Source organism: Rhinopithecus roxellana, chromosome 16, assembly GCF_007565055.1.
Source record: "Rhinopithecus roxellana isolate Shanxi Qingling chromosome 16, ASM756505v1, whole genome shotgun sequence".
NCBI lineage: Eukaryota > Metazoa > Chordata > Mammalia > Primates > Cercopithecidae > Rhinopithecus > Rhinopithecus roxellana.
This window is the reverse complement of record NC_044564.1, coordinates 110401258-110473346: the sequence shown is the minus strand read 5'-3', so window position 1 is coordinate 110473346 and position 72089 is coordinate 110401258. Positions and strand designations below refer to the sequence as shown.

The window sequence follows — 72089 nt, the reverse complement described above, 5'->3', positions numbered from 1 at the left end:
GCCAGGCTGGTCCTTGAACTCCTGACTTAAGTGATACACCCACCTCGGCCTCCCAAAATGCTGAGATTACAGGTGTGAGCCACCGCACCTAGCCTATTTTTTATTTGTATAAATGTATGGGGCACAAGTGTAAGTTGGATCTGTGCATAGATTGCACAGTAGTGAAGTCTGAGCTTTTAGAATATCCTCACTCAAATAAAAATACATTGTACCCATTAAGTAATTTCTCATCATCCACCCTCCTCCCATCCCCTACACTTGTTCTTTAAAGCTTCCAGGCCACCACCACCCCAAACCCAGAGGAAACCCTTCCTCCCCTGATCTCACAGAGAACAGGAACTCTTTCCTTTTGGCATGGTGGCAGTGGCCTCACTGCCACCCAGTGGTTTACTAACACCAGCAGGGTCTCCTTAGGGTAGTTTCCCCAAAATGGGTCCAAGGACCACTGCATCAGAGTCTCTTCTTAAAACACAGACTCCTGGGTCCTACTCCAGACCTTTTGGATCCTTCGTGTGAATGTGTGTGGTGGGGGTTTGGTGGGTGCCAGTAGAGACAAGAATCATCATGTTAACAGGCACCTAGGTGATCTAGAACTACTGCTCTGGGGATTATTATACTTGATGCCAAAAATAAAAGCTAACATTTCTCTATATCACCTTATGATTCCCAATCTGTGTTCTTGGCATAAATTTGTCTTACTCCTGAGATACATACCCAGCTGCCTCCAGAGCTTTCAAAAACTTAATTCATCTCTTCCTACTCCACCCTACTAACCTTGACCTGGTTTCCATTGTTAGTCAATGGTATTATTACCTACCCCTCACCCAGGCCTGCAAACTGGGAGTCCTTGCTTTTCTTCTACCTTATTCCCTCATCTAATTGGTCACCAAGTCCTGGCAATTTGACTTTCATTTTACCTTCCACATCCATCCTCTACTCCTCTTGACTATACCTTGAGCCCTCATTGTCTTCCGGCTTACTGCTGCCAACGATCCTCTAAGATGCTTCTATCCTCCCTTTCACCAGGGTCCTCTTCATTGTTCTAAGGACCTTTCTAAAATGCAAATCTGACTATGCCACTCCTTTGCTTAACACCTTTAGAGAGTTGAGGTCCATTGCCTTCAGTGTAGACTCCTCAGCCTGAGGCCCCGTATGAACTGGCCTCAACTTTCCCTCCAGTCAAAACCCTCTGCTCTTCCACTGAGACCTCACCAGACAGTAGTTCTAGTGCCCTGCGTTCAGCCCGGTCTCCACTCTGCCTCTCATCTTTGTGGCCTTCGCTCCATCTGGAAAGAGGAAATTCCTCTGCATAGCTTTCCCTGATGCTGACTGTTCCACCCAAGCAAATTCATGTGTTCCCCCAGTAGACTACATTCTTCCAGGGACCATGTTCCCTTTACTCTGGAGGCGCAGCTTGAGGAAACCATGAGTGTAGGATGAGTTGACTCAAATCCTCTATTTTCTCATTCATGTGTTTATTCAACATACTTTTTTTTTTTTTTTTTTTGAGACAGGGTCTCACTCTGTCACCCAGGCTGCAGTGGGTAGCATAATCATGGCTCATTGCAGCCTCAACCTCCTGGGCTCGGGTGATCCTCCCACCTCAGCCTCCTGAGTAGCTGGGACTACAGGCACGCTCTACCATACCTGGCTAATTTTGTACTTTTTGTAGAAATGGGTATTATGATGTTGCCCAGGCTGGTCTCAAACTCCTGACCACAAGTGATCCACCTGCCTCAGCCTCCTAAAGTGCTGGGATTACAGGTGTGAGCCACTGCGCCTGGCCTCAACATGCATTTATTAGGCCCTGGCCACGTACTTATCACCATACTGAGCACTGACCCAGAAGTGTCAGTTGACTTGCCAGGGGCCCCTTTCAAGGACCTCAACTTGTTTTAATGCCTTGTTGGTCCTAGGAGGTAATGAACTGATTTTTAAAAAATGAAATTAGTCATGACCACTACAAAAATGCATTAAACATTTTCCTTAAATTACTATTTTGAGTAGGGTCCATTTGTTACCGGAAATAAATTCTTGAATAAAGATAAAAATGAAACTTAATTTTTAGCATTTTCACAAAACACGGAATTAAAATGTGTTACAGCAAGTCCTAAAGGTCTTCTGATTATGCATTTTTCACATAAAGTATAGTATGGTTCTTTATCTTTTTTTTTTTAAAAAAAAGCAAATAGTCTGTGCTATGTTTAAAATAGAATAGCTACCAGATTACTTGGAATTAAAAACAGGTTATCCATAGTTTTCTCTTCATTTTACTGGCAAAACCTGGTTATGAGCCAAACCCTCAATCTGGTTCACCCCTCATATTGGGGGGCAGGGGTGACTATTTTGGGGCAGAGAAATTTTATTTGGTACCTCAATTATGTTTAGTTCCCCCACTTGCTATATTTTCCCTATAGTTTTTTTCTTACTGTTTGGATTTTCTATGGTTTTAAAAAATAATTATAATTATTAACTAAGTAGAGTAGAATTCAAGAAGGCAAAGAAATGGATTTCTTGACTATCAATGTTATTAAGGTGTACATTAACTGAGAAAGCAGTCCCTATAGCTAAAACAAGACCATAAACCTTTTTTGATGGTATTGTTCTGTTTTTTTCGGTGTGTCTCTAGAAGTCCTATTCCTATTCGTGTGGAAACTGCCCAGCCAGCTGCGGAAAAGCCGGAAATCAAGCCTCCCCGAGTGAGGAAGTTAACAAGACAGTATAGTTTGTGAGTTCTGTACTGCAACTTTTTCAATTAAAACAACTACGATGACTAAATGTTTAGGTACAAATGCTTCTTAGCCCCTCTGACTAGTCCCAGGGAGCAGCCCCCAAATTCCATTTATTTCCAATTTAGGTAACAATGAGACTAGCCCTTTCTCCCTGAAAACCTTCCATAGTTGGCATAGGGATTCATTGTTGACTACTGTGTAATAAATTACTCCCAAACTTAGTGTCTTAAAACAATCCACCTTTATCATCTCACAGTTCCTGTGGAGTGGGGTTTGGGGCATGGCTTAGCTGGGTCTTCTGTATCAGGGGCTCTTACAAGGCTGCATTCAAGGTGTCAGGGCTGCAGTCTCATCTGCAGGCCCATTCTTACGGTTGCTGACAGGGATCAGGTCCTCAAGGACTGTTGGACAGAGGTTGCCCTCAGCCTGTATTCACTGAGAAAGCACTCTCCAGCTTTCTCCCTTAGAGAAAGCACACAAGAAGAGCCAGAGAGAGTGCCAGCAAGGCAAAGGCACAGTCTTTTGTAACCTATGCACAGAACTGACATCCCATCACTTTTTTCTTTTTTTTTGAGACAAAGTCTTGCTCTGTCACCCAGGCTGGAGTGCGGTGGTGTGATGCTGGCTCACTGCAATCCACCTCCCAGGTTCAAGCAATTCTCCTGCCTCTGCCTCCCAAGTAGTTGGGATTACAGGTGTGAGCCACCACACCTGGCTGATTTTTGTATTTTTAGTAGAGACGGGGTTTCACAATGTTGGCCAGGCTGGTCTAGAACTCCTGACTTCAAGTAATCCGCCTGCCTCAACCTCCCGAAGTGCAGGTGTGAGCCACTGTGCTCAGCCCCCATCACTTTTGCCATATTCTGTTCATTAGAAGCAAATCCCTGTGTCCAGCCCACACTCAAGGGGAGGGATTACACAGGGGCGTGAATAGTAGGTTGGGGATCATTGCAAGCCACATCAGAAGCTGCTTTCCACGGCATATCCATGAAAAGGCAGCCCTGTCTGTCAACAGAGCCAAAGCTGATCACTGAGCTTTGACACCTGTAGGAGGCGCCATTTCCCAAAGTGTCCCAGAATCACCAGAGTCCATGTGCACCTGACTGTTCTAGGCATCGTTGGGGAATAGTAAAGTGACTTTGACAATTCCCATCCAAAGAGTCACAGTTTACTGGAGGGAAAGACAAGAGTCACAAATAATTATAATCCAAAGCAGAAAGATAACTTCCGTAGTCAGGGTGGTGAGTACTAGTAATAATTGTAGTAATTATCACAATGGTAGTTCACATTTCTTTTTCCTTTTTTCTTTTCTTTCTTTTTTCTTTTTTATTTTTTGAGACAGAGTCTTGCTCTGTCACTCTGTCACCCAGGCTGGAGTGCAGTGGCACAATCTTGGCTCACTGCAACCTTCACCTCCAGAGCTCAAGCAATTCTCCTGCCTCAGCCTCCCAAGTATCTGGGATTACAGGCACCTGCCACCACGCCCAGCTAATTTTTTTGTATTTTTAGTAGAGACGAGGTTTCACCATGTTGGCCACGCTGGTTTTGAACTCCTGACCTCAAGTGATCCACCCGCCTCGGCCTCCCAAAGTGCTAGGATTACAGGCGTGAGCCACCGCGCCCAGCTTGTAGTTCCCATTTCTTGACCTTAGCTATGGCGTGGGTACCGTGCCTAGATGTGTCATTGGTCAGAGAGTAACTGCAGGGGGATCTCTGGACAAATGGAAAACATGGGGACTTTGGGGTTGGAAAGGCTTCTGTCAGGCCCCTGGCTAGTTTACAGCTGTAAGCTCTTGGAAAAATGACTCTGTGATCCTCTTTTCCTTCCTCTGTAAAATGGTTGAGATAATACCTGCCTCTGAGGAGTTTTGTGGGGCTTAACATGAGAGAATGTGGGTAAAGCCCCAATGCCCTGGCCATAGGATGAGGTGCCCTTTCTTTCTTCTCTAGGACCTGGAAGCTTCTGAGGAAAGTTGGAGTTTAGGGAGTACCCAGAGTGCAAAATGTAGGACAGAAAACGGGATTCTGGATGCAATTCTCTAACAGCTGTCTCAGGTCTGCCATTTGTAGCTGTGAAAAGGAAAAGATACATGTATGGGAGATATTAAGGGAGACATTTCCCACCTCATTATCCTTCATAGAAACTTCTGGTCAGCTGCATTTCCCAGGAAAGCCAAAACAAGTAAAGTTCAAATAATTAACAGTCCTAATGATCCCTGGCGGACAATTAAGCCATAACAGTTTGCTTCCCTCGAGGATAAAGCTGGCAGAACTTGCCACTCCTTTTACATTTTGAAACTCAAAATGTTATTATCACTCATTTGAGAGATATAATCACATTTGAAACAATGACTGTCTGATATATAACCTAGAAGGAAAGAAAATTTCACTAACTCACCAAAGTCACTCTTTTTTTTTTTTTTTTTGATACAGAGTCTCACTCTGTTGCCCAGGCTGGAGTGCAGTGGCACAATCTCAGCTCACTGCAACCTCCGCCTCCTGGGTTCAAGAGATTCTCCAGCCTCAGCCTCCCAAGTAGCCCAAGTAGCTACAAGTGCATGCCACCGTGCCCAGCTAATCAAACTGCCTCTTTTAAGGACACTCTTTTTCAAACCTTGAACTTTACATGTGTATTTCTTAAGCTGTCCCAAAGTATTCTGCTTTGAAAATCAAAGAATGGCGGCATTTTCCCCATTGGTAGAAAATAGCAACATTCATGGATGAAATTTTCCCCATGTTATTGTCCCATAAAGAGTTATCGAATCCTTGACACTGATTACCACTCATTTACCCATCTTTTTTTTAATATATTTTTTAAATTTTTTTGAGGTGGAGTCTCACTCTGTCACCCAGGCTGGAGTGCAATGGCGCAGTCTCAACTCACTGCAACCTCCGCCCCCTAGGTTCACGTGATTCTCCTGCCTCAGCCTCCTGAGTAGCTGGGATTATAGGTGTGCACCACCGTGCCCAGCTAATTTTTGTATTTTCAGTAGAGATGGGGTTTCACCATGTTGGCCAGGTTGGTCTCGAACTCCTGACCTCAGGTGATCCGCCCGCTTCAGCCTCCCAAAGTGCTGGGATTACAGGCATGAGCCACCATGTCCAACCTTTGCCCATCTCTTTAACTCTTTGATATTGATAAAGTTGGCACGTGATCAAGGAATATAAATGGGAAAACTCAGATTTCTGATTTTCTGGAAAATATTTTTTGCATCATCATTTTTGAGATACAGATTAGTGTGCGCACATCACCCTTTTGGCTGTTGTAATATTTCCAGTTCCTAGGCTGGAATAAGGTGTAGTCGGATTTTAGGTGGCTCCATCAAAAGCATTGTAACATTCAGGTGCTGTGAACAAGTCTTCGAACCACTGCTTTTAAAGGTACAAACAAAAATCTCAGCCACATTATTTCCTGGAAATATGACAAGGAGGGAAACTGTGGCCGGTGCATGCAGTGAGAAGGGAGAAGTAGAGGGGCTCTGCAGCAGTCTGAGGCAGGCGAAAAGATCTTTTTTTTTTTTTTTTTTTTGGGAGACAAGGCCTCCAGCTGTTGCCCAAGCTGGAGTGCAGTGGTTGATCACAGCCTACTGCAGCCTCAGGTGATTCAGCTCAGGTGATCCTCCCACCTCAGCCTTTTGAGAAGCTGAGACTACCGGTGCGTGCCACCGCGTCTGGCTAATTTTTGTATTTTTTTGTAGAGACAAGACCAGACCATGTTTCCCAGGCTGGTCTCAGACTCCTGTGCTCAAGCAATTGGCCGCCTTGACCCCCCAGAGTGCTGGGATTACAGGCACGAGCCACTGTGCCCAGCCAAAAGTGTCATTTTTTATGCATACCAGCTAGGATGTTTACAAAATGATGAGCTATTTTATTTTTTTCCAGAAATATAACTTCACTGTTTATTTAAACATAGCGTAAAAGTCTAAAAAAAATTCAATAGCGCTCACTTTGGCAGCACATATACTAAAATTGGACCCATACGGAGATTAATATAGCCCCGCTGCGCAAGGTGGACATGCAAATTTGTGAAGCATTTCGTATTTTAAATTTTTTAATTAAATAATAAAGTATAAGTTAATTTAAAAAAAAGAAAGAAAGGGAAAAAAAGTAAATAGGCAAGATAGAAAAGTAGCCAATTTCCCAGAATCAAAAATAACCAGGGTTCATAGTTGATGACTGTTACATTAGACGAGTTTCTATGCTTATATATTGTTAAATTAGAAAGAAACAACTTCAAAAAATCATTCTGTATGTAAAATTGTACTTATTAAAGTGTTGTTCTGTGACTTTATCATGAGTTTACCTTAGAAACAGGTAAAACTGGAAGACTTGCTGAATTTTAGGTATGCTTCTTGGCCATAAGATCTAAACTAAGACAAAAGATAAAAACCATTATGAATTTGGAGTCTTTTTTGATTTTAGACAGCATCAGTTGACTCTCTTCTGTGAAAAATGAGCTGTTGTTTTTATTTTAAATGACTTTTTTTTTTTTTTTTTTTGAGACAGAGTCTCACTCTGCCGCCCAGGCTGGAGTGCAGTGGCACGATCTCAGCTCCCTGCAAGCTCCGCCTCCTGGGTTCACACCATTCTCCTGCCTCAGCCTCTCCAGTAGCTGGGACTACAGGCACCCACCACCACACCTGGCTAATTTTTTGTATTTTTAGTGGAGACGGGGTTTTATCATGTTAGCCAGGATGGTCTCGATCTCCTGACCTCATGATCCACCCACCTGGGCCTCCCAAAGTGCTGGGATTACAGGCGTGAGTCACCACGCCTGGCCTTAAATGACCTTTTATATAAAACTAAATACTAATAACTATGCTCTTGAGGTGATAATTTTTTAAATGAGGTAAAAAGAAATTTTAACCCCGCTCCTCCACTTAACCAGCTATGCAACCTTGAACAAATAATTTCACAATCAGCTGCTAAATATCATCTGATTCTCTGAAAAATGGAGATAGTAATAGACAGGGTCGGCGTGAAAATTAAGTGGGTGAATGAACGCATAACCCTTCTGACCTATGTCATCTATGTGGATCCAAATACTTGGTGTATTATTAATTTTTCCACATACTTACTCAATTCTCACCTTTTCCCCTTTTTAGTAATGAATCCTAAGTCCTTCCCTTGAGGCTTCTCCATACGCAGAATAATCTAAAACCTCTCAGGAACCCCTCAGTCAACCCCATCTGCACTGCAGCTGTGTCCCCTGGCCTCGTGTTTCCACATGCCTCCGTGCTGGGCTGAGGCCTTACCAGTGACTCTGCACAGCCTGCATTGGTGCCTGTCTGTCATGGGTCTCGTATCTACATTCTTGAGCTCAGCCATCATTCTAAATTACAACCCCTATGCAAGGGTGGCTCCAGAAGCTGTACACAGCAGATCCTTAGGGACAGTGGCCTGGAGTCCCCTTCACCACCCTTAAAGCAGAGAGTGAAACAGATGTTTGTACACCCGTGTTCATGGCAGCATTATTTAGAATAGCCAAAAGAGTGGAAACAAGCCAAGTGTCCATCAACAGATGAATGGATAAACAGAATGTGGTATATCCGTATAATGGAATTTTTGTATCATAAAAAGAAACGAAATTTTGATATATGCTACAATGTGGATGAACCTTAAAAATATTATGGTGACTGAAATCAGCCAGACACAGAGGAACACAGAGTGTGTGATTCCACTTACGTGAGGTTCCTAGAACAGGCAAATTCATTGGGACAGAAAGTGGCATTGATGTTACCAGAGGCTGCAGGGAGGGGCTTGGGGAGTTATTGTTCAATATCAATACAGAGTTTCTGTTGTCACTGATGAAAAAGTTTTGGGGACGGATAGTGGCGATGGTTGCACAATATTTTGAATGCATTTAATGCCACTGAATTTTATATTTATAAGCAGTTAAAATGATAAATATCATATTGTGTATATTTTACCACCAAAACAAAACAAAACAATACCCTGGCAAATGACAGAAAATTCAGCCCAAATTTGTTTTGGCAAAAAAGAGTATTGGATCCTGCAAGCTGGACATCTGGTGGACATCTGTTTGGGAACCCCCGGTCCCCATCCCTGGTCTTCCCACCCCTGCCCATCCTCTGTCCACTCCTCACAGCCTGTTTATTATTGTAATGAGCAGAGCTTCATGTGCTTTTAGTAACCGCAGTGATGAAGACGACCTCCCTCCAGACCTGGCCGAGGCAGTGGGAGTGACCACAGCTACAACCACAAACACCACAACTGCCGCCACACAAGTCTCCGTGCCACTGCCGTCTCCCAAGGTCCAGAATGTCAGCTCGCCTCACAAGTCAGAAGGCAAAGGCCAGCTGTCCCCCGGGGCCAAGGTAGTGTGGGGTGGAAAGCCCTGGCAAGCAGCCACACTTGCTGGGAGTTCAGTATCAATTTACTGAGTAGCATCTGGTGCATGTATTTCATTTTTGCATAATCAAATTTAAATTTTGCATAATCAGTTGTGTGTACTCATAAAACAACAGCAACAACCAGAACATGTTTTTATATAACTTGACCCCAAAATACAAACCAACTGTTTGCGAGAGAATAAGTGAAATATAAAATCAGGTTCATTGTACTTTAATTGCAATGTAAGAGATTTTTGAGGGCAATTTTCATTTAGAATCTCATCTCTATAATAAGCGATTAGTCCACTGTGAAGATAGAGAGAAATGATTCCCCCCAACCATAGTGAACAGTTTGGAGGAGCAAAAACAGAAGTATCCCCATCCCTTTCCTTATGTCATATAGCTGGTATTCGTAGTTTGAAAATAGAAAATAGTATTCCATTTGCTGGTTTGAAATTTCAGGAAATTGCCTGAGATGTGAACGGGCTATGACAAAGGCTTTACACAAGATATTTTTCCTGGTTTTCTTTGAGAGACCTCTAGCTACAATCACTCTGTGGCAACTGGTCCAAATACAGTTGAACCTATTGCTATCCAAGTGGATACAAGTCAGAGGTTGCAGTGGTCTGTGCAACTACCTGGAGAAAAGGTGTGTGCATGAGGCAGGTGCCCTGAAGGCAAGACCGGAGCTTCAGACGCTGTTCTCAGCTCTTCCATTCATAAGCCACAGCACTCACTTCCAAAACTTTTATTTCTTCAGGCCTCAGTTTCTTCCTCTTAAAAACGGGAATAAGATCTGCTCTCTTGCCCTCGCTGGCGTCAGGTCCGGTGGAGGTTAAAGTGCTCATGCAAACTGGATGCCTGAGGCTTTTGCAGGTTCAGGGATCACAATTCCTGGTGACAGCTAAAGAATAATGGTCCAGGGCCACCTCCTGCATTACCAAGGCCAGTCTTTCACCTGGTCCCTTCCCTAGGTGTCTCTGGAAATATCTCTGCTTAGGTGTTCTGCACAGAAACCTGGCTGGAGCACTCAGCAAGCGACTGGCCAAGCCCGAGGTTCTCTGCTTCTCTATAGATCACCTCTTGGCATCTCAGCCTGGATTATCCTCCACTGTGTGGAGCCCCCTGTACAACTTTGTCTCAGGTGTGGACACAGGCTCCTATCACATATCCCACACTGTGGTTAAAACCAGGCTGAAAGAAACATTTACAAAACAGAAGGGAGTTGGGGTGGTGTGGAGGGGATGCAAGTGGCATCCTACCAAAGGCCACAGGGCTCCCTCTCCTGGCCATCTCTCTCTTCGGGGCCTTGCTTGCACCACGTTGATGGGACTTATTTTTTCTACCTTAAAAGACCTCGAGGCCATCCATGCAGCTAAGACCCCAGAGCAGGAGAACAAAATGTTTTCCAAAAACAAGCAACATAATATTCCACGTGCCATCATCTGCCATGAAGACCATTGCTCTTAATGTGCAGATCAATTTAGCTCCTGGAGGACCCTGGATTTGATCCTCTTAATCTAGGACAAAGTCTTTGCTCTCTCTTTGTATATTCAGAGGACTCTTTCAAGTGTTTTTCCTCCAAAAGACCAGTCAAACAGCACTAAGAGCACTTAAGAAAAGTTGCCTGCAGCTCTGAAAGGGACAGCTCCCCACATCATGTCTACTTCTACCAATGAAAAAATTGGGGTGCAGTCTCAGCATTGGATATACTGCTTGGCCAGGGAAATACAAGGGGATTGTCACGCTAATGAGATCAGTGTAGAGGAGAGGCTGGGAACCTCTGTCTGTCTTTTCTGGTGAACTTCATCATTGATGCAGTGCTGTCTCTAACCGGGGGTGTTTTTGTCTATCTCCCTAGAGCCCCTCTGACCGAGGAGGTGCCTTTACCCTGGAGCCGGGTGATCTTCTGATGGATTTCACAGAAGCCACTCCTCTGGTAAACTTCCTATTTTGCTAAAACCAGAAAAGCCACAGACCATAGAAACATCTTGGCAGAGGGACGGATGGACAGAGGTGGGCATTGCTGTTGAGGAGCCTCTTCCTCTTGTCCTGGAGGCTCAGGGATCAGCTTTCATCCAGGGGGCAGGCACTGTGGGTCCCTCCACCTCTAGAGCCCTTGAGGGAGGAAAGGGTGCTCCCTTTGCTCTGAAGGTAGTTGTGGGGGTCCTGCCCGTGCCTGTCTACTGCACTTTGAGAGTTATAGGGCTCCTTTGTGTTTTGGTCTTGGCTTCTTGGCTTCCTGAACTGCGCCCTGCATGCCCACCCATAGGGAATCTCTTGCTGTTGCTTCTGATGATCCATCTGGTCTGAAGCACTGGCTCAAGGCCACACTCCAGCTTTCCAGGCCCCTCGCACCTCCTGCCATCTTCTATCCTCTGCATACAGGTCTCACCTTAGGGATGGCAGCCCTTTTGGGACTCCTGCAGGTGACAAAAGCTTTTCAGGGGACAAGTAAAGGGCCTGTTGGGTCTGAGAATTAGGGTCAGTTTCCAAAAAGAATACATGGTGGCTTTGACAAGAGTGATGAGATTCCCTTAGGGATCATTGTGTTGCAGGTCCAGCTTGTAGATTTAATTACTGATACATTTAAATGGTCTTTTCTTTGTTTGAACCAAATAAGCTGAAATTAGAAAGGAAGCAGCATCTGGCAGAGAATCGGAAATGCCATGATCTGAGGGATGATACCTGCCAAATGACTGTCCAGCCTCTGCTTGCACCCCTTCAGTAACAGGAAGCTCATTCTCTCTCCCCAAGACATGCTGCTCACATCTCAGGGAACCTCCAACTTAGCTATGAAATGGGTATAGGCCTGTTTCACTGCCCAGGCATGGGACAGCTGAGGTCCTTGTACTGCACTGAGACACAGCCAACATTTCACAGCTGAAGTGTGCAGTGAATGTGTGTCCTCAGGACAAAGCATCCTTTGAGGCATGAGTGCATGTACTCAGGCCTTCTCTGGCTTTTTGGCAAGAGCTTCCTCCATTTTGGGCTTTCCTTGGTACCATGGGCCTTGACCTTCCTTTGTTTCAGAATCCTGTTTCCATGAGTGCCAAAGGGTCCTAGAGGGGAAGAGGGGACTCCTGCTTCTCCCTTTGGTCCTATTCCCTCCATCTCCTTCCCCCAGCATCAGAAATGCAAGCAGCAGCTCTCCCACCTGTTGGTAGGGTGATGGACAGATCTCTATCTCAGGGGACCGGGCCCACCTCCACAAGTCAATGTCTTGGATGCTGTGGGTGAGGGCTACAGAGGGGCTTCCTTATCCATGGGAGGAAGGAGCCAGAAGTAGAGGGAGGCAAGGGTAACCCCCATGCCTGACTTTGCCAGGGTTTCCTCAACTAAATGGCCCCAGCCTATCAGCTGGAACAATGCGTTGGGACCATCTCATCCAGTCCTTCACATATAGATGTGAAAACCAGGGCCCAGACAGGGGCAGACACTTGTCCCAAGTCACATAGCAAGTGTGTATCAAAGCGAGTTCTAGAACCTAGACCCTGGGCTGCCATTCCAGTGGCAGATGGCCCAATCCAGGATGTGTCTCTCTCTTTCCCTGTTAGCCAGTCCCCTCCCTCAAAGTGGGTCAGATGCCCTGGTCTCAGCCTGAACTGTGGTGCAGCCCTGGGACAGTCTCCAAGCTGTCAGCCCAGGTTTGGTCCTCAGAGTTGCTGAGTGGAGCATGAGGAGGGGAAGTGCTCAGGTACCTTGGTCTAAGAGACTCAGCCTGGATGAACTATGGTTATTTTGCCACCAGCCTTGTGCCTTTGCCTCTGGCTGCTCTCTCTGGGCCTTCCCGTCAGCATTTCCCACCGAAGAGGAAGCAGCCCTTTACAGGCATGAATGTCAGAACTTCCCGGGTGCTACTCATCACACAGGCAGCGAATTACCCCTCGTTGGTGAATACTTTTTCCATGCAGTCATTTGCCAAGCTTACAGCCTATCTCTAACCCCCGTCTCCTACTAGCTGAGACTCTTGAGGCCCCATCACTATCCTGATCCCTAGGCCCAGTGCTAGACTGACAGGGAACTGGAGATCTTGCCTTCATTCAGCAACATTCCACCAAGACACTATAAGAACTAACATAACCCTAGCTGGGCGTGGTAGTATGTGCCTGTAATCCCAGCTACATAGGAGGCTGAGGCAGGAGAATTGCTTGAATGTGGGAGGCGGAGGTTGCAATGAGCCAAGGTCGCGCCACTGCACTCCAGCCTGGACAACAAAGTGGGAGTCCATCTAAAAAAAAAAAAAAAAAAGCCAGGCATGGTGGTATTATTCCTGTAACCTCAGCACTTCAGGATGCCAAGGCGTGTGGATCACCTGAGGTCAGGAATTCAAGACCAGCCTGGCCAACATGGTGAAACCCCATCTCTACTAATAATACAAAAACTAGCCAGGCGTGGTGGCACACATCTGTTATCCCAGCTACTTGGGAGGCTGAGGCAGGAGAATCACTTGACCCCAGGAGGCAGAGGTTGCAGTGAGCCGAGATCGCGCCATTGCACTCCAGCCTGGGCGACAAGAGCGAAACTCCATCTCCAAAAACAAATTAAAAAAAAAAAAAAGAACTAGCATAAGCCTTATCACTTTTATCACTCTTGATACTTGTGGCTGGTCTCTGTGTAGAGTGGTTTTCAAAGAAGCACAGTCCAAAGGGCCCAGAGTAATAAAAAGGTTCAATCTGGAACAGGCATCTTTCAAAAAGTCATTAAATAATATTAAATTAACACCTCCTATAACACATCTTGATCTCTTTCTGCCTTTTCTTCTGTTCTCTTACATTCCTGCTTGACTCCAGGGACTTTCATTCTCAAGCTCTCCGCAAAGAAACACTCTTTCCAACTTCGCTTTTGTAGCTTTTCCCCCCTCCTTTTCCCAAACCTTTTCTGCTCTAATCCCCAGCTCTTTTATTAGGTAGCTCAATTTAGCAATCTTAAGCCTTAGAACCTTTGCAGCTTCACGTCTTTCCATTTCCGATTCTGCATCAGAGTTCATAATCAGATCTGAGTTTCTGCCTGGGTTGCAAGAGGTAGAGTACGTGGGTGAGAAGGGAAGGAGGCAAGTGAGTCAAGACAGCACCTGCTCTCCAGTTGGTTATTTTCTTTAGGGTGTGAATGTGAGCAGGTGCTTGGGGGCATTGGCTTTGATAGAACGAGGGGAGTTGGGGGAGGGTACATTGATGCGTTAGTGATGTTGACCCTAGAATGCAGAGTCCTGCACCCCCTACTCCAAGTCTGCCATGCTCGCTTCCCTCCCCAGGTAACACAGACCATCAACACCTATGCTTTCTATGTTCTTGACTCTCTTTCTCGGGCTCGTCCCTCTCTGATCCCCATGCTTCATGAACCACTCACCCAACTGCAAAGCAGAGCCAATTAGCACCCAGATCCCTTCTGGGCCATGACATGTTAGTCAAAAGTTCATGTGTCAGGGAGGACAGGGCCCTGGCCAGAGGAAGGCTGTGTAGGCCATAGAAACAGGCCCCAGGTTGGGTGTTAGAAGGGAGTTTCCATCTGCTGCAATAACTTACTTTTATTTTGAACTTAATTTTACCAGCAGGGCTAAAGCTGAATCTCAAATCAAATTAGGGTGCCCCTTCTGTGATTTTAGCTGTGTTCCCTAGGACACAGGGAGGTGGAGAGAAATCTACTTGGTCTATGATGTCATGTTCACTAATACATCTAGGCCTCTCTTTGGTTCTTTCGTGGCTGTTTTGGGTGGGTGGAGATCACTGTCCTGCCAGGACCTGTGACTCTGTACCTGTTGGACAACATTCTGTTCTGGGGCCATCCTGTCCTGGGGCTTACCATCTCATCAGCTCTACCTGAGGGTGTTGGCGGGACTGGTTCTTGCTGCTCTTCAATCCCTGCTTCCCGGCCTCAGTGTAAGGAGAAAGTTGCACAGGGCCCCTTTGCTCAGTACTTGCTAATGTCTACTCCTTCTCCCTTTCCCTCTGACTTTTCTCCCTAGTGGCCAAACTAGCCATCTCTTCTCCTATCTGGATGATGAAGAAGCCTTACACATTTCATCATCATTTATCTGTGCCGAGAATCTTTCTGTTTCCCCGAGAGTCAGATTTTGAACTCAAAAGCCAAGCATGTACAGAAGAATGTAGCTGCTTGCTTGCAGAAAAGACCCAAGGAAGAAAGGAAATACCAGGAGAAAAAAATTAAGTGGTATTTCAAAATAGCATTCAATTCCATGTGTTATCTTATTTCCTTCTCACTTACCAACAGTCCAGAGTGTGGGAGCCCCAGGATGTTCTTTTGTTTCAATCCATTCAGATGCATATTTAGAAAGATCAGAAAGGCTTGTGCGATGGATCAACACTTCTTTACCATGAAAGTCAAATGCTGGGCAAAGCCTTAAGGCACTCATTATGTTCTTCAGTTGGGACGCTGGTGGCCAGGACACATTTTAGCTTCTAGGCAGTGTGGCCATGTTTCTGGGTCATTTGTGCCAGCTTTTATTTTCTTCAAAAAATACCTATTGCGTGCCTGCTGTCATCAGAGGAGAAAAGACCCAGTGGCCTGGGGGTCCCTGACGTAGCTAGTTCTGGTTGGAGCATGGATGCCCTGGGCAGTGGGTGGGAACTGTTCCTGAGGGCAGCGGGGAGACAGCTTTCTGCAGGATATATCCTGAGGTCCACAGAAGAACAGCAGGAGGGTTTTAAGTAGTCTGGTAAAAGTTAAACTGCAGGTGATTCAGATGGATTCACTGACTAAAAACTAGATTTAGAAACAGTCAACAAAATGAACCACGGACTTAGACTTTGCAAACGCAATTTCTACATCTCCCAGATTTGAATAGTAAAATAGGCCATCATGAAGACCATTGTGCGATAATAGTTGTAAAAAGCCCTTTGGAAATTGTCCAGGACTGCACAATTGTAAAGAGGACAGAGTTAGATCACTTTGGAGATGGAAAAGAGGCTGGCAATTTTCTTGATCATTTTTCCATGAAACTTACCCAGGGGCTGTATTTTATTCTTCACAGCAGGATCATATCAACTATTTAAGGAAACTCTCTTGAGCTAAAAGATGTGTATATTTGTTCTCTGGAGCAAATGGTCCCTCCCTGAAACCCAAAATAACCCTGTTCGTGGTTCCCTCTCCTAACCTCAAGCATCCTCTGTCCACCAACCTCATCCTCACCAGTACAAGCTGTTTGACCTCTGCTGGGCGCCTGGTGCTATTCAAGGATAAGGCGGAGAACCCTGCATATCCCAAAGGATGTGGCACTTTTTTCACAATGTTTGGTATTTTCCAGCTAAGTAGCAGGGTTGTCCCAGTAATTAACAAGATGCCACGACTGGGCCCATGCATCTTGTTATGGGTCAGACAGAGTCAGTTTGTTTTCTGAACACAGATAACAAAGAGCCAAGATATATGAAATCCTAAACTATATGTTACAGCTGGGCACAATGGATCATGCCTGTAATCCCAGTACTGTGGGAGACCGAGGAGGTGGGGGGTTCTCTGGAGGCCGGGAGTTTAAGACCAGCCTGGGCAACATAGTGAGACGTTGCCTCTATAAAAAAGAAAAATTAAAATATTAGCTAGGCATGGTGGCACATGTCTGTAGTCCCAGCTACTCAGGAGGCTGAGGCAGGAGGATCACTGGAGCCCAGGATTTTAGGCTTCCATGAGCTATGATTACACGACTGCACTCCAGCCTGGGTGACAGAGCAAGACCCTGTCTCTTAAAAAATATGACATGGTGGCTCACACCTGTAATCCCAACACTTTGGGAGGCCGAGGCGGGTGGATCACTTGAGGTCAGGAGTTTGAGACCAGCCTGGCCAACATGGTGAAATCCCATCTCCATTAAAAACACAAAATTAGCTGGGCATGGTGGTGCATGCCTGTAGTCCCAGCTACTTGGGGGGCTGAGGCAGGAGAATCGCTTGAACCCAAGAGGCAAAGGTTGCAGTGAGCTGAGATCATGACACTGCACTCCAGCCTGGGCGACAGAGAGAGTCTCAAAAAAAAAAAAGAAAGAAGAAAGAAGAAAGAAAGAAAGAGAAAGAAAAAAAAAAAAGAAAAGAAAGAAAGAAAGAAAGAAAGAAAGAAAGAAAGAGAAGAAAGAAAGAAAGAAAGAAAGAAGAAAGAAAGAAAGAAAAAGAAAGAAAGAAGAAAGAAAAAGAAATTAAACTATATGTTTTTCCCCATGATATATTTCTTTCCTGGTGCCCTCTGTTGATATCCACTCACACAGTGTGTGCCCTTGTTCAGCAGAGTGCAGGAGGGCACTGAGCATGGAAGGCAAATGCTTCAAGTGTGTGGCCACTCCTCATTTCCTCCATGGCTCATATTACTAATTCATCCTGGCTGTCTTTCTGACTTGGCCTGGACAATGCTTCAGAACCCTCAACCGAGTGCCGAGAAACCACTACCTGTCCTGTGCGGCTGGCACAGGAGACAGCCTCTACCTACCAGGCCTGGGAATGGGTTCTTGGTGTGTCATCTGCTCAGATGATGGAGACAACTGATGAAAGACAGAAAGGAGAAAAGAAGGCTGAGACAGAGGGTGGAGGGTGGGACCAGAAGCCAGTTGGCCAGAGGATGGAAGTAGGTTGTGGGTGAGGCTGGCTTGAGAACAGTCTGGAGTTGCCAGATCTGTCTTGCACTGTGCTGTCTTTCTCTCCTTTCCCTTCCCCTATCTCCTCTTCCTCCTCCCCCTCTCTTGCCACCTCCTCCTCCCCTTCTCTCCTCTCCTCGTGAGCAGGCAGAGCCCGCCAGCAACCCCCACTGTGCCCACTCTCGCTGTTCTCCTCCACTCTCTCTCCCCATGAAGGAAGAGACCACTGGAGTTTGCATGTACCCTCCAATCAAACGAGGCTGGTAGGTACCCTGGCAGGGAGAGGGGCCTGGCCAGGAGAGGTGAGGTGGGCAGGAGCCACCAGGCGAGGTGGAAGCCTGGGTGGGCGTGCAGAAGCCCCAGATCTCGGGAAGAGACTGTTGACAGGTGCCCTCACTCCAGATGGATGGAGGATTTGGAGTCCAGCTGGCCCTGGTCAGACTGGAACACTCTTCGCCTCTAGCTGTGGAGCCCCCTTCGCTTCTAGGTCTCAAGAATCAAGAAGAGTTTATTTTCCTAGAATTTTGATCAGTATAGATGCTTTCCCCAGAGAGAAATATATGCTTTGGTACTCACCAGATGGACACTTAAGTTGCATTTCTATTGAAAATAAAACTTCATTAAACTTGTCTTCTTCTGCTATTTATCAAGCTAATGATATAATGGGAATGCTACCTAACAATGTGAACGAAATTGCCTGTCATCCCAATTTAGCATGATTTTTTGTCATTTTTATATATTTCCTTCTGTTCATATCATTCATAATTTTACATAGTTAAATCATAGTAACCATATTCTCTCCTGTTTTTCTCTTTTCATTTAATGCTGCTATGTTGTTTCTATCTTGTTCTTGTTGCCACATTATATGACTGTTTGTATTTCATCAAGTGAATGGCCTACCATTTACCTAACACATTCTTTACTGCAGGACGTGTGCTTTGTTCCCAGTTTGTCACTCTTCGGGAGAACACATATAGCTTTTTGCATCAGGAATTTTATTTTCTTAGGCTAGACCCTGCTGGATTAAATATTGTGATTTTGGCTTTTGCCACCTTTCTAAAGTGTTTGTGCTAACAGATAGTGCCATCAGAAGAGAGTGACTTTGCTTTTTGCAGCCTTAGCAACACAGGGTGTAATTGTTGAAATATATTTTTCTTATTTACAGCAGGTATAAAATAATTCTTTGAGGTTGTTAACTTTTACCTTTCTTTAATAGCAATAATAAACCACTTTCTGGCAGGCCACAATGGCTCACACCTGTAGTCCCAGCACTTTGGGAGGCTGAGGCAGGCAGATCACCTGAGGTCAGGAGTTCGAGTCCAGCCTGGCCAACATGTGAAACCCCAACTCTACTAAAAATACGAAAGTTAGCTGGGCATTGTGGCACATGCCTGCAATCCCAGCTACTCAGAAGGCTGAGGCAAGAGAATCACTTGAACTTGGGAGGCGGAGGTTGCAGTGAGCTGAGATCACTCCACTGCACTCCAGCCTGAGCGACAGAGTAAGACTCTATCTCAAAATAAATAAATAAATAAATAAGTAAAACCGCTTTCCCTCTCTGCTTCATGATGGTCTGAGAATTTATCTGTCCATTACTTTCCACTAGGACATTGGTCTCAGAGCATGAGGCTGACCCAATAGGCAACAAGAGGAGAATGTACCCCAAGACTTCATCCCAAGAGTCCTTCTCGTACCTGAGTCAAAAGGCAATTTCAGGCCTATTCTGACAATTTTGAGATGTGTAAAGAGACCAAAGAAATTTGGGAGAAGGGGAGCAGGCTTGGGCTGGATGTCTCAGTACACATGGCAAGGATATTGTCATCCCCACATGGGGGAGACCTGCTTTACCCATTCAGAAAAGCTTGGCTGATTTGGGTCTGAGCTAATGTGTTCTTCCTCATCCCTGCCTCACCCTCCCATTGGAGCCACTCAAGAGCATCGAGTAGCTATCCCAGTGTCCACAGGCAAGACCTCGAGACACACAAAGCTGGCTGCCCCCTGGGCAGTGGTGGCCTTAGTGTCTTGCCTGCAGCCCTCTGCTGGCGGGTGGTATGGTATGCATTCATCAGCAGGTGTGCAGACAGTTTCTGTGCCCCAGGAATTGTACTCAAAGCTAGTGCCAGAGTCATCAGGCCCCTGGGCCTGATGGCATACCCCTAGGCTGGTTTGAAAAAATAAGCCCTCCCATTTCCCAAGGCCTCTAGGAGGCCAAAAACAAAATGACCAAAGAGAAAGACATGGAAGTCAAGAGTCTTTTTTGCCACCGCTACCTCATCAGCTGTTCATCTGGCCTCTTTCAGACTAGCTCAGTACTACAGGGACTCCCGGCACTGGGCATCTTTGTGCATCCAGCCTTCTGTTCCCAAAGGCCATGGGGGCAGGATTCTCCCATGCTTCCATGGGTTTCCCTGAGGTCTCCCTCTATCGGCCAAAGCATACAGGGAGTCCCAGTAACTGAAGTGATTAGACAGGGAATATTTTCTGGCTTAATTAGCCGAGCCTCCTTGTACCCTGCTGCTGTGAGAGACCGTGTCCCAGGATGTGACCTCTCAGCAGCCTCTAGGCCATTCCCACAGCTATGGAGAAGTCATCAGAAGCCACCCCAGGCAGCTCTGACTCCCTCATTATCCACCTTGATTGTGGCTTTTTATAAGGCAGGCCTGGAAGGCCAAGCAGATACCGCTGAAGGTAGCTCCAGGGCAAGGCAAGTGTGGGGGGGCGCTAGGAACACGAGACTCCAGGCTACCATCCCTGCTGAGCCCTGCCCTGCAGTCCAACGCCAGCACAGATACAACCACCAGCCCACACTCCTGAGGGACCCTTTGTATGTGCCCTTACACGAGTAATGAAGGCTCCGCGGGGGCACCCCTGAATCCTTCAGTTCTGTTTTAAAAGGTGCTCTGCCAAAGATTGCAAAACTTTTTCTAATCTGAAGGTAACCCCCTTGTCTTTCTCTCTTTTGAAGATAAAAACATTCCCGGCTGATACAATGAACCCGTTTCCTGATACTTTCACCACAGGGCCACAGTTTACTGTAAGTAGATCCAGAAAAACAGATGTGCATTTTAAACCTTGTTCCCATGTGGTGTGCTTTTCTGTGGGATGCCAGACAGCAAGGTCAACCGCTTCTTTTGATCACCGTTGAACTCTGTGAGGTTGGGAAGAAACTTGGATTTGCAGTCGGCCTCTATTTTATTGATGTGACATTGACATAAAATTAACCATTTTAAAGTGACAATTCAGTGATAGTACATTCACAGTGTTGTGCACTGACCACTTCTGTCAGTTCCAGTACATTTTTATTGCATCCTCCAAAAACCTCACACCCATTAAATAGTTCCTCTTCATTTTCCCCTTGTTCCTACCGGCTAGCAACCACCAGTCTGCATTCTGTGTCTATGGATTTACCTAGTCTGGATGTTTCGTATAAATGGAATTGTATCATATGTGACCTTTTGTGACTGGCCTCTTTCACTTAGCATAATGTATGTGAGGTTCATCCACACATGTGTCAATACTTCATTTCTTTTTTGTTTGTTTGTTTGTTTTTGAGATGGATTGAGATCCATTCTGTTGCCCAGGCTAGAGTGCAGTGGCATGATCTTGGCTCACTGCAACCTCCGCCTCCTGGGTTCAAGCATTTCTCCTGCCTCAGCCTCCTGAGTAGCTGGGATTGCAGGTGCCTGCCACCACGCCTGGCTAATTTTTGTATTTTTAGTAGAGATGGGGTTTCATCATGTTGGCCAGGCTGGTCTCAAACTCCTGACATCAGGTGACCCACCCGCCTCAGCCTCCCAAGTGTTGGAATTACAGGCATGAGTCACTGTGCCCAGCCTCATTTCTTTTTATGATGGAATATTATTCCATTGTATGTATATACTGCAATTTGTTTATCCACTCATTTTTGGGGGGTTGTGGGGTTGTTTTCACCTTTTGGCTATTGTGAATAGTGCTGTTATGCATATGTGTGTACATGTATCTGTCTGAACACCTGTTTTCAATTCTTTGGGGTTGGATCTTGATACTGGTGTGGTCTTAGGTAGGTCACTTTACCACCCTGACCACCAGCAGCTTTTTCTTTTTTGCCTTTAGAGATGAGGTCTCACTATATTGCCTAGGCTGGTATTGAATTCCTGGGCTCAAGTGATCCTCCTAGCTTGGCCTCCCAACGTGCTGGGAGTATAGGCATGAGCCACCGTGCCTGTCCCTTCTTCTTACTTAAGGTGAAAGTAGTAATAAGAATATCCTCCTCATATCCTGTTGGGGCAAGGATCAAAAGGGACCAAGAATCTGAAAGTGTTTTACTAACCACAAAACATCCCACACCCGTCAGGCGTGATTGTTGTTTCTCAAGGCTGGAGAGGCAGGGTGGTGTGACGAACAAGAACAAGTCGTCCTGACAACAGACTTCTTGTCACCACCTCTCTGGGTGTCACTGGCAGCTTATTTATTCTGCCAAGGCTAGGCATAGTGGCTCATGTCCGTAATCCCAGCACTTTAGGAGGCTGAGGTGGGAGGATTGCTTGAGACCAGGAGTTCGAGATCAGCCTGGGCAACATAGCGAGACCCTCTCTCTACAAAATAATAATAATAATAATAATAATAATAATAATAATAATAATAAATTAGCCGCCTGTAGTCTCAGCTACCCAGGAGGCTGAGGTGGGAGGATCTCTGGAGCCCAGGAGGCTGAGGCTACAGTGATCTATGACTGCACCACTGGACTCCAGCCTGGGCAACAGAGTGAGACCCTGTCTTGATTTTTTTTTAAATTCTGCCAAATGTTTAAATGCTGTAGTTTCCTCATCTGCAAAATGAGAGAGTTTGATAATGTTCATGCTTCTTTTCAGGGCTCAACTCATTCTTTAAATGAAAGCTTCTGCAGAAGTTCACTGTATATTGAGCAATTAGATGGAGCAGAAGTGAGGAATCTGGGGTCCACTCCTCCTTCCTCTCACTCTGTCCTCCTCCCAGGAACCAGAGCTTGCAATTTCCATGGTCCCTGAAGCTCCTTCTAAAGGGTTTTTGTGCCGTCTGGAGGATCTGTGAGGTGGGCTGTGGGTGGCTAAGGGTAGCTCTAAGTGCAGTCTTATGAGATGGATAATGGCCACTACCCCACATGGCTTCAACCACATAGGGAGGGAGAGAGCAGTGGCTGATTCAAGTTTCAGAGGATGAGCAGAGGTGGGAAGGTATCCAGCAGGGCAGGCAGAGGGAAAAACAGGTTCCTAGAACAGTCCATTTCTAGGGTCATGAGCTGCTTCCGGCATCTGCCTTTTAAGAATGAGAGGGCAGAGACACGGGGCTCTGCCAGGATGTTAGATGCTATTTCCCTGACACTCATCCTGGCTCCCTGCAGTCTTGCTGGACACAGCTCCCCAGCTGGAAGCTCCAGCTCCACCTCCCTCGGTTGGCTGTAGTGGGGCACTCTGGCCTTCTGCCCAGCCTTGGCAGTGCTGTGAGACACTCAGGGAAGCCCTTCCTGAAAGCTGGGGGCCAAAATGGAGCAGGAAGCCAATGGCAGAAACCACGCTGGAACTTTGAAGAACTGAGCAAGAGTGGCTTGAAGACAGCTGGAGCAGGCAGAGGGAACAGCATGAGCCAGACCCCCAGAGTGGGCGGGATCATCACACATTCAAGGGACTGAAAAGCAGGCCAGTGGGACTGGGATATGGAAAGCAAGTGGAGCTGGGTGAGAGAGGAGGAAGGAGATGTAGGTGGTGACAAAACTGGAGGGGCACAACCATGTTGGCCTTGTAGGCCACAGTAGGGATTCTGATCTCCATCCTAGAAGCAACAGGAAATCTTTGAGGGACTTTGAGCAGGGCAGTGACAGGGCAGATGCACTTGGAAGGGATCCCTGTGATCACAGTGGGAGGACAGTGGCATCCAGGCAGAGTGGACTCAGAACAGTAGCCTGGAAATGCAGAAGAGTGACTTAAGGGAGAGAGAGCTGGGAGCTTGACCCAGAGTGGTTTTGTTGGTGGAGGTGGAGAGAAGTGCACAGATGGGGAAGATATTTAGGAGGCTGGTAAAATACAGGATTAGATGAGGCAGAGAGAGGGTCAGAAATGGTTCCCAGATTTCTGATTTGCCGAATGTGGATGGACAGTGGGTCCATTCACTGAGATAAGGAAACTTGGAAAAAGACTTGGTTGGGAGAGATGAGTTTGCCTTTGGCCATGATGGATTAGAAATGCCTTTGAAACATCCGGGTGGACACAATGAATGGGCAGTTGGAAATCCAAGTCTGTAACTCAAGAGAGTGGACTAGACTGGAAACAATGACTAGGGAGGCAGTGACAGCTGGGTGGTAATAGAAGCCAGGCTCATGGGCTTCATCTTCTCAGTTTTCTCACTCCTGTGTGTAGTGTTCTCATCTCCTTCCTGCCATGATCATGACACTTGAAATTGCTGCAGGTTTGGCCTCTCCACAGGCCTCCAGATCTATCACAGTGACAGGGGTTGTTTAGCAGCGCTGGGAAGCTCTGCACAAAGTTGGTCTGGCCGTTGATCTAGCATTGATGAAGCTGGGTTTCAACAGCTGGGCTCTTGCTTGATCCTGAAACCAGTTTCTACTTGGTATTCAGGCCTATTAACTGGGTCTCTGCTGATACTGAGCCGAGTACGTTGGTCCATCTAGGGTGGGGACCCCTGCCTGACTCTGGCCAGATTTCTGTTCCACATGCTTCTTTCTAACCTGGCTCTGTCCTTCTGTTACCTGCTTTGTTCCAGTGAAAGCTTGTTCATTCATTCACTCATTCATTTCCTTATTCAACAAATATAAAAAAGACAAGATACTTAGGGTTGAGATTTAATAATATAAGTAATTTTTACTGCTTCTTCAAGGTCATTCTTTAGTGAAGCTGGCTTTTTTTTTTTTTTTTCTTGAAGTATATGGAAATGAAGAACACAATGACTACTAGTACAGTTTGGTGCCACTACCTCAATTCATGCCAAGGCCCTGCCCCATTTACTCACTATTGCCTTTGCACCATCAGTGCAAATGTGCTTCTTTTTTCAGAAAGATTTGCATCAAAGGCCGAGTGCAGTGGCTCACACCTGTAATCCCAACACTTTGGAAGGCCAAGGCGGGTGCATTACCTGAGATCAGGAGTTCGAGACCAGCCTGGCCAACATGGTGAAGCCTTGTCTCTACTAAAAAAAAATACAAAAATCATCTGGGTGCAGTGGCAGGCACCTGTAATCAACCCCATCTACTCAGGAGGCTGAGGCAGGAGAATTGTTTGAACCTGGGAGGCAGAGGCTGCAGTGAGCCGAGATTGTGGCCTCCAACCTGGGCAACAGAGCAAAACTCCAACTCAAAAAAAAAAAAAAGATACTACTCATTTGATGATCAGAGCGTCTTCTTTAGAAAGTCATGTAATAAATTTCTCCAAGTTCAGGGCCAAGAACTAGCATGAGAAATCTAGTTATAAAATATATAGTTGGTATTATCAAAAATATAAAACAAACAAAAACTACGCATTGAAAAAATACTATGATGGCCAAACATGGTGGCTCATACCTGTAATCCCAGCACTTTGGGAGGCCAGAGTGGGAGGATCACTTGAGACCAGGAGTTTGAGACCAGCCTGGGCAACATAGTGAGACACTGTTTCCACAAAAGATTAAAAAATTATCCAGGCATGGCACGCACCTGTAGTGAAACCTACTTGAGAAGCTTAGGCAGAAGGATCACCTGAGCCCAGGAGGTTGAGGGTGAGGTGAGCTGTCATTGTGCCACTGCACTCCAGCCTGGGCAACAGAGTGAGATTCTGTTGAAAGAAAGAAAGAGAGAGAGAAAGAGAGAAAGATAGAAAGAGAGAGAGCACCTAGGAGGAAATATGCTGATGACAACAGTAAAGAATTATGGAATTTCTTCATTGATCTACCTTTTTTTTCTTTTTTTGAGACGGAGTCTTGATCTGTTGCCCAGGCTGGAGTGTAGTGGCACAACCTCGGCTCACTGCAACCTCCACCCGCAGGTTCAAGCGATTCTCCTGCCTCAGCCTCCTACGTAGCTGGGATTACAGGCACGTGCCACCATGCCTGGCTGATTTTCTTGTATTTTTAGTAGAGACGGGGTTTTGTCATGTTGGCCAGGGTGGTTTTGAACTCCTGACCTCAGGTGATCCACCCACCTCAGCCTCCCAAAGTGTTGGGATTACAGGTGTGAGCCACCGCGCCCAGCCTGATCTACTTTTATATATCTTCTAAGCTTTCTATATAAAAGTAATGAGCATAGTTTGCTATATAATGAAAATGACAAGAATATGTTATCCTCTCCAAATGAGACAGTATACTCTACACCAGTAGTTCTGAAACTTTATTGTAATTCCTCCAAAAGAATCATCTGGAGGTCTTATTGAAACACATATTGTTGGACTTCATCCCCAGGCATTCTTCGGTCCCAGTGGTCTTGGATGAGGCCTGAGAATTTGTGTTTTTACCAAGTTTTAAGATAATGCTGATGCCACTAGTCTGGGGCCCATACTTTGGGAACCATTGCTACAGTAATGAGAAACACCAGTTATGGTGTCAGCTAGCCCTTGTTCTGAATACTGTTCTTAACACTCACTGTGTGACCTTGGGCAGATTACTTAACCGCTCTGAGCCTTGCTTTTCCCCATAAAATCAGTTTTAAAATACACATTTTTTTCACCTTTTAACATTTCCTGATATCAGAATGTTTACTACTGGGCATGACAAAGTTTGATAGTGGGCATGACAAAATTTAAATGGCAACATGTTTCTTTCTGTGGGGCAAATGCAAAAATGGTGCATCTTACAATTGATGGTGCCTAAGATATGAGGAAATATGATCACCCGAGAGTTAATATGTGTCAAGTACTTAGCATGGTGTCTGGCACAAAGTAAAATCACTTAAAATGACAATTGATTATAGCTGGTAGTGAAATAGAACAGAAACCGTAGAGTAAGGCTTAGGGAGCAACTGACAGTGTGAAAATAGAACCCAAATTGAGATTGATCTCCTCTTCCCTGTTTCTTCTCCAGGCAGACTTCAGAGACAGTAAATTACAGTGTTGTCCTGGCCCGTCTTCCCCGCTGATCCCAGCAGCGACCCTGAGGCCTTTGACAGAGACCGTCTCCACAGTGCAGACCATTTATACCACCCGGAAACCTGTTTCTCTGGCAGCCAGGTAGGTCAGGTCAGCAGGTACCAACAGGTAATTCTGGTGACGGGGAAACCAGGGAGACTCTAGGTTCATTGTGTTTGTGACACCTACAGCCTTTTCCTACATTCTTTCATTTATTCTGTATTTATTGAAATGTCTGTAAAGAGGCCAGGCGTGGTGGCTCACACCTGTAATCCCAGCAAAAGGGAGGATCTCTTGAGGCCAGGAGTTTAAGACCAGCCTGTCCAACAAGGTGAAACCCCATCTCTACTAAAATTAGCCAGGTGTGGTGGCGCACACCTGTAATTCCAGCTACTTGGGAGGCTGAGGCAGGAGAATTGCTTGAACCCGGGAGGTGGAGGTTGCAATGAGCTGAGATTGCACCAATATACTCCAGCCTGGGCAACAGAGTGAGACTTTGGCTAAAAAAAAAAAAGTAAGAAAGAAAAGAAAAAGAAAGAAATGTTTACAAAGGGTAGGCTGTTAGAGGAGATAGACAACAAATGAGTGTATGTGTGTGTGTGTGTGTGTGTGTGTGTGTGTGAGATATTGACAAGGGATAGGGAGGAACATGAAACTGTGAAAGGTAATAAGGTATTGTGGGATGGCCTCAGTGAGGTGGCATTTAAGCAGAGCCCTGAAAGGGGTTGCAGACAAAGCTGCAGATACCTGGGAGGAGTACTGCGCAGAGAGGAACCAGCCAGTGCTAAGGCTCCTGCGGAAGCATGTGCCTGACATGGTTAAGGAAGTTTAAGGGGCCAGCATGGCCAGAGCAGAGTGAATGACAATAGAGGAGGCCTATGAAGTTGTGGGTTAAGGCCACACTGCGTAGGGCCTTGTTGGCTACAGTAGAAACTTTGTTTTCTACCCTGAATGAAATTATTAAACTTGGTTAGTGCCTTTAAAGATGTGTATTTTGCTGGGCATTGTGGCTCATGCCTGTCATCCCAGCTACTCAGGAGGCAGAGGTGGGAAGGTCAGTTGAGGCCAGGAGTTCAGGAGTTCAAGTCCAGCCTGGGCAACATAGCAAGGCCCCATCTCTAACTAAAAACAATGAAAAGATGTATATTTACTCTGTGTGTGTGTGTGTGTGTGTGTGTGTGTGTGTGTGTTTAAACAGTGGAGGCAGGTTACATAGATATGAAACTGGACCTGAGGTCCAAAAAGTCAGAGGCAGCTTCTTAAAACAGCCAATTTTATTTCATTCAATTTTATTCATTAAAATATAATTAATTATTTGTTACAACATTCCCTCAGATATTCATCAAATGAAAGCCTGGGAGAAAATGCATATGAAACCAACTTAAAGCATGATTTAAATAAATCTAACCCCTGGACATCTTCATTCGAAAGACTTTACTGAGGGCCAGCTGTGGTGGCTCATGCCTATAATCCTAGCACTTTGGGAGGCCGAGGCAGGTGGATTGCCTGAGCTCAGGAGTTTGAGACCAGCCTGGGCAATATGGTGAAACTCTGTCTCTACTAAAATACAAAAAATTAGCTTGGCATGGTGGCATGTGCCTGTAATCCCAGCTATGCTGGAGGCTGAGACAGAAGAACCGCTTGAACCTGGGAGGTGGAGGTTGTGGTGAGCCAAGATTGTGCCACTGCACTCCAGCCTGGGCGACAGAGTGAGACTCCATCTCAAAAAAAAAAAAAAAAAAAAGACTACCGAGTGGCTGCCATGCACCAGATACTGTGCAAGGCTCTGGAGGTTTAGAGATGAATGACATATAGTCAGTTAGGAACTCTCAGCCTAGTGGGACTGGGAAACGAATACGTAGCCAATTTCAGATCACTGTAATGCTAGCAAATTTAGGGAGTCCTCAAGGAGCCTAAAAAAGAAAGTCCAATACTGAGATCAGGAAAGAACCTGGGAGATGATACTTAAGCTGTCTGCTTCTGCGGTTTTTGAGGGATTGTCTCACTATTTTGTTATATATATTTTTTTTAGTGCGGAGACACTCCGGCAGGAACTGGAGAGAGAGAAAATGATGAAAAGACTATTGATGACCGAACTGTGAAATTCTCCCCTTGTCACCTGGAAGATGGCATGGTGCCTTCTGTCCGTCTTCTTTCTTCGGGCTTTGTGTGCTCACTCTAGCACAACATACAAATGTGTGCTCTGTTCGCCCAGGTCTCCATGGTTAGTTGAAGCCAATTTCTGGCTTGACTTTTAAGGGAAAAGTTATTTTATGTCTCCTAAGCATTAGAGTTTTTCTATTACTCTATGTAGTTGAGACAGGATTTGATAAGTCTAGGAAAAGAAAGATAGGAAAACGGGATTCCTTTTCAGAAGTACCTGTGTGTATCTGTTAATAACCACAGGGGTTAATACGATATGGGATTCTTTACTATCAATTTCAACCATTTGATTTTGTATGATTGAAACTTGCACCGAGCTTTGACTGTTTGTTAAAGAGTCATTTTTAATGAAAGAATAATTCTTTATTGCTGGTTTTTCATTTACACTGATAAATACACAGATCTTATAAAGTCTTTAACATTCATTTGTATTCAGATGTGAGTAGATGAACTAAAAAAAGAAAGTTACATATCACTATGACTGAAGGTCCTTCAGCTTAATCTGAAATATAATTTAACTTGTGAACTCTTTGGATATGATATTATTTGGAATAAATAGAATTTATCATTGAACCCAAAGTAGGAAATGATAGCTTACGTTGTCTAAAAATCCTTACAAGGTTAAGATGATTCAATATTAAGAAGATTTATTTGGGAGTTCTATCAAGGAAAATTATTTCTAAAGTTGATCAATTCATGTCCTATTGATAGAATCTTGATCAGAAGAAATTTTGCTCTTTTTATATAGTTTCAAGAAATGTGTTTTTAAATTTTTATTAATGCACTTGAACAACTTTGCAGGAATAAAGGAACCCCCTAACCACAAAATATCCCTCTAAATTAGTTCTCTAGCTTTCTCAATGAATACACACATATTTTTACATAGCTATGATCATTGTGTACATTATCTTTTGTTTTACTTCTCCGCCTAACACTTGTCTCCTCTTATCAACACAGATTCTACTCTCACCAATTTAAATGTCTTTATATCCATGTAACATGGTTAACCTCACTTCACCCCATTATTAGATATTTGAGTTATATCTAATTTTTCACTCTTATAAATAGTGCTGCTATGAATGTCTGTAAAAAAAAAAAAAAAAAAAAAAAAACAACAACAAAAAACAAAAAACTGCTCCTTCTTTTGGATTATTCCCTTAGGAATATCTCCAAAGAGGGATTACAAGGTCAAAGAGCATGAAGTATTTTATAGCTCTTGTTTTATATTGCCAGATTGCTTTCTAGAAAGATCCAATCTTTGGGTTGGAAGGACCTTAAAGGTCATCTAGTTTAGCCTCCCCACCCCCTCTGAATGCTTGAATCCCCTTGACAATTTATGATGCCACCAGCAATGTATAAGCATTTCTATTTACCAATAGCTCTGCCAGTATTGGGTTTTGCCATTTTTATTTATTTTCGCTAGTTTAATAGGTATGTATAGTTGTTCTTGAAGAGTTGTTTTATTTCATTAATTGCTAGCAAGGCTGAGCACTTTTCCATGTGATGATTTACTAGTTGTATTTCCTTGTGTGTAAAATGTTCATTCATTTCTTATGACCACTTGTTAAGAGGAACTGATCTCATATATTTGTATCAGAACTGTATTTTTATGTTGTATAGTTTGCTCTCCTGTCCCTCTCCTTAAAACTGAATGGTGCCAATAATTTGATACTAATGACTATAAAAAAGCTAATGCCTCATTTACTAGTATTGTTGTAAAATGAGGAATGTACGCGAATATTCAGATAACCGAGGATTAACCCTTTAAGTGCTGAATCTTTAAAATTTTAATATTTTTTTTTTTTTTGAGGGAAATCTTTCTAAAATGTATTACATACTTCCCTGCCTTAGTAAACAGAGTATACTGGAGAGTGTTTAACCTTTTCTTGATGAGTCATGGTCACGATTATAAACATCAGCCCCTTTTGTACCTTGGTATGGTGCAGTGATATCATTAAGAGCTATCAATATGTGTAGGGCTTGGCTTGGCCTTTTATAGGATATTATGCTCTTCTGACTGATGGTTTTTTTTTACTGCTCTCTGCTCTATCAGTGGAGCTATCCGGGGCAATTGTAGCGTTTGGGGCCTTTTACCCCCCATGTCCCCCGGCTATACTTTTAAAACAGCTTTAGCTGTTCTTTATCTTGTGCACATGATACAAAATATGTTCCCGTACAATATGGGGCTGTCACTTCTTGCCAACCCAGCACCCTCTTCCTCTTCTAACCTGCTTTCTGAGGCTTCTGCTCTTCACCTCCTGCTCGCTGATGGAAACCTCCAGGGCAAAGCTGAAGGTTACTTGGGGAAGCCAGGAAAGCCAGTATTTCATATGTGTCAGATTGTCAGATTTGCTAGGTTTCCAAGGAGGGATGCATGGGCTTTTTGGCCAGTGTTTCCAGGAGGCTCTGGGCTTCCTGCTTCTTCCCCACTTCCCCCTGAGTTCACAGACATTGAAGTTTCTGAAGGTTGACATCACTGGAAGTCTGACCACAAACAAGTTGGCTGTTACTGTATGTGAAAACCCAGTACCTTTGGCAGCTCACCTCTAACCAGTAAAATAAGAGGATTCCATGGTTTCAGCAGTTGTCCTGGTTATTTGCCTATTTAAGTGAATGATGGGTGCTTGGCATTGTGACTGAGAAGATGAAATTGTGCTGGATGGATTCATAGGGATGAAAATGAATTGGCACAATTGTTTCACATTTTTAAATGTATTTTAAACCCAAACAACAGCACCATATGGGCACACAACACACACCTTATGTCCAGGGGGAAACAATCAGCTTACTGACGTAGTCTTTCCAGAGCTAGGGCTCCAAACTGTAGGCTGCAGATTCCCAGTGGGCATGGAATGTTACTGCAAGGGGTCTGGGAAACCTGCAACCCATAGCTTTATGGGTTGTAGACTGCACAGGAAATTCTGTGTTTGAAGAGTTTGAGATCCTAGGACATTCAGAAGATTCCACTTGCATGTACCCAGAATTTTATATTCCACAGGAATATAGCAGAGGAATATTCTTATATCATATTTATCGTTCACCATCTCAGAAATTACAGTTTTAAAAACTCAAAATTCATCACTATAACCATGTTAAAGCATACAATTCAGTGGTTTCTAATGCATTCACAATGTTGTGCAGACCATACCACTATCTCACTCCAGAACATTTCCATCATGCCAAAAGGAAACCCGTATCTGTTAGCAGTCACTACTGATTCTGACCCCCAGCATCACCTGGCAACCACTAATCTACTTTCTGTCTATGAATTTGCTTCTTCTGGAAATTTCATATAAAGAAAATCAAACAATGTATAGTCTTTTGTGATTGGCTTCTTTCACTTAACATAGTGTCTTCAAGGTCATCCATGTTGTAGCATGTATCAGAACTGCACTCCTTTTTATGGCTGAATAATGTGTTATTATATGGATATACCATATTTGGCTTATCCAGTCATCAGTTGCATCAGTTGATAGATATTTGGGTTGCTTCTGCTTTTTGGCTATTATGAATAATATTGTTAGGCTGGGCACGGTGGTTCACACCTGTAATCCCAGCACTTTAGGAGTCTGAGGCGGGCAGATCACCTGAGGTCAGGAGTTCGAGGCCAGCCTGACCAATATGGAGAAACCCCATCTCTACTAAAAATACAGAATTACCCAGGCGTGGTGGCACATGCCTGTAATCCCAGCCACTAGGGAGGCTGAAGCAGGAGAAACGCTTGAGCCCAGGAGGCAGAGGTTGTGGTGAGCCAAGATTGTACCATTGCACTCCAGCCTGGGTAACGCGTGAACCTCCATCTCAGAAAATAATAATAATAATAATAATAATAATAATAATAATAATGTTATGAACATTTGTGTACAAGTTTTTGCGTGAACATCTGTTTTAAATTCTCTTGGAATTGCTAGGTCATATGGAAACTCCATGTTTAACTTTCTAAGGAACTGCCACAATCAGCTTTTATTTCTTACAAAACCCAAAGTAAAAAATTATGTATACTAAACAGTCAGAAGCCTGGGCAAATCAGTTACTCATCAGATACCAAGATGCAGCACTGATTTGTGGGAGTTTCTAGTCACAAAAAAGGTTGTTTCAGAGAAATGGCTTTGAGGTGGAGAGAAAATAAAGGTGCTGTTTTTCTTTTTAAGATGAAAATGAATTTAAATCTGGTTCATCTCTAAGTTTTTGTTTGAGTGGCCAGCTCTTGTACAGCCAGTGGTCTCAGAACGTCCAGGCAAAGTTCCTCCCCAGAAAATTTGCACAGTCGAGGAAACTACAATATTTCTTAGCTGTCCAGTAGAGTCACATTGGTGGGGAACAGAGGGTCTCTGCAAACCTAGGATGTAACTAAGAGAGGAGCATGTGCTTAGGGTTGGAATAGGTCTGCCTCCAGTCTTTCCAGGGCGTAAATCTTGTCAGAAAACACACAGAGTAAGAAAATCCCCAAAAGCAATTTGAGTTAATGGAAAAGAATCTCATGAAATGGAAGCAGCCGAATAGGTTGCTAGGCCCTGAGAAAGCATAAGGCTTTGAATGATCCATAAAAGCTATAGGTTTTCCCAAACACCGCATGTTCTCACTCATAAGTGGGAGTTGAACAGTGAGAACACATGGACACAGGGAGGGGAACATCACACACCGAGGCCTGTTGTGGAGTGGGAGGCAAGGGGAGGGAGAGCATTAGGACAAATACCTAATATAAGCGGGGCTTAAAACCTGGATGATGGGTTGATAGGTACAGCAAACCACCATGGCACACGTAACAAACCTGTACGTTTTGCACATGTATCCCAGAACTTAAAGTACATAAAAAAAAAAAAAACTTTGAACATGGAAAAAATAATTCATAAAAAAAAACTATGGGTTTTCTCCCTAGAAAAACCCATACATCACAGCATTATTCCAGCACTTTCATAAGGTCCTCATATCACCCCTGAAGCCTATCTGTGGCCCCCTGTGAGTCTACATGAGTAGAGAGAGAACTGAAATCCACAGATTACCTACAAACTTCATTTTAGGCTGTAGTTGCAAACCGTCCCCAGAATTCCCCCATGAAAACAATATAGAAAGCCCACGGTTTTTTGTTTGTTTGTTTTTTGTTTTTTTGTCTCAGCTCACTGCAAGCTCCACCTCCCAGGTTCATGCCATTCTCCTGCCTCAGCCTCCCGTGTAGCTGGGACTACAGGCGCCCGCCACCATGCCCGGCTAATTTTTTGTATTTTTAGTAGAGACGGGGTTTCACCAAGTTAGCCAGGATGGTCTCAATCTTCTGACCTTGTGATCCGCCCGCCTCAGTCTCCCAAAGTGCTGGGATTACAGGCGTCAGCCACCATGCCCACGTGTTTTTATATCAGATTAATTTATGAGGAGAAGAATGGCCTGGTTTTCATTTGCCTTCTATTTGGGCGCCATTATTAATTTCAGTAACCGAAATGAAGGGAATAAAAAGAAAAGTAAAAGGTAAAAGCTTGTATTCCCAAACCAGAGAATCTACACTGAAATCAAAAGTCTAATGCTTTCTTTTTTTGGCTAAACCTTGGTCCATTTTAAATTGACCATACCTTCCCTGGTGAACAGAAAGAGAAGAAAAGAAAGAAATGTCAATTTTTTTTTTTTTTGAAGGACTACACTTTAACAGATTTTCAATCTGTTGGATTAGCTTTATTAGAATGTTATGCATTGCCAAGCTATGCTTTTTGGGAAGAAGTCTCTTGATTTTTTCAAGTAATCATAGTTCATCTGACTTTTTTCAAATAAATCTGATCTATTTTTTGTGACAACTACTATGTTGGGGGACCTAGTGAAGCCCAAGGTTTTCATGAATTACACCTCAATTCAGCCATCAGGATTAACATGTTTAAACTCCAGTTGGACAGCCCACTGTTAGCTGATACCTAATAGAAAATACCTGACCTCTAAGTCCCCCATCATGTGTCCCCTATTTCAACAGCGCTACCCTTTTCTCTCAGTCAACCAGGCCATAAAGGGTTAAGACCACTAGTTTCCTTTTCAATATTAACATTTCATAATATTGTGTACAAGTGTGCATGCCGCTTATAGCACTGAACCCTATTGATCCTTACCTCTATGATCTTGCCTAATCTTCATTGCATCATGTCGATGACTAATCATAAGAGATCAGGCAGTCTGACTTCTAGGTCTGCATTTGGGACCTCTATGCTTTTCTGCCTCCATAATTATTTTGTTTATGCAATAAAATAAAATAATAGGAAAAGCAGGTTAAAATGCTGGCTCTGCAACACCAGCATGAAAGGAATTGTGTCCGCGTCTCTAATGGAAAACAGCTTAGCAATTCGAATATATCACCCCAACAACCATCATCAGAAGAAAACCCTGGGACCTGGCATAAAGCAAATGCTTGGTGTGAATCAATGGATGGCTGAGTAAATAGCCAAAAGTGAATTGCAAGCAGCAGGAATGGATTTGAGAAAAATCAACAATTCAGCATGGCCCTCAGACATGGGCCTTCCAAGGCCCGTGCGTGTTTGCTGCAGGGAAATAGAGTAAACCAGAAGCCTAGTTTTGAAGAGAGACAGGTTACCTACTGGCACCAGCCTCTGTTGATTACACACCGCAAGAGCCTGGAGAGGAAGCAGTTGAATCCAGTCTGGAGATCTGGGTTCCAATTTTTTCTCCGTCTCTAAACACCTCAGTTTACCTAGCTCTATAGTGGGGGTCTTGGAATTTCAAGTTCCTTCTGTGATGATCCAAGAAATAACACGTCTAGCAAGTGCTTTATGTAAGCCAAAAAGCGCCGGCACAAGGTTGAGGAGGCAGCACCAACCAGGTGTGTCCAGGGTAAACTCTCTGGAGGAGTGTTTCATAAATTGAACATGCATTGGGATCTCCTGGGAATTTTGGTGAAATGAACATCCAGCTTCATGGGTCTGGAGTGGGGCCTTAGTGATGCTAACAAGCTTCCAGGTGATGCTGATGCTGCCGATCCGCGGACCACATTCCCGAGTAGCAAGGGGGTAGAAGGGCCAAATCTGCCTGAGTGGAGGGAAGTCGGGGAGATGGGGAGAATGGAAAGAAGGACAGGAGAAGGGAAGCTGCTAGGAAGGAGAGTCCGGTGGGGGGAGGAGGGGGTTCCAAGAGGAAGGGGGAGGCTGCGGGGCTGGAGCGAGGATGCGCAGACCGAGACAGGGAGGCGGGGGTGCGGGAGGCTCCGCGGCTGCGCGGGCGCGTGCTGGTGGCCTCGGCGGCGGCTCAGTCCCGGCCCGCGCCCGGGCGCCCCAGCTGCGGCCCGAGCGGCCTGGCTGCGGGATCTGCGTGCAGCGATGGCGCGGCCGCTCCGGCAGCACCCGAGGGTCTGGACGCCGCTGCTCCTGCTGTTGCTGACGGGACCCGCCGCCTGCGCAGCCAGCCCAGCGGACGACGGTGCGGGCCCGGGGGGCCGGGGACCCCGGGGCCGCGCGCGGGGGGACACGGGCGCCGACGAGGCGGTGCCGCGCCACGACTCCTCCTACGGCACCTTTGCGGGGGAGTTCTACGACCTGCGCTACCTGTCGGAGGAGGGTGAGGCTGCGGGAGGGCGAGGGGTTACGGGAGGGGAGACCCGGGGTGGGGGACCGAGGATCGGGGGAACGAGGAGCGGGGGAGAGGGAGGGGGAGGGGGAGGGGGTCGGAAAAGATGTCCGTGGAGGCAGCTCTGGCAGAGGCGAGGCCAGGATGGGGAGCGCAGTGCCCAGACCTTCGCCGGCTTGGAGGAAAGGCCCAAAGAGCTGTCAATGCCTGCCGCCCGCTTTACAGATGGGGAGAGTGAGGCTGGGAGAGGGAGGGATCACCCAACTTCTGCAAGGCTGTGGATAGGGGTGGGTGCTGAGTCTAAACTCCCCCAGTTTTTAGATCTGGCTTCCACCTTTGCCGCCTGGGGTTGGGTTATAGGGAGAGGAGGCCGCCATCTGGCCAGAGCAGTTGTGGGGAAGCAGAAAAACCACAACCTAGAGAGAGAGGTTGCCTTATTTCCTCCCTGTCTGTATTGACCTAAATTTGCAGTGACCAGCACCCACTTCGTAGCGTTCTGTTCCTGCTTACTGACCCATCAGAGCTGGGTCACATCAGCCTCCCCACTCCCATCCCTCTTCTTTTATGATGCCACATATGTTATGGTCCCCGAGTGTGAGCCACCATTGTTGTGGCCTGCTGGGCCCACGGACTGGGAGTTTGTCAGCCAAGGGCCTCCCTGTAGAGCTGCTTCAGTGAGCACAAAAGCCAAGCGGATGGTGGTCAGAAGGAACGGAAACTGGCCTCTTACTTTAGCAACTTTGGGAAGCAGTGATTTTCCTTTTCTTCTGCTAAGAAGGATATCCAACAATCAAGCTGGGGTGTGAAGTGTTGAGTCCCAGAAGCTCATATCTGTTAGTGGATGGCTCTGTTGTTAGGATTAAGTTCAGCTGCATACAACAAGCAAACATTAATAGCTTCAACAAGACAGAAATTTCTCTCTATGGAAAGAAACTGAGAAATAGGTAATCCAGAACTGGTGTGGAGGCTCCTTGGTCACCAGGGCCCCTGGATCCTGCCCTTCTGGTTCTTCACAATTCTTAGCATGTAACTTCATGGTTCAAAATAACTGCTTGAGCTACAGCCATTATATTCACATTCCAGACAGTGGGAAAAATGAAGCAGGAAGAAGGTCACTGACTACTTTATAAGGGGATTACTCAGAAGTTTCATATAGCAATTTTTATACTTCTTTGGCCACAACTTAATAATGTGGTTGCACATAGGTACAAAGGAGGATGGAAAGTACAGCCTATTAGCTGAGACATAATATGCCCAGTTCAAAAATCAGAATTATTGTATTAAAGAAGATGGAGAGAATGGATTTGGGGAAATGTATTAACTAGAGGCTTAACTGCTGTATTAGAGATTTTAATGTATAGTGGTTTAAATAAGGTAGTTTATTTTTCTCTCTGATAAAAGTCTGGTTGGTCTGGGGCTGGTGGGATGACTCTGTTCCACAAGGTCATTCTGGGACCCAGGTTCTTTCCATCTTGTTGCTCTACCATCCCCCTGAGGCTTTGTCCTCATCTGTACAGTAGAAGCCAGGTTGCTTGCATGTCCTTGTTCAAGATTGAGGGAAAGAAAAAGAGAAGTTCAGGGCAAGTAGTTACCTTTTAGACTGGCTGCCCACATTACTGCTGTTCACATTCCTTTGGCAAAAACATAGTTACAATGACCTAGCTTCAAGGAAGGCTTAGAAATGTAGTCTTCTAGCTGGAGAGACATGTGGCAGAATCTGTCACTCTGGAAAAGAATAAATATTCCAAAACCCATCTGTTTCTGAAAGCATCTAGTGTGTCTTTACATTGTATACAACCTAGTGCTGCCAGGTGACTGAAATGTGGTATGTGAGAGCTTCTATTCTGATTGGGTTCATGCATCTAACAAATGAAGGGTAGGGTCAGATTCTGTACGTCCTTTGAGTCTCTCTACAGAGAGAATGATATGTTCATTGTATGGTCCAGAAAGTTTTATGAACATGGACATCAGGTGGGCCACAGCCATCAAGGACAGCTTTATAGAGTCAAGCCATGAAGTAGGAAAGACTTCAGTGACACAGAAGAGGGAAGGCATTTAGATGAGGTGACTGCACAGCAGGCAGCAGGGCTTTGCTACATGTGTACCAATCCCTAGTGTGTCTGCTTCACCCTCCCACCATTCTGCACATAAAACTGGTTTAACCCTCCTGAAGCCTGCTTCTAACCTGTTGGCGTTGCACTCAAAAGTCTGTGATGGGGCCGGGCGCGGTGGTTCACACCTGTAATCCCAGCACTTTGGGAGGCTGAGGTGGGTGGATCAGGAGGTCAGGAGTTCGAGACCAGCCTGGCCAACATGGTGAAACCCCGTCTCTACTAAAAATACAAAATTAGGCGGGCGTGGTGGTGCACACCTGTAATCCCAGCTACTCAGGAGGCTGAGGCAGGAGAATCACTTGAACCCAGGAGGTGGGGAGGTTGCAGTGAGCTGAGATTGTGTCATTGGACTCCAGCCTGGGCAACAGAGTGAGACTCAGTCTCAAAAAAAAAAAAAAATTCAACCTGTTCCCCGAATGAATATTCAACTGCTTTATCTGAAATTTCCTCCCTGACTCAACTTCCTTTTACAACCATATCTCCGCTTCCCTCACCCTGAGCTTTTACTCTCCATTCTTCTCCTACCCTCTTCTCTCTGACAGTTTCACTTCCTCTTTGCATACAGATTCTACCACCATCTGGTGGGTGCTAGTTGGGATGTAAGTGGTGTGGGCCTATCAGAGGCAGTGCCTCTGCTAGATTACCCTGGGCCTGGGCTTCAGCCCTGTGGGTCCTGAATAGAGACTTTCCCAAGATGCCTAGAAATAAACAGTGACATTGCCTTAAAAGTGGGGGCTGAGGAGGGGTTGCCAGAGAGAGGGAAGAAGAACCAGGAGAGAGGGGTGTCCCAGAAGGCAAAGGAAAAGAGCCTGTTTCCTACCAAGGAGAGGCCTGATAGCATGAAGACTCAAAATTATCGATGGATTCAGGAGATGAGAGGTTATAGGTGGAACTCTCCTAGGATAGATTCAGTGGAGAAGGAAGGAGGGAACCTGACTGACCTTGGAGGATGTGGCAAGTGAAGAAGTGCAAGGAATGCCTTTGACTTATTCTATCAATACACTTGAGGTTGTCCATTTCTAGGGACTGGGCTACTTGTTCCCTCTGTGCAGGGTACCCCCTTCTTATGTCTCAAATAGCCATGAAACTGAGTACAAAAATCAGAAAAAAGGAATTTGAGTAATGGAGGTGGGAATGGAAATTCCACTGAAACTGAGAGAGAGCCTACTGATCATTACCTACCCTACCTAGAGACTATTTCCCCAGTATCCAGATTGCCCAAGGCCCTCAAATCCAGAGGTGGGATGCTGACTTATTTGCTGTCTCAAAAAAATGATCACCCCCTAATGTGGTCATTTTTAAAAATTTAAGTTATGTTTTGGTTTAACTATGCTAGTGTTCAGAATTCTTTGAGGGTCCCACTGTCTAAGCCTATACTACCCATCCTTACAGTCTCAGCTCAAATGCCACCTCTTTCAGGAAGCCTTCCCTGATTTTATCCTTCTCCCACTAGGCAAAGATATGCTTCCACAGCACACAGTCTGCCATGACCCTCTTTGCTCTCTATGGTCAGGAGTTCAGATATGGTCTTAGTGCTTGAATCCTACCACTCATACTTCTTTCCCTTGAGGTTCTTAACCCAGAATCTACATATTCAGAGCAGTGATAGAATGTGGAACAGATTACCATTTGATTATGGGCAAATGCTCATTTCTGAGGGTTCTTTGGGGAAAAACAAACAAACAAAACTGAGCTGGATGTTGGCTAAGGGTTAAGTCACAAATGAAGCTTGCTTCTCTCTGCTGCTAAGATGGCCAGGTTTGAGAAGCAGACCCTGAGTCTTAACCCAGCCAGCTACATGGATGATGTTGATTGCCTGACCCTTGGAGCCATACCCTGCCTAAGAAGGAAAAGACAGAACATCATTTGTGGTCACTTATCTTTAAGGCATAGTCATCTGACTGCTTGTAAAATGTGGCTCAATCAAGGATTTTCTGACCATTGAGTTCTGATTCACAATTTTTCTTGGGAAAGAGCTAGAGAGGTAGAAATGACAGAACATGGGGCAAAGGGCAGACGTTTCATTGTCTCCCTATATCCTTCCCCCATCTGCCATGGATGGTATGTGGTTATATAACTTACCACTCTACTAATCTGGAAATTCGTTAAGGGTAACAATTTACGTCTAATTTATCTTTGTATCCTTCATGAATCTAGCCTGATCATAATACCAATTAGAGCAACTTTTAATATGTGCTTACTATGCAGCAGGCACCGCTTTAAGATGCCTTGTCCATATTAATTTTAATCCTTACAGCAACACTGTAAGGATTAGCAACACTATTATTGCTACTGTAGAGATAAAGAAACTGACCCACAGAAAGTTTGAATATTTTGGCTAAAGTCACACAGCTAGAAAGTAGCAGAGAACTCTGTGGATTTGTTGATGGACTTAATGGACAAGGTGGTTTAAGGTGTCCTGCCCACCTGGAATGGAGGGTCCCTGTTGACTTGCACTAGGACATGGATTGGACAGGTAGAATTGGTTTTTTGTTTTTGTTTTTGAGACAGAATCTCACTCTGTTGTCCAGGCTGGAGTGCAGTAGTGCGATCCCAGCTCACTGCAACCTCCACCTCCTGAGTTCAAATGATGCTCGTGCCTTAGCCTCCCAGGTAGCTGGGATTACAGGCATGCGCCATCACACCTGGCTAATTTTTGTATTTTTAATAGAGACAGGGTTTCACCATGTTGGCCAGGCTGATCTTGAACTCCTGACCTCAAGAGATCTGCCTGCCTTGGCCTCCCAAAGTGCTGGGATTACATGCGTGAGCCACCACATCCAGTCTAGAATTAGGTATTTTTGTGAGTGAACTTGAGAGGGTGGGTTTGGAACTGATATGGTAGACAGTTAGGGCCTACAGTTTCCTAAGCAGTAGAGTGCCACCATGAAGACTGAATTCACTTCTGTGTGGAACTTTACACCTTATAAAAACCCTTGATATTTTTACTTCATAATACGACTCTGAAAAGAGAAGGAACAAAAATTGAGGCCATCCAGAAACAGGCTGATGCAGTAGTTCTCGGATGAAACTGAATGGTGTGGCCAGACAATTAAAACTTAAACTTCAAGGAATCAAGTACTAAATTAATACCTAAAGGCTGTGAGCCAAGCAGTTAATTAGAAGCAATAAATAGCAAACCAGAAGCCATTAACCACTCAGTAGAGTATGGCAAAACAGGCTCAAGGGATTGCAGAAAAGGAACAGATAGTTTCTTGAATTAGACAAGAATGGAAACCACAAAGCAAGATTGAGAACCTAAAAAATCAACCAAGAAAATAAGTACCTCTCATGGTTCAGGAATAAATGAAGGGAGTATAAAATAATAGAGAGGAAAGGAGGGAGAGAAAAAAAAATGGCTCGAATTGTTCTCCAAAACAGGAGTTACTGAAAGAGCTTATAGAGTCCATGTCAGAAGAAGGAAAGAAATGGAAGGAGAAGAATTGATACACCCGTTTTTAGAAAAGCCCCAAGCCAATATTATTGAGTCTCATTCAGGTTTTTATTTTAGAGGGAAAAAAATAGCATCAAAATGGAAAATGGAGAGAAAGGAACAAGCCAAAACAATTTAAGTGATGAAAAATGGGGGAATGGACAGAGCGAAGGGAAGAGGGAAAAGCTGACTGTGTCTGGGTGGTTCAACACATATGTCTCAAGACTAAGGAGGACAGGTAGGTGTAGGGGAGGTGGAATGTTGGGGAGTACTATGAGGAGCAGTGGGATGACAGCATTAGATTCTGCTTCAGGTCGGGTGAGGTGGCCTGTAATCCCAGCACTTTGGGAAGCCGAGGCAGGCGGATCACCTGAGGGCAGGAGTTCAAGACCAACCTGGCCAACATGGTGAAACTTGTCTCTATAAAAATACAAAAATTAGCTGGGTGTGATGGCAGGTGCCTGTAATCCCAGTTACTCAGGAGGCTGAAGCAGGAGAATCACTTGAACCTGGGAGGCAGAGGTTGTGATGAGCCAAGATTGTGCCATTGCACTCCAGTCTCGGCGACAGAGCGAGACTCTGTCTCAAAAAAAAAAAAAAAAAAAAGATTTCTTTTTCAAAAAGATGGCGGCAGGGCAGAAGGAGTGAGAGAGAAGCCAGAGAAGATAAGAGGTAGAGCTACAGACAAAAGTCAGGCTCTGGTTTCTGAGGTAGGAATGACAAGAAGTGGTCAAGTGCAGTGGCCCATGCCTGTAATCCCAACACTTCGAGAGGAGCCTCGGAGTTTGAGATCAGCCTTGGGCAACAAAGTAGTTGAGTAATGGAGGTGGGAATACCCCATCTCTACAAAAAGATAAAAACGTTAACTGGGCATGGTGGTACACACCTGTGGTCCCAGCTACATGGGAGGCTGAGGCAGGAGGATCACTTGAGCCCAGGAGGTTGAGGCTACCGTGAGCCATGTTCACACCACTGTACTCCAGTCTGGGTGACAGAGTGAGACCCTATCTCAAAATAAATAAAAGGAATAACAGGAAGTGATGACTGAGTAAATGTGCCAGGTTGGGGAAAGGGAGAAACTTAGGACTGAGACTTCAGGATTGCGAGACTGTAGGTGGCTAGTGGGATTATCCACTAAGATAAGAAACATAGGAGCAAGAGCTTTTGGGAGGTGGAGGAACTCATCTGGAATTGATTTGCTTGTGGAATATCCAGGGAGAAACCCCTGGAGGCAGTTGGCTGCTGGGTTCAAACTGATAGAAGAAAAGAAGAAAGACCGAAAACTGTGAAGTGAGAGAAAGAAGGGAATAAATCTGAAGATAGTAGAAGGAAACAAATAACGAAATAATAAAGATATAGCAGAATTAATGGAATAGAAACCAAATATTCAGTAAAGGGGATCCACAAAGCCAAAAGTGATTCTTTGAAAACTTAGTAAGACAGATAAGTGTGTAATCAGGGTTTTCCAGAGAAACAAAACCAATAGGATATGTATCTATGTAGACAGATTTATTTTAAGGAATTGGTTCATATGATTATGGAGGCTGGCAGGTTCCACAATCTGCAGGATGGGTTGGCAGGCTGGAGACCCAGAGATGAGCTGATGTTTGCAAGTCAAGTCTGGAGGCCATCTGCTGCTACGTTGCTTGGTGGAGGTCACTCTTTTTGTTCTCTTCAGGCCTTTGACTGATTGGATGAGGCCAACTTGCGTTATGGAGGGCAATCTACTTTGCTCAGAGTCCACCTACTTAAATTTTTTTTTTTTTTTTGGTGGTTGTTGTTGTTGAGAGAGTCTTGCTCTGTCACCCAGGCTGGAGTACAATGGTGCGATCTTGGCTCACTGCAACCTACTCCTCCCGGGTTCAAGCAATTCTCCTGCCTCAGCTTCCCGAGTAGCTGGGATTACAGGTGGGTCCCACCACACCTGGCTAATTTTTGTATTTTTAGTAGAGACAGGGTTTCACCATGTTGGTCAGGCTGGTCTCGAACCCCTGACCTCGTGATCCATCCGCCTCGGCCAAAGTGCTGGGATTACAGGCGTGAGCCATCGCACCTGGCCCACCCACTTAAATGTTAATCCACTCCTAAAACACCCTTCAAGAAATATTCAGGTTCTTTAAACCACATATCTGGGCACTTTGGCCAGCCAAATTGACATATAAAGTTAACCATCTGGCAAAATTAATCAAGAAAAAAATAAGAATGACAAAGGGGGAACCTCAGACATAGCAGAGATTTAAAAGCTAATTGTAATTATTACAACTTAATAAAAGGATAATCCAATTTAAAAATAGAAAAAAGCTTTAAAAAGACATTTTTCCAAAGAAGACATAGAAATTGCCAACAAGCGCATGAAAAGATGCCCAACATCATTGACTGTTAAGGAAATGCAAATCCAAATCATAATGAGATACCACTTCACACCCACTAGGATGGTGATTTTTTTTTAAAAGGAAAATAACAAGTCCTGGCAAGGATGTGAAGAAATTGGACCTCTCATACATTGTGGTAAGGATGTGAAATGGTGCAGCTACTTTGGAAAATAGGTTGGCAGTTTCTCAAAAAGTTAAACACAGAATTACCATATGATGCAGCAGTTCTACTCCAAGGGAATTGGAAACATATGTTCACACAAAAACTTGTCCATAGCAGCACTATTCATAATAGCCAAAAAGTGGAAACAACCCAAATGCCTATCAGACTGATGAATGGATGTACATGTATGTGGTTGATCCATACAATGGAATATTATTTAGCCAGAAAAAGGAATGAAGTTCTGATACATGCTACCATGAACCTTGAAAATATTATGCTAAGTGAAGGAAGCCAGACACAAAAGGCCACATGCTGTATGATTCCATTGATATAAAATGTCCAGAATAAGCAAATCCATAGAGGTAGAAAGTAGATTCATGGTTGCCAGGGACTGAGAGGAGGGGGAATTGGGAGTGACTGCTAACAGGTACAGGGATTTTTCTTGGAATCATGGAAGTGTTTGTGAATTAGATAGTGGTGATGGTTGCATAACCTTATGAATACATTAAAAAACACCGATCTGTATACTTGAAAAAGGTGAATTTTATGGTATGTGAATTATAGCTCACTAAAAATGAAAGCAGATAAGCCAATAAGAAATACAACGAACAGCTTTATGCCAATACACTTGAAAATTTAAATGGACAAATTCCTAGAAAAAAATTGCAACTTACCAAAAACTGACTCAAGAAAAATTAGAAAAGCCAAATAATTTTTTACCCATCAAAGAAATTGAATCAGTTAAAAACATCTTCCAACCAAGAAAACTCCAGGCTCAGTTCTACCAGACACTCAAGTGACAGCTGATGCTAATCTTAAACACATTATTTCAAGGGACACTCAAAGAAGGAATAGTTTCCAGCTTGTTTTATGAGGATAACATAACCTTATTAGCAAAACCAGACAAGTACACAATGAGAAAGGAACATTACAGAAGAGTTTTGATCGCATACATAAATGCATAAGTACTATACAAAATATTTCTGAAGGAATGGAAAATGATATTTTAGGCAAAGATGAACCATAAGAAAACCAAGATGACAGTAACATCGGACAAAATATAGAAGATAAAACATAAGGAGCAAATTATGTCATAAGCCGATAGAAGAAACCAATCAGGGATGTTTACCTGTAACAGTATAGTGTCCAAATAAAAGCAATAACTGATGGAAATAGTGTAGAGCAAAATATAAACCGACATTTGTAATTGGACATACCACCCTTGGTATTGAAAAATCAAACAAAGTTTTAAAATGAAAGATATAGGGAGACCAAGGCAGGAGGATAGCTTTGAGACCAGGAGTTTGAGACTAGCCTGGGCAACATATTCTCTATACAAAATAAAAAAAATTAGCCAGGCATGGTGGCACCTGCCTATGGTCCCAGCTGCTTGGGGTGCTGAGGCAAGAGGATGGCTTGAGTCCAGGAATTTGAGGCTGCAATGAGCCATGACTGTGCCACTGCACTCTAGCCTGGGCGACACAGTGAGACCCTGTCTCCAAAAAATAAAAGATATAGATATATATCATATAATAGATATATAGATATATATCATATAATTTCAATTATATGAATGATAAGTTCAATTAAATAGATATGTAAAATCCACAAATACAAAATCATACTCTTTTTGAGCACATAAATCCACTAAAATCAGCCATATACCAGAATATAAGAAAGTCAACGAATTACAAACAGTTTACATCATACAGATGTCTTCTGATTCCAATGCGGTAAGATTTGAAATTAACAAAAGTATAAGGGGAAAAATCACCGATGTCTGTAAGTAAAAACAACAATATTAACCTATATGTTAAGGAGAAAATCATAAAGAAAATTAAGATATGCGTATAATGACCATCAAAGCATTGCATGTCAAAATATCTGGCGTGAATCTAAAAGAGAGCTTAGAGGGAAATTTATAGTTTTGAATACATTTATCAGAAAATAAGAAAAATTAGAGGCTTGGTGTGGTGACTTACAACTGTAATCTCAGCACTTTGGAAGGCTGAGAGGGGCAGATCGCTTGAGTCCGAGAGTTTGAGACCAGCCTGAGCAACATGGCAAAACCCTATCTCTACAAAAAATTTAAAAAATTAGCTGGGTGTGGTGGCTCATGCCTGTGGTCCCAGCAACTTGGAAGGGTGAGGTAGGAGGATCACCTGAGCCCAGGAGGCGGATATTGCAGTGAGCCGTCATTGCGCCAGTGCACTACAGCCTGGGTGACAGAGCAAGACCCTGTCTCAAAAAATAACAATAATAATAATAAATAATAATAATAAAAGGTTGGGTGCAGTGGCTCACACCTGTAATCCCAGCACTTTGGGAGGCCTAGGTGGGTGGATCACGAGGTCAGGAGATCGAGACCATCCTGGCTAACACCGTGAAACCCTGTCTCCACTAAAATACAAAAAAATTAGCCAGGCGTGGTGGTGGGCGCCTGTGTTCTCAGCTACTCGGGAGGCTGAGGCAGGAGAATCGCTTGAACCTGGGAGGCGAAGGTTGTAGTGAGCCAAGATCACACCGCTGCACTCCAGGCTGGGTAACAGAGTGAGACTCCGTCTCAAAAAAAAAAAAAGTAAGCTAAGCATTCAATTCAAAATGGAAACAAAAAGGAAGGAAATAACAGATCTGGGTGGGAATAAATGAAATGGAAAACACATGTGAAAATGAGAGTGATGACCCCAACTGAATGTGGACTGTTTGAAAACTCTCATAAGATACACAAATTTCTGGCATAACTAATCAAGGGAAAGGGTGAAAATACACATAAACTACATATGAAATTAAAAAGGAGAAATTTGACGAGTAAGATGGATGGACTCTCTCTGCATCTACCCCAGACTCTCTAGTGTTCCGGCCCCTGATGCAGAGGCTAGAGTATTACCTGGAATCCTGAGTTCTGGATACGATTTTGATTCCATCAATCATGTACATGACACTTGAGTCAGAACTGGGTATGTGAAGGGAGGGAATGGGATGCAAGACATCCATTGTTTTTTTTTTTTCTTTTCTTTTTTTTCAGCAACAGTTTTATTGAAATATAACTCACACACCACACAATTCACCCATTTAAAATGTACAATGCAGCACTTTTTAGTATATTCGCAGGGTTGTGCATTTGTCACCACAATCAATTTTAGAACATTTGCATCATCCCCAAAAGAAACCCTATGCCCTTTAGCTATCACTCTCCAATCCCTCGTCTCCCTCCTCCCCACCCCAGCTTGAGGCAACCATTAATCTTGCTGTTTCAATATTTGTCATCCTGGACATTTTTTTTTTTTTTTTGAGATGGAGTCTTGCTCTGTCGCCCAGGCTGGAATACAGTGGTGCAATCTCAGCTCACTGCAACCTTCACCTCCCAGATTCAAGCAATTCTTCCTCAGCCCCCCAAGTAGCTGGGACTACAGGTGTGTACCACCACACCCGGCTTTTTTTTTTTTTTTTTTTTTTTTTTTTTTTGTATTTTTAGTAGAGACAGGGTTTTGCCATGTTGGCCAGGCTGGTCTCAAACTCCTGACCTCAAGTAATCTGCCTGCCTCATCCTCCTAAAGTGGTGGGATTACAGGCATGAGTCACCGCACCCAACCTTATCCTGGACATTTCATGTAAATGAGATTATATAATGAAGGTACATCCATGTTGTAACATATATCAGTACTTCATTTTTTACGACTGAATAATATTCAGTCTTACATATGTGGCTAGATTTCCAAAGGGAAATAATAAATAGAATGAGATGTTCTGCACAGTGTCATTTATGCAAATTAAAACATATACAAGTGATATATTAAGAGCACACCTATGTAAAAATAAGCATAGAGGTGAACGGTAAGTTGCAGTGGGCCCTCACTGGTCTGCTCTGTTTGGGCATTTCCAGACTTTGTGCATGGCTATGAACAGGCTAATGCAGTGCAGCTGTGGGCAACATGGCAAGGGGTGCTGTTGGCAGAGTGAGAAATTGTGCCTGGAACCTGAACCTTACATCCAGGATCTGTTGAAGGCCATTTGGTAATTATGTTGTAAGGTAATCATGCAAGAGTTTCAGGATGATGATCTTGGGAATATGAAAAACTTTCTGCAACCTGGCAGGACTTTACCCTGGACAGGGAGAATTCCATGCTACATGGAACGTACTGAGATGAAAACCTTACCCCTACCACCAAATTGTCTGTTATCCATTATTGCTAATGTGTCCTTTCAGTTTATCGTAGTAAAATATTGCTTTTCTAAGATGTATGTGTCAGAGTGTTCATTTTTTGTTAAAACTTCTATCCTTGGGAGAAGGATATGCATGAAATACACTGGACCTTGTGTCTAAGATGGGGAATAAAATGGAATTAGTGATGGATTGAGAAAAAATCTAAGATTGGCGCCAGGCACCATGGCTCATGCCTGTAATCCCAACACTTTGGGAGGCCGAATTACCAGGTCAGGAGAATCACCAGGTCAGGAGATCACCAGGTCAGGAGATCAAGACCATCTTGGCTAACATGGTGAAACCCCATCTCTACTAAAAATGCAAAAAATTAGCTGGGCGTGGTAGCTGGGCGTGGTAGTGGGCACCTGTAGTCCCAGCTACTTGGGAGGCTGAGGCAGGAGAATGACGTGAACCCGGGAGGCAGAGCTTGCAGTGAGCTGAGATCACGCCACTGCACTCCAGCCTGGGCAACAGAGCAAGACTCCGTCTCAAAAAAAAAAAAAAAAGAAAAATCTCAGATTGGCTTTGCATAGACTGATAATGAGTGTTTCATAAATGAAGAAATATCAATTTAATTCTGTGCACCTAGGGTAGTTAGAATTCTATAATTAAAATAATTTCCCATTAGGATTATGTAATGCATGTAAAACATAGATCCTATTGAATGTCTTTATTTTCTAGCCTTCAGATAAGTACTAGTAAGCTACAGTTTTGGCAAACACATTGTGTCAGTATTCAAAGGTTAATCCATTTAGTCTGTATCAATCAAGGTCCAGTAAGAAAGATAGAAATTATACTAGCTGTTTAAACAAAAGACCAGCCCAGGGAATTGTCTAAGTAAGAAGTTGCAGGACTGGAGAAGCAAAAAGGGAGTACCAAGATAGCATACAGAAAATAACTTCAGGAAAGTTACCACCCCTGGGGCTGGAGTTGCAAAGAGAAGGGCTTGAGATTATAAAAAGGGCCCAGACCAGGGCCTCACAGAGCTGTGACCCATCCTTTGAGAATGAGGCTGTGCTCAGCTGCTGCTGATACCTTGGAGCAGCATGGGATGAGGCTTGTTGTGGGAGCCTAGCACTGAACTCAGAACTCAGACCAACTGCCAGGATGAAGTAGAGTTGCTGAGAACTTGCTTATTGGAACAGCAATCACACAGGAAGGAACAGTCCTCTTTCCCCCCATGTGCCTTCCTCTAATGCTTGCTATTGGCAGAGTCTAAGCACCTGGCAAAGGAGAAGTGGTTTGCAGAGTACTCAGCCTATAGAAGGCTGGGTTGTAGCTGAAACAAGAGCTTAAATATTGGCACATGGTCCAAACTTATTTTATACTAAATAGAGATCATTTAATTTCAGGAAAAAAATCTAATTCTGCTCTGCTTATATTCCAATATCAACTCCCCACTGGTGTACTGCAATTCAGTTCCTACGCTAATGACCCAGAGTTAGTGCAGATCCCACGAGTGAAAGAGCATGGTTCACAATAAGACTGTCCACACCTCAGACCAACTGGCTATAGATGTGGGGTCTTCTCACAAGATAGAAGAAGCTTCCCATTTCAGCTTCTATTATTTGCTAGAATGTTTCACAGAACTCAGGAAAAAAAAAGTGCTATTTTTACTATGACAGTTTTGTTATAAAGGATACAACTCAGGAACAGTCAATGAAAAGACACATAGGGTGAGGTCTGAGGGGCTCCCAAAGGCAGAGTTTCCATGCCTTCTCCTCATAGGATTAGCACATTGCCCTCCCAGCACATCAATGTGTTCAACCAGGAAGCTGCACTGAGCTTCAGTGTCCAGAGTTTTTATTGGAGTCTCACTATGTTGGCATGATTGATTTAATCATTGGCCACATGGTTAAACTCAATCTCCAGCCCCACAACCCTCCCTAGAGGTAGGTCTAGCACAAAGCCCCAACCTTCTAATAAATGGTTTTTCCAGTGACCAGCCTCTATTCTGAGTCATCTCATTGCTCGGCATTAACTCAGGTGTGATCCAAGGGGCTCATGAAGAACAAAAACACTCCCATTACTTGGGAAATTCCAAGGATTTAGAGTTTCTCTCCCAGAAACCAGAGACAAAGGCCAAATCCTTTATTTTTCAAAAGTTTGCAATGTAAGAGGAAAATGTTATTAAAGGCATGTCCAAGTGCATTTGACAGAACACAAGTTCCTATTACAAGTTTTAGAAGCATATATGATAATAGAAAATTAGTGCTAGAAAAGCCCTGAGAAGCCGTTTGCCAACATGAATAAGCTAGTTCAGAACATTTATAAGTGAGCTTTGTTCCAAAATTTGCTTTCATTTGGAGTTTAGAAACCTGTTGTTCTTAAAGAGACAGTTGTACCCAATGATTATTACTTCTTAAGCCAGTTTACAAAATTTAATAGTGATAATAGGGCCAGGTGCAGTGGCTCACACCTGTAATCCCAGCATTTAGGGAGGCTGAGGCGGGCAGATCACGAGGTCAGCAGTTCGAGACCAGCCTGTCCAACATGGTGAAACCCCATCTCTATGGAAAATACAAAAATTAGCCAGGCATGGTGGTGGGCACCTGTAATCCCAGCTACTCAGGAGGCTGAGGCAGGAGAATTGCTTGAACCCGGGAGGCAGAGGTTGCAGTGAGCTGAGATTGTGCCATTGCACTCCAGCCTGGGCGACCGAGCAAGACTCTGTCTCAAAAAAAAAAAAAAAAAAATAGTGATAATAATCCAGTAGTAATAATAACTTGTATTTATTGAGCTGGAAATCTGCTGTATGCTGATGTATTATTCTAGATACCAGGAAGTAGTGAGGATGATATGTTTGAAAATGGAAGAAGATGGGGAACCTGAGTCAGATGCAACATTAAAAGAGATTGTCCGTGAACTATAGAATTTCAAAAACATGTAAGTGAACCATCGTTGAATTCCTGGATAAATATTCTGAGAAAAATGGCCTCAGGATTGTAGTGAGAAGTAAGAGGAAGAAGGTATATGAAGCTGCTTAACATACAGTAGTTCGTAGTGGCTGAATAACTATTCAGAGAAAAGCAAAACTCGTTCAAGTCAGGACTCAGTCTATAGCAGCGGCCCCCAGCCTTTTTGACACCAGGGACTGGTTTAATGGAAGACAATTTTTCCATGGACTGGGTCAAGGGGGTGGTTTTGGGATGATTCAAGTACCTTACTTTTATCATGCACTTTATTTCTATTATTATGACATTGTAATATATAATGAAATAATTATACAACTCACCATAATGTAGAATCAGTGGGAGCCCTGAGCTTGTTTTCCTGCAACTAGACGGTCCCATCTGGGGGTGATGGGAAACAGTGACAGATCATCAGGCATTAGATTCTCATAAGAAGCGCACAACCTAGATCCCTCACATGTGCAGTTCACAATAGGGATTGCACTCCTATGAGAATCTAATGCCACTGCTGATCTGAGAGGAGGCGGAGCTCAGGCAGTTATGCAAGCCATGGGGAGTGGCTGTAAATACAGGTGAAGCTTCTCTTACTTGCCTGCAACTCACTGTGCAGCCTGGTTCCTAACAGGCCATGGACTGGTACTGGTCAGTGGCCTGGGGATTGGGGACCCCTGGTCTATAGTACTGAAGCAGATATAGGACCTAGCATAAAATAAGCATAAAACTAGAAAAAGTAATGCATTTCACCCAATTACTTAGGTGATAAAAAGTTAGGATTGTACTTTATCATATGATCAAGATCTAAGATAGTAAAAATGGACTATTCAGAGTGCACAGAAGTGTGCCTGAAAAGTGTGACCTGGTGGCTTTTTTTAAAGTATAATAAATCTAATAGACAAAATTAGCAAAGTCTCACTTAAAAAACAAACAAACAAACAAAAACCATTACAAATCCGAAAGAAAAACTTTAAAATAACAAGAAAAAAAACTCATAAAATAGAATGATTTTTAAAAGTTTGTACTGATTTACATTTCCTAATGTCTGTGGGTGATTTTATTTGTTCATTTGACAGTCATTTATTCAGTGTCCAGTGCCACTATGCTGGGCAGAGAATACAAGATAAGTCACACATGGTTCCTGTGTACGTGGAGTAAACAGTCTAGGAGAAAAGAGTTCTCTCACAAAGTGGAGGCATAATGCAGCCTTACCCTTCAATGTATGGTTTGGTGTATTATGGTGGTAATATAAGAAAGATAGACAACTGTTAGAAGTGATGTGTTTAAAGAATTTAGTGACAAGCTGGGTGTGGTGGCTCACACCTGTAACACCAGCATTTTGGGAGGCTGAGGATGGTGGATCACTTGAGGTCAGGAGTTCGAGACCAGCCTAGTCAATATGGTGAAACCCTGTCTCTATTAAAAATACAAAAATTAGCCGGGTGTAATGGCAGGTGCCTGTAATCCCAGCTACTCCAGAGGCTGAGGCAAGAGAATCACTTGAACCTGGGAGGCAGAGGTTGCAGTGAGCCAGGATCGCACCACTGCACTCCAACCTGGGCAACAGAGTGAGGCCCTGTCTCAAAAACAACAAAAAACAAAAACAAAGAATTTAGTGACATAAGAAAATGTTACCTACAGCTTAATGCAAAATGGAAGTTAAAAATGGAATGGAAAAATCCTGTTATCAAGTATATAAATGGATACTTTGGGAGGCCGACGCGGGCGGATCACGAGGTCAGGAGATCAAGACCATCCTGGCTAACATGGTGAAACCCCGTCTCTACTGAAAATACAAAAAATTAGCCGGGCGTGGTGGACGCCTGTAGTGCCAGCTACTCCAGAGGATGAGGCAGGAGAATGGCTTGAACCCAGGAGGCGGAGGTTGCAGCGAGCTGAGATTGCGCCACTGCACTCCAGCCTGGGCGACAGAGCGAGACTCCGTCTCAAAAATAAAAAAAAAAAAGTAAATGGAAAAATCCCACTATCAAGTATATAAATGTATCATTGTTAACTTTTTTCTCTTAGAGCATGTATATTGTATTAAAAGTATGATTCTCGGCCGGGCGCGGTGGCTCAAGCCTGTAATCCCAGCACTTTGGGAGGCCGAGACGGGCGGATCACGAGGTCAGGAGATCGAGACCATCCTGGCTAACACGGTGAAACCCCGTCTCTACTAAAAATACAAAAACTAGCCGGGCGAGGTGGCGGGCGCCTGTAGTCCCAGCTACTCGGGAGGCTGAGGCAGGAGAATGGCGTGAACCCGGGAGGCGGAGCTTGCAGTGAGCTGAGATCTGGCCACTGCACTCCAGTACGGGCGACAGAGCGAGACTCCGCCTCAAAAAAAAAAAAAAAAAAAAAGTATGATTCTCAAACTCTCAGGGGACAGCGGTAAGCCCGTGGTTGTATGAAATTGTGCCTCTCTGAGTGCCCCAGGTTCCTCGCCTGTAAAATGAGAAAAAGACACACCTACTCCCAGTTCACATGCAAGATTAGGTCCAAAGGTGTGTGTCCTGCACCCTCCCCCATGAAGGGGATGATTAGGCTTCATCAAAGCCGTTTTCTGAGTCCCCAAACATTTCTCGATATGTGTGAGAAAAAACAGTCAACACATTTTTTAAAATTCTCATTGGAACAGTTGTTACTGGATTTTCTAACCCTTCTTTATTCTCACTGCCCAGGTTACCCCTTCCCTACTGCTCCTCCTGTGGATCCATTTGCCAAAATCAAAGTGGACGACTGTGGAAAAACTAAGGGATGCTTTAGGTTGGTGGAACCGCAGGTTGGATAACTTTAAGCCTAAGACTGATTTACTTCTCAGGGTAGTATTTAAATTGCATGCAGTTCCTTCTAATCAGGGGGCCTGAGCTCCTTCATCACCTCAGCAGGGTTGTGAAGTTTCGTAATGGCCATCCCGCTTTTCAGTCTTAAAGGCCTTTTAACTTTAGTGTGTCCTGGGCCCCGCACCATTCTTCCATGGTTCTTTTGTAGCTGTACCACCATTGCTCCCCGTGTCTTCTACTCACCAATTGCTGATATGCAGAAGGCTCATGTGACGCAGAATGTGTCCGTGCTTATTCAGCAGGGGCTGAATAACATTGCAGGGCAGGCAGTGATAAACATGTTTAATACCCAATTCCCTTTTTAATAAATAGTCATGACCTATGGATATCTGTGTGATTCTAATTAGTCATTAAGCATTCATTGTTGCTAGCTTGTTATCTCGGGCATGGTGAGTCTCTACATGATTATTAGTAGTATCACGTGACTTGACAGACTGGGCTAGAAAACAGTCGTGTGGACAATGGGCCTCCCATCTAGACAGCTCTGCTTCTTTGGGAAAGCCTCCTCCTTTGAACCCTTTACTTCCTAAAACAAATTGCCCCTGAGTAATTTGATGGTCGGGGCAATTTGCTGGCCAGGGGCAAAGTTTTGATGGTCACTGCACTGAAGGTTCTGATTTTGCTGTTGTTCAGTACTTGAGGTCTAAGGAGGAAAAATTGAATACAGGGGCTTTGAGCTTTCTTTAGATTACAAGGCCATTTCTAAGGAATACATAAAAATATCCAATAATATTCTTATTGAGGAAGATGGTCAGCAATGTATAAATCTGGTGATTGGGGGATGGAATAAGAAGGGAGGGAATTTTAGTACTCTACTGATTTCAAAGTGACTTGTTTTCTTGTCCATTTACTCCTTTTTTAACTTCCCTTGCTCCTTTTCATCTTTTTCACCCCAGTGCCCTGTTGTCTTGATCCTATATCTCTTCCTGGCTGCTCAGGTATCTCTGCCAACATAGTAGTACACTCCTGTCCCCTCCTCAACACTTAGCACCCCGTGCCCTGTTCCTTTAGATACCTTCCATCTGCGCATAGATTGTCCCACCCATTGCTTCAACTTTCTACCATTCTGCAAATGGCATAATACAGTGTTCCCCAAACCAGGGCTTGCCAGTTTTGAAAGGATCCACACATCCTCTGTAAGAAAATTTAAATTTGTGTTTTCATTTCAGTGGTGCTCTTGAAAAAACATTAATGTCTGCATAATCTCACTATCTGGATAATCACCTTATATTGTTGTATGTTTTAGTGCCTGAATTTGTAATTGTATTAGCAGAAAGTAGCCCAACAGAACAAAGGCAAATTTTATAAATAAAGCCAAGCGCAGTGGCTCATGCCTGTAATCCCAGCACTTTGGGAGGCCGAGGCAAGTGGATCACCTGAGGTCAGGAGTTCAAGATCAGCCTGACCAACATGGTGAAACCCCGTCTCTACTAAAAATACAAAAATTAGCCAGGTGTGGTGGCCCACACCTGTAGTCCCAACTAGTTGGGAGGCTTAGGCAGGAGAATTGCTTGAACCCAAGAGGTGGAGGCTGCAGTGAGCCAAGATCCCGCCACTGCACTCCAGCCTGGGCAACAGAGTGAGATTCTGTCTCAAAAAAAAAGAAAAAAAAGTTATAAATATATATCGCATTCATTCATGGTCCGTGAGTACCAGATGGAGGTATTCATTTGGTGTGTTGCATAAATAAGGGTTTTGCAGCAGTTCAAGCAGATAAAAGTGAAGAGTTGAGTCATCATGCTATAGAGAGTAGTAAGAACATGCTCTCAACTCCAAAGACCCTGTATGCTCTAGTCAGATACCACATGCATATAAGCAGAAATTTACTTTCAGTAAAGCCCCATCATCTGTTGCATGAATGCTGTGAATTTCAATGTTCCTGGTTTATTAGTTTAATTTATATTGAATTTGTAAATTTGTGTTAGTTTGATTATACGAAAATTTGTAAGTTAAAAAGAGTTGGTATACATTTAATTAACGAACAATTTAAATGGTTAACTTGGAGAATCTTTTTCCATTAAAAGGGATTCAGAAATAATTCAGTAGTAACTAACATGTAGAAGACTCTAATATTAGTATAATGTAGAGAACACTGGCTGGGAGTTTGGAGACCCAGGTTCAAGTCCCGTTGCAACCACTGACTTCACTATACAACCTAGGGCAAGCCCCTTCCCATCTCACGACTGCAGTTCTTGGGTATCAAATGGGGTAGATCATCTCCAAGGTTCCTCCTAAGAGAGTGAAACTGTGTTTTTAAGATTCCAGGTAGCAAAAATCCAATGTGTTTAATAATATTGCTTAGCATCCCACCTGATACATAGTAGATGCTCTCTTAATGTCTTTTGAGTAAGTAGAAGCAGTAATGTCTCTTTTGATGTATCTTCTAGATATGGCAAACCAGGCTGTAATGCAGAGACCTGTGACTACTTCCTCAGCTACCGGATGATAGGGGCTGATGTAGAATTTGAGCTGAGTGCAGACACAGATGGTTGGGTAGCAGTTGGATTCTCTTCAGACAAGAAAATGGTAAGATGCAAAACATGATAGAAGCTGATTTTTTCTCTTTAGTTGGCTGTGCTATTTTGATTTTAGAAGCAAGTTAATTGATCAAAGCAGTATAATGATCATATTAGTTATGGCTCTCTGATTGCAAGTTAAAAAAAAATTCAGTCTAGCTTAAATGAAACGGTTGGCTATCAGAATCCAAGTTGTCTTGTGGCACCTCTATTCATCAGCTGTTTCCACAGTGAGGCTGCAAGAAGAGACCCGCATGTTATAAGCATTATATGGATTATAACAGTGAGCATGTATTGCTTGCTCACATGTGCATGGATTGACTGGGGTGCAGCTCATTTTATGTGGGGCTCAGCTGGACTTGACTCTAGTCCATGAGTTGGGTTCAGGCTTTCTGTGTTTTCACTAGTCATCCAAGGTATTTTTTTTTCATGGCAGAAGCAGAAGTGAAAGAACCACTTAAAAGAGGGAAAACCAACGTTTTCCCCTCTCATATTCTCAATACAGAAAGAACATTTCTGTGACTAGATGTGTGGGGGTGTTTCCCCACACCCCAAGCATTTCTCCAGTGGACAGCTGGGTGTCCTCTTAATTCAGTTTGTTTCTGACACTACCTACCTGGAGATAGAATCAGATCCCAAGGTTAAGAGTTCAAAACCACAAGACTGCCCCCATTTCAGACACCAGTCACAAGCCCCAGGTTGTGACCTGTATTTCTGACCAACCAGCTATAAATCTGGGGTGCCACCACCCCCTCATGTTCAGTTAATTTCCTGGAGTGGCTCACAGAACTCGAGAAACACTTTACTCATTCATTCATTCATTCATTCATTCAGATGGAGTTTTGCTCTTGTTGCTTAGGCTGGAGTGCAATGGTGTGACCTCGACTCACTGCAACCTGCACCTCCCAGGTTCAAGCGATTCTCCTGCCTCAGCCTCCCAAGTAGCTGGGATTACGGGTGCCCGCCACTACACCCAGCTAATTTTTTGTGTTTTTAGTAGGGATGAGGTTTCCCCATGTTGGCCAGGCTGGTCTCAAACTCCTGACCTCAGGTGATCCGCCTGCCTCAGCCTCCCAGAGTCCTGAGATTAAGGCATGAGCCACCATACCCGGCCTACTTTACTCATTTATTATGAAGGCTATTACAAAGGATACAGATAAACAGTTAGATGGAAGAGACACTTAGGGAAAGGCATGGGGAAAGGAGTGAGGAGCTTCAACACCCTGTTGGGTGCACTACCCTTCAGGCACCTCCACCTGTACAGCAATCTGGAAGCTCATCTGAACCCTGTCCTTTTGGGGTTTTTTGTTTTATTTTCTTTTGTTTTTTTTCGAGGCAGAGTCTCACTCTGTTGCCCAGGCTGGAGTACAGTGGCATGATCTCGTCTCACTGCTACCTTCGCTTCCTGGGTTCAAGCAATTTTTCTGCCTCGGGCTCCCAACATAGTTGGGATTACAGGCGTGCGCCACTGCACCCAGCTGATTTGTATAATTTTAGTAGAGATCGGGTTTCGCATGTTGGCCAGGCTAGTCTCGAACTCCTGGCCTCGAGCAATCTGCCCCCTCAGACTCCCAAAGTGCCGAGATTACAGGCACTTCCGTGCCCGGCCTCTTTTTGAATATTTATGGAGGCTTCATTATAATAGGCATAATGGATTACATCAGGGAAGTTTAAGAATTTGGTTCAACAATTTTGTCTTCCTCTGTACCCAGGGGCAAGTAAACATCTGGACCTCAGACAGGACAGTGGCCAGGCACAGGCGGGGCCTCAGGCACACAGGCAGCTGTCATTACTGGCCCCTGCTCTTCACTGTGCCTTGCTGCATTTTTTCTCTCTTTGCTCTGGGGCCCCATTCTTTGCCACTTCACTGGGCCAGGCTTGTTCCCAAATTATCAGACTTTCTCAGGCCTCTGTGCCTTTGCACTTGTTGCTGTTTCTGCCTAGAGCACCCCGCCCTTCTCTTCATCTGGTCTATTTTGAGGCTTGTGTAGGGCTACAGGGGAGAGAGGAGGGCGGCTCAGACCAAAGTTCCAGCAGTGACAGTGGTGAGAAGGGCTCAGATTTTGGATGTTTTGAAAGTAGCACTAACTGAGGCCGAGGTGGATCACCTGAGGTCAGGAGTTTGAGACCAGCCTGGCTAACATAGTGAAACCCCGTCTACTAAAAATACAAAAAATTAGCTGGGTGTGGGGGCGGGCGCCTATAATCACAGCTACTTGAGAGGCTGAGGCAGGAGAACCACTTGAACCCAGGCAGCGGAGGTTGCAGTGAGCTGAGATCGTGCCATTGTACTCCAGCCTGGGCAACAAGAGTAAAACTCTGTCTTAAAAAAAAAAAAAGAAAAAAAAGAAAATAGCACCAACTGGCTGGGCATGGTGACTCACACCCGTAATCCCAGCACTTCGGGAGGCCGAGGCAGGTGGATTGCTTGAGGTCAGGAGTTTGAGATCAGCCTGGCCAATATGAAACCCTGTCTCTAGTAAAAATACAAAACTTAGCCGGGTATGGTGGCAGGTGCCTGTAATCCCAGCTACTCTGGAGGCTGAGGACGAGAATTGCTTGAGAGGCAGAGGTTGCAGTGAGTTGAGATCGCGCCATTGCACTTCACCCTGGGCAACAGAGCGAGACTCTGTCTCAAAAAAAAAAAAAAAGTAGTACTGACTGACAGGATTTGCAATTGGATATGGGTTGTAGGTGTGTTGTAGGAATGCAGCAAGGCACAGTGAAGAGCAGGGGCCAGTAATGACAGCTGCCTGTGTGCCTGTGTGCTTAGACTGGGAAGCCCTCTAAGCAGTGGCTGCTCTGGTGGCTTTATTCTTGGAGGGGTCACCAGGAGAATAGCCTTCAATGAGTTCTAGTCCAAGTGATAAGACAATGGGTACAACTGGTAAGACTGCATGGATAGATATTAGTCTACTTATCTCCTGCCGTAGAGGCAGTAGGAGAAAGAGCAGGGCATGCCACACCCAGAAGCTGGCTTGCATTGAAAGTGACCACTTCCTGTCCTAAATGTATTTGCATTTGTGGTGGGGCTGTTAAGGTGAGGGGAATGAGGCAGAGTGAGGAGCATTCAAATTTTGTTTGGTATTTTGCTATCTAAAGGCCTATAAAGTATCTACTGTCATATTATCTGTGAAAGTAGAGGTCTCTTTTTTTCTTGTATTATTCCAAGAAAAATCATACATTAATTTTTTTTAAAGCCTAATGCATAGGAAAAACAAAATGGAACCCCCTTTTAAAAGCCTTTAACTTTTTAAAAATGGTACATTATTAGCCGGGCGCGGTGGCTCACAATCCCAGAACTTTAGGAGGCCTAGGCGGGTGGATCGCCAGAGGTCAGGAGTTTGAAACCAGCCTGGCCAACATGGTGAAGCCCTGTCTCTAATAAAAATACAAAAATTAGCTGGGCATGTTGGCGGGTGCCTGTAGTCCCAGTTACTCAGGAGGCTGAGGCAGGAGAATTGCTTGAACCCAGGAGGCGGAGGTTGCAGTGAGCCGAGATCGTGCCACTGCACTCCAACCTGTGTGACAGTCAGACTCTGTCCGGGGGGAAAAAAAGGTACATTAGTGTGTGTGTGTGTTTTAATTAGACTTTATGTTTTACAGCAGTTTTAGGTTCACAGTGAAATGGAGCAGAAGGTACAGATTTCCCTTATACCCCCTGGGGAGCCTCCCCCATTGTCAACATCCTGCACAGGGTGGTACATGTGTTACAACTGATGAACACTTTTTTTGTAACTTTTTATTTTTTTGAGATGGAGTCTCACTGTATTGCCCAGGCTTGGAGTTCCGTGGCACTATCTCGGCTCACTGCAGCCTCCATCTCTCAGGTTCAAGCGATTCTCCTGCCTCAGCCTCCCAAGTAGCTGGGATTATAGGCACCCGCCACCACACCTAGCTAATTTTTGTATTTTAAGTAGAGACGAGGTTCCACCATGTTGGCCAGGCTGGTCTTGAACTCCTGACCTCAAGTGGTCTGCCTCAGCTTTCCACAGTGCTGGGATTATAGGCGTGAGCCATCACACCCAACCAAACTCTTAACTTTTTAAAACTTGTTTTGAAAAAAATGTAAACCTATAGACAAGCAGGAAGGATAGTACCGTAAACTCATATACAGAAAATCTAGATTAACAAGATAATAACTTTTTTATTGTGGTAAAATGCACATAACAAAATTAAGTATTTTATTTTTTATTGTTGTGTATTATTATTATTATTATTATTATTATTTTGAGACAGGGTCTCACCCTATTGCCCAAGCTGCAGTGCAGTGGCACAAACAAGACTCAGTGCAGCCTCAACCTCCCCAGCTCAAGTGATCCTCCTACCTTAGCCTCCTGAGTAGCTAGGACTACAGGCATGAGCCCCCATGCCCAGCTAATTTTTTTATGTTTTGTAGAGATAGGGTCTCACTGTATTGCCTAGACTGGTCTCGAACTCCTGGGCTCAAATGATCCTCCTGTCTTGACTTCCCACAGTGTTGGGATTACAGGCGCTAGTCACCATACCTGGCCAGAATTGACCATTTTATTTTGTTTTTTTGAGACAGGGTCTCACTCTGTCATCCAGGCTGAAGTGCAGTGGCACCAAAATTTACGATTTTAAAGTGTCGATTCAGTGGCATCAACTACATTCAGTGTTGTGCAACCATCACTACTCCCTAGTTCCAGAACTTTTTCATAAATAATGACATTAGCCACACATGCTTTATTCTCTCTACTGCTGCTGCTACTGCGACTACTACTGATTATTATTTTTTTGATTGTTATTTTCTGGAACTTTGGCATTTAAATAACAAATATCATAAACTTTAACCCTAAATACTTAAGTAGGTATCTCCTAAAATCAAGAATGTTCTCTTTTATTATATAGTTTATTAAATTCAGGAAGTTTAACTTTGATATGAGAGTATTATTAAATATATTGTTTGTTTTCATATGTTGCTAGTTGTCCCAATACTGTCCTGTAGGGAAATTTTGGGTTTATAGCCCAAATTTATATGTAGGAACACCTAGAACTGCATTTTGTTATCATGTGTATTTTGAAATCGTTTTTTAGCCTTTTTTTTTTCTTTTTTTGGTCTTTTATGACATTGACTCCTTGAAGATTATAGGCTAGGATTTTTTGGGTTTTTTTTGTAGAATGACCTTCAGTTGAGTTTGTCTTATTGTTTTCTCATGATTAGGTTGGTTTGTGTTTTGGGCAGGAATACCATATAGGTGGTAATGTCTTCTCCAAACATCAGTCAGGAGGCACTGAATGTCACTTATTGTGACAGTAACTTCGGTCTCCTGGCTGAGACTTTTTAATGGCACTTAAACGAATTTTTTTGGTGGGATTTCAAATTGCAGAGGTGATCGAATGTATATTTCTAGTGACCAGTGTGCAAAAGATGAACCTTTGACTTTTTTTTTTTCTTAATCATTTCTCATGTTAGGGTGGTGATGATGTCATGGCCTGCGTCCATGATGACAATGGCAGGGTCCGCATACAGCACTTCTATAATGTAGGCCAGTGGGCAAAGGAGATTCAGAGAAACCCTGCCAGAGATGAAGAAGGAGTTTTTGAGAATAATCGCGTCACCTGCAGATTTAAACGCCCTGTGAATGTTCCCAGAGATGAAACAATTGTTGATCTGCATTTGAGTTGGTATTATCTGTTTGCTTGGGGTCCAGCCATTCAGGGTAAGCTTACATTTTAGCATCTGGATTAAACACCAGACACCACTGTGCTTGTGTTCATTCTTAATTGAAGTCACACTGTGTGCACAAGAGAGCGATAAGCACTCTGGGTCTTTTAAAGGAAAAGGAGATGTGACTCCTACCTTCAGAAGGTTATAATGGACTTATAATGGACTTATTATACAGACGAACAAATGAACAGTTATACACATGCAAAGCTACAGCAGTACAAGATAGTATGTCATGAGTGATGTGCTTAATGAAACAGATCATACATCTGCTATATGTAGGGCTCTGTTGAATTCTCCCAGCATTCTCATTTACTCCTCACCATGTCCTTGAGAGGTATAGGTATTATTGTCCTGGTTTTAGGGAGATTAAGAAACTTGCTCAAGGTTATACAACTAATTAGTAGAAGAATTAAAATTAAATCCTAAGTGTCTGACCCCAAAGGCCATGAATACTCTTAACTCCTATGCTGTAAATATAAAAAGACTGAACAGGGTCAAGGCGTGGTGGCTCACACTGTAATCCCAGCACTTTGGGAGGATGGTTTGAACCCAGGAGTTCAAGACCAGCCTGGACACTATAGTGAGACCCTGTCTTCATTTAAAAAAAAAAAAAAAAGAAGAGGAAGAAAGAAATAATAAAAAATACTGAACAGGAAGGGCTTCTGGAGACTTCTCCAGAGATTGATACCAGGCATTTCATTAGGGCCCACTTCGTGACTATTCTGTTAGTCACAAATCTACCAAATTATCCCATAGTTTAACCCATTACTCCTTAAATATTTATGTGTATAGGAATTACCTGGCTATATTGTTAAAGTGCAGTTTTCTGTAGGTCTTCCCCTCTCCTCTCCTCTCCCCTCCCCTCCCCTCCCAGGGTCTTGCTCTGTCACCCAGGCTGAAGTGCAATGAAACAATCACAGCTCACTGCAGCCTCCACCTCCCAGGTTTAAGTGACCCTCCCACCTCAGCCTCCCAAGTAGCTGGGACTACAGGCATGCACCACCATGCCTGGCTAATTTTTTTTTTGTAGAAACGGGGTTTCGCCATATTGCTCAGGCTGGTCTTGAACTCCTGGGCTCAAGCGATCCACCAGCTTTGACCTCCCAGAGTGCTGGGATTACAGATGTGAGCTACCGCACCTGGCAAGCTTCTGCATTTCTAATAAGCTCCCAGGCATGCTGGTTCATTGATGACCTCATTTTGGGTGGCAAGACTCTGCAGCATTTCCCCAACAAAGACCCAAGGATATCATGAGACCTTTTAGAGACTGCTAAAATCAAGTTACACTGAGCCTTGAGCATTCCTTCTGGTTGATTAGCCTGAGGGCCTGCTCAAGAATGGAAGTGAGTTTGGTTTGCAGTCCTTGCACTGAGAACTTATTCCGGCTCCTGGTAATTGCATCTTTCTTTACTGCATGCTCATCAACTATGTGCTGCCTAATCTGATCTGGTTGTTTTTTTCCTTCAATTGGTTTGCACCGATCAGCCCAGAGATGACATAATCTACCTTTTATTTTGCCTGTTGCCAACTGGGAAGACACTTGGCTGCCTCCAGATTGGTGACACCTTTTCCATTTGCTAATTTCCCCGATTACCAACAGTGGCTCTGCAGTTATAACTTCAATTACTTTCGGTACCCTGGGAAATAAATTATATCTCAGCCTGGAGAAATGGAGTCATCTAAAATAGTGGGATTTGAAGTCTAAAAATTTGAGTCTGAGTATTGGTTCTGCCCCTTGGTAGCTGTATAATATTTAGCCTGTTATTTAATTTCTGAATTTCATTTCCTTATATCTAAAGTGGGGATAATAATACTTCCTATTCCATGGAATTATTGTAAGGATTAAGTGAAAACAAATATTTTAAGTTGCTTTACCAATTGGAAAAAGCTGTATTTTCAGAAGGTCATCTTTTTACATACATGGCAGATATGGCAGACTAGCCTAAAGTTCAAAGCCTTCTCCAAATCTGGTCCTGCTTTACCTGATAAGCTCTCTCAAGACTTCTGTTCTTCTCACTAACTCTAAGCAAAACAGGCACATTCGTACCCCATATACAGGCTTCTGCTTTTCTTGTTTCCTGAATGCCCTTCTTTTTTTTTTTTTTTTTTTTTGAGATGGAATCTCACTCTGTTGCCCAGGCTGGAGTGCAATGGCATGGTCTTGGCTCACTTCAACCTCAGCTTCCCAGGTTCAAGCGATTCTCCTGCCTCAGCCTCCCGAGTAGCTGGGATTACAGGCACCCACCACCACACCCAGCTAACTTTTGTATTTTTAGTAGAGATGGGTGTCACCATGTTGGCCAGGCGGGTCTCAAACTCCTGACCTCATGATCTGCCCACCTCAGCCTCCCAAGTGCTGGGATTACCGGCATGAGCCACCACTGCTGGCCTCCTGAATACCCTTTTAATGCCTCTTTACTGATTATATCCTACTCATTCTCCTAAGGTCTCTGTAAGGGGAAAAACTTTGAACTAAGGCTTGAAAGGGGTATGAGGTTGGATTTCACTCAAGGAAGGCATGAACTGTAGACATATAGTTAAGTTGAGCAGCCCATGCAGGTGACCAATGAGCTGAGGTTAGGTAGGAGAGGTGAGTGGGATCTATTGAGAGAAAAGTCTGCTCTGTTACCCAGTCTGGAGTGCAGTGAAGCAATCACAGCTCACTGCAGCCTCCACCTCCCAGGTTTAAGTGATCCTCCCCCCTCAGCCTCCCAAGTATCTGAAACTACAGGCATACAAACCTGAGAAGTTTGATTTTTGCTAACTGAGGCCAGCACGGACACTAAGCAGGGATCTGACATGACAAGTTTGGCAGGGCTTCCCTAGCAGATAGGACCTTAAAAACTCTCACTCTGAGCCCTATTCCTAAGGAGACCTTTGCACTGAATGCATATGCCTTAGTCTCCCTAACTCAAGTTTCATATGGATTATTCAGAAGGTCAGATACTTTCAATCAACTGAAGATTATTAAATATGTTTTAACACAGTCTGTACTTCTTTCCACTTGTAACCAAATTAAAAGAAAGTTTCCCATCCAAAGACTTGTTTGGTACCTTAATCATCCCACTTTCTGTACCATTCTACCCTAATCTGCCAGACACACAGACACACACCCAGCATACCACACTCCCTCTGGCATGGCCTGGGCAAGCTACTAAGTGTCCCACAGACAGTAGAGGAGGGCTTCCATCTGTAAGGGAGATGTTAGGAGTTGTTGATGATCCATATATATACACATGTGTATATACATGTGTACACATGTACACATCCATACATATATATGTATATGTTGATGATATACATATATATACAAGATAGATTTGAAGGAAAACAGTTAGTAGTCTCTGCTGTTTGAAAGAAAAATATAGTTTGCCCATTTGGGTATTAATAAGACAAAACTCATTAGAGCCATTTAAAGAAGACAATCATACAATAATCATAATCATACAATATTGTATGATTATGACTAGGAGTCTTAAAATTGGGATGCCAGGAAACAGACCAACAGCATTGTTCCGATAGGGGAGTGCAGATTAATGGGAACTAGTCTTTTTGGATAAACTTAACTAATTTCTATGTTCTTCATTATATGTACAATGATAGAGAATTCTGATAACTCAAATACCTGAATCCAGATTTTTGTAACCACTGCTTATGTATTCAACACTAAATAGACTTTTGATTTTTCTATTGTTTGCCTATACCATTATAAATCTGTTCTTTTTTCAATTGCCCCCCACCCTTCTCTTTTTTTCTTAAAGGCTCTATCACTCGACATGATATAGACTCACCACCAGCTTCAGAGCGGGTTGTCAGTATTTACAAGTATGAAGACATTTTTATGCCATCAGCTGCCTATCAAACCTTCTCATCTCCATTTTGTTTGCTTCTGATTGTTGCTCTGACCTTCTACCTATTGATGGGAACCCCCTAACCACAACTGCAGGGCCAACAGATTACATGGATTGGGAAGTCTTTAGTATAAATATATTTTTAAAGAATATCCAGTATAATTTTAGCTTCAATTATGTAAGAAAAAAAACCCTCATATAATTTCAGCTTTTTGGAAGAAAGAACAAGCTTCTTTTCTAGTCAAAGAAGATTGTTTAATAATGACCCTATACTTTTGGAACGTACTTACACCTTTTCTAAGCACTTTCGAATATGTTTTCTTCTTTAACTTCGCAACATCTGTGAGTTGGATTGATGAAAATTATGATTGCCATCTTCCTGAATGGGATTTGAGACCCAAAAAGACCGCCTTTTTATGATCCACATACCATATAACTTTGGCTAGAAATGACAAATAGAAAGGCAGAGAAAGAATTAGGTATAGAAATAATGTCTCAAAACAGTCTTTACTATGAGTGCCATAGCAGAGACAGTTATTTTGAGTATTACTAGGGAGAACTTTACTGAATGTCATAAGTTCACAGTCAGCCTTTTGGGCAGGAGAACTTTCAAATCTCTGTAAAGCAGAAGTACTTTTGGATATTACACAGCCAGTGGGGTGATTGGAGGAAAATACAGTGATACGAAAATAGTTCATATTTATTTGAAATTTTGGCCGAGCACGGTGGCTCACGCCTATAATCCCAGCACTTTAGGAGGCTGAGGCAGGCAGATCACCTGAGGTCAGGAGTTCGAGACCAGCCCGGCCAACATGGTGAAACCCCATCTCTATTAAAAAGAACAAAAATGAGCCAGGTGTGGTGGTGCACACCTGTAATCCCAGCTACTCAGGAGGCTGAGGCAGGAGAATTGCTGGAACCCAGGAGGCGGAGGTTACAGTGAGTCGAGATTGTGCCACTGCACTCCAGCCTAGGTGACAGAGCCAGACTCTGTCTCGAAAATAACTAACTAAATAATATTTATTTGAAATTTCTTCTCAGTTAGAGAGTAGCTATGATAAAACATTTTTACTTATTTGGAAAGGTTAGAGACCAAACTGTGAGCATTCCTGAAGATGTAAAGTTGTGTTAATGATATTAAAAAAAAGGGAATTCTTAGCAGTTAGAATTTGAACTTTTCTACCACTGAATTTTATAAAACTAAGGTATTCATCTGTGGTTACAGTGAATTCTCTTGTCAGAGCCAGCATGCATTAAGTATGATTAAAAATGTTTTGTATTTTTTTTTTTTTTGAGATGAATTTTCCTTCTTGTCACCCAGGCTGGAGTACAACGGCATGATCTCAGCTCACTGCAACCTCCACCTCCCAGATTCAAGTGATTCTCCTGCCTCAGCCTCCTGAGTAGCTGGGATTACAGGCACGTGCCACTATGCCTGGCTAATTTTTTTGTATTTATAGTAGAGACAGAGTTTCACCATGTTAGTCAGGCTGGTCTCGAACTCCTGACCTCAGGTGATCCGCCTGCCTTGGCCTCCCAAAGTGCTGGGATTACAGGTGTGAGCCACCGCGCCTGGCCTAAAAATGTGTTATATCAGACAAAACATCTTAGTAAAAATTTAGGGCATTTTAATAATAAGCCAACAGCTTTTGAGACTGTAGAGATTTAGAGTAGAATTTTTTTATGAGGTGGCTTTTTAAAAAAAATTTGAAAATGGGAAAATGACCCATAAAGTGAATTCGCCTAGAATATCCATTTAAAATGTTCAGACTTGTGGCTGAGTGCGGTGGTTCACGCCTGTAATCCCATCACTTTGGGAGGCCGAGGCAGACGGGTCACCTGAGGTCAGGAGTTCGAGACCAGCCTGGCCAACATGGCAAAACCTTGTCTCTACTAAAAATACAAAAATTAACCGGGTGTGGTGGTGCACACCAGTAATCCCAGCTACTGGGGAGGCTGAGACACGAGAATCGCTTGAACCTGGGAGGCAGAGTTTACAGTGAGCTGAGATTGCGCCACTCACACTCTAGCCTGGGCAACAGAGGGAGACCCTGTCTCAAAAAAATAAGTAAAATAAAATGTTCAGACTTATAAACTGGACAGGTAGTCAGCATAATTCATAATAATGCCTTGACATATGCTTTTTTTCGAAAGGAGCCCCAAAGTTCCTTTGTTCCAAATGTCTGTGCTAACAGCCCATTTTGAGGAGAGAAGTCTGCAGGTATAGTTAGTGCTGCTGAGACATTTCCACTGTGGCATTCTAGAGTTCTCTGGCTTGCCCTTGTTGCTTTAAAGCTGGTTCCAACTTTGTGGGCTTTATGATTGAACAACACTGGTGATTGTGATTTCTAATACCACCCTCCAGGTTCATGTCACAGGTGAAAGTCTGCCTGTGGGGAGAGCTTTCACTTTCTCCTGGAGTTGAACCAAAATAAGGAAAACATCAACAAGCACAGTTACCAAAAGTTTCCGAGGGACAGAGGAGAAATACTGTTCATTGCAGATGGGGAGAAATTAAAAGACATCAAGTGCATAATGGAACTGGGTAGGATTCAAACTCAGGTCCCCTGGTTCAAGTCCTTGACTCCACTCTGGTCATGGCTAAGTCTGGCCTGTGCCTCATCTTCTCAGCTCTAGCGGCTGTTTAGAGGTAAAGATACTGATAGGCAGCCACCCACGTTGTAAATAAGAAGCAAATATTTTTATATTTCTCTCTCTTATGTGTATAATATTTGAGCTATAAACAGGTTAAAACAAAAGAGAGACTTCAGCTTAGTAGCAGGCAGGGAAGGAAGAAGTGAATGCAGCTTCCTTCCTCTTACATTTCTAATCAGGCTAATTATTTCACTAATGATTTCTCATTTGATTACCTGTTTTGCTTATTTATGCTTAAAACTTTCAGTGACTTCTCAGTGCCATTAAGGTAAAATGAAGTCATTTCTGTGACCTGCAATATCATCGTTTGCCACTTCTCCCCATTTGCTATGTCTTAGCAAGACTGAGAGCCTCTCAGTTCTTCAGACCTGCTCTATCTCACCTCTCATTTTGTTCATATTCTCCACCTCTTGTGCTTGATGAACTCCTACTCACCTATCAGGTCACAACTTAAATATTTTTTCCTCCAGATCTCTGGACTACATAGGTCCAGGCCCCTATCAAATGCTCCCATAGCACATTAGGCTTCCTCAGCAACGTGCTCATCATACTTTTCTAGAATTGCTGGCTTGTCTTCCTTGTTATCTCCCTAATGCAGAGACCATTACTCATCATTGTAGCAGACATTTATCCATAGCAGGCACTCAGCAAACATTTGTGGAATGAATGTATATGTGAAACTATACTTTTATGGCAAGTTTGTTTGGTTCAGAAGGTTTGCATTTCATGTATATTATGAGACTGGCCAACATTTTTATATTCTTCCTCCTGTGCTCAAACCATAAATAATTATCTTAGCAAACACTGAACTTTGTCTTTTGAAACATAAATGGAAACATCCTTAGTAACAGTACTAACAAGAATTCACACCAGTGATACAGAATGGCCTTTGACCATTATCTCAGAGAACAACCAATCGATAGACATGCTGAAGTAATAGCTCCGCAGACTTCAGTTTCATTCATCCCTACTTAATACAAGAGAATCAACTTCTATTTTATGTCTGTATTCCCATTTTCTAATATACTACTTGTCACAGAGGAGATGCCCAACCAGTGTTTTTTGTAAAGCACCTGAACTGATTAATAATAATGCTAGTGAAATATATTTATTGCTGTTCTAAGCACTTTACACGAATTAACTCATTTAATCCTCAGCGCAACCATAGGAAGTAGATTCTATTATTTATCCAATTTTGCAGATGAAAAAACTGAGGCTGGTCATTTGACATAAATTACCAGTGCTGGCCAGGACTTTAGAGACCATTTAATCCAATGCTTTTATTTCACAGAGGTGCAGCTGAAGCCTAAGTAAGTGATATGATTTCCTACACATTCATACACCTTCATGCACATCCATTAAAACTTCTATTAAATGGAACCGACTATCCACACTCCAATTAGCTAGGTGCCTTTTTCCCCCCTATTTAGTAATTTACAATTAATTGGAGGACTTTTTATAGTTATATTTAGAGGAAAGGAGCATGTTTTACTTTATATCAACTTTCTTCTCTGCTAAAAAACATTTTGATTCTTTATTTTGCCAGTCATTTTAGTTCTTTTAATAGGGTTGATACACAGATCAAACAAGACTTAAATACATTTTTAACAATTTAACAATTTAAAAGTGAATTGCCTAAAACCTAGGTCTTCTAAGTTGGAGCCCAATGCTTTTCTTATTGCTCCACTGTAGTCAAAGGTGAATATATAAACGTGATTTCAGATAAAATGCAGAAGCTGTATTTAATAAAGTTGGCTTTTGTCATGAAAGAAATCAGAAAGTTTGGACAACTCAGGAATGGATTTCCATCCTAGATGGTACTTACTACTATTTCTGGAATTAAGTTTACTGTCTATATTCAGGATTTTGTGCATAAGAGACGTGACCACTGAGGTTGTGTGTCATTCTTAGTTCTAATCCAAGGGTCAGCAAACTTTCTCTGTTAAGGGTCAGATACTAGTTTTTTGGCTTTTCAGTCTGTTTGGCTCTGCTATAAACAATACATAAATGGATGAGCATGGCTATGTTCCAATAAAATTTAATTGACACTGAACTTTGAATTTCATATGCTTTTCAAATGTCACAAATGTTTTCCTTTTGATTTTTTTTTAAAAAGCCATTAAAAAATCCAAAGATCATTCTTAGCTTGCAGGCTACACAAAAACAGGAAGCAGGCTGGGTTTGCTGATGGACTGTGGTTTTCCCACCCTTGTTCTTAGACAGGGACACACCAATATATCATGAATGTTGTAAAGGATACTGCCAGTAACGTATTATTACTGGTTAGTTGTAAGAAGATCAAAGTTAGTGAATAATTTGTTTTTAAAATGAATTATTGTTGATTTATTTTTATAAATAAATGGCACAGGCCGGGCGCGGTGGCTCAAGCCTGTAATCCCAGCACTTTGGGAGGCCGAGACGGGCGGATCATGAGGTCAGGAGATCGAGACCATCCTGGCTAATACGGTGAAACCCCGTCTCTACTAAAAAATACAAAAAACTAGCCGGGCGACGAGGCGGGCGCCTGTAGTCCCAGCTACTCGGGAGGCTGAGACAGGAGAATGGCGTGAACCCGGGAGGCGGAGCTTGCAGTGAGCTGAGAGCCGGCCACTGCACTCCAGCCTGGGCAGCAGAGCAAGACTCCGTCTCAAAAAAAAAAAAAATAATAAATAAATAAATAAATAAATAAATGGCACAGGGCATTCTCATGCTCTTGCATTCTAATATATTTTCTGGAATTGATGCAAAAGTGGTGGCAGTAAAGTACAAAGCTGGCTAAGCAGCAGTTTTGTCTTAAGTGTGGTGATCGTGCACAACGATTACTGCTGAACTGCTCTTCATGGTAAGGATTTCAGTGTTTCAGAGTAATTCATTAACCTAGAGATGTTTTAAAAAGTTGTATCA

General features: G+C 43.7%; 2 protein-coding genes and 1 non-coding gene across 4 annotated transcripts in view; all 3 read left to right on the top strand.

Moving 5' to 3' along the window:
* Positions 1 to 28997, top strand: part of LOC115894010 (band 4.1-like protein 4B) — a 29763-nt gene extending 766 nt beyond the window's left edge. The window contains exons 2-7 of one of the 2 annotated variants that reach the window (XM_030920275.1): positions 2630 to 2728; positions 8893 to 9070; positions 10947 to 11024; positions 20626 to 20694; positions 26679 to 26824; positions 28755 to 28997. In XM_030920275.1, coding sequence (XP_030776135.1) covers positions 2630 to 2728; positions 8893 to 9070; positions 10947 to 11024; positions 20626 to 20694; positions 26679 to 26824; positions 28755 to 28824 — 640 coding nt within the window. In that variant the 3' untranslated portion in view covers positions 28825 to 28997. Of the gene's footprint in view, positions 1 to 2629; positions 2729 to 8883; positions 9071 to 10946; positions 11025 to 20625; positions 20695 to 26678; positions 26825 to 28754 lie in introns of both variants that reach the window. The other variant, XM_030920274.1, reaches the window with a different exon arrangement.
* LOC115894058 lies at positions 6672 to 6777 on the top strand. The gene has a single exon (XR_004054113.1). It is a non-coding gene; the product is annotated as a U6 spliceosomal RNA (small nuclear RNA).
* Positions 28998 to 36037: 7040 nt separating the features above from the next.
* Positions 36038 to 66646, top strand: FRRS1L (ferric chelate reductase 1 like). The gene is given in 6 exon segments (XM_030919063.1): positions 36038 to 36134; positions 36137 to 36427; positions 54310 to 54394; positions 56859 to 56997; positions 62425 to 62671; positions 66441 to 66646. Coding segments are annotated over 6 exon segments (1032 nt in total). The 3' UTR covers positions 66614 to 66646.
* Positions 66647 to 72089: the final 5443 nt, after the last annotated feature.